At 36.3% G+C, this 72,089-nt stretch overlaps 2 protein-coding genes across 4 annotated transcripts; one reads left to right on the top strand and one right to left on the bottom strand.

Moving 5' to 3' along the window:
* Positions 1–14,863: 14,863 nt before the first annotated feature.
* On the bottom strand, positions 14,864–39,178 carry LOC120208150 (auxin-responsive protein IAA16-like). 2 transcript variants are annotated; one of them, XM_039207496.1, is made up of 5 exons: positions 38,792–39,178; positions 37,836–38,249; positions 37,659–37,744; positions 25,596–25,605; positions 14,864–14,878 (listed from the first exon to the last, which is right to left on the bottom strand). In XM_039207496.1, the coding sequence occupies exons 1-3, from the start codon at positions 39,046–39,048 to the stop codon at positions 37,678–37,680; spliced, it is 738 nt and encodes a 245-aa protein (XP_039063427.1). In that variant the 5' UTR covers positions 39,049–39,178; the 3' UTR covers positions 14,864–14,878; positions 25,596–25,605; positions 37,659–37,677. The 2 variants fall into 2 exon arrangements, with proteins under 2 accessions (XP_039063427.1, XP_039063426.1); XM_039207495.1 differs by lacking the exons at positions 14,864–14,878; positions 25,596–25,605 and adding an exon at positions 37,523–37,607 and having other exon boundaries at positions 37,683–37,744; positions 38,792–39,176.
* A 28,360-nt stretch (positions 39,179–67,538) lies between these two features.
* On the top strand, positions 67,539–68,480 carry LOC120208149 (auxin-responsive protein IAA4-like). 2 transcript variants are annotated; one of them, XM_039207493.1, is made up of 2 exons: positions 67,539–67,798; positions 67,871–68,480. In XM_039207493.1, the coding sequence occupies exons 1-2, from the start codon at positions 67,722–67,724 to the stop codon at positions 68,328–68,330; spliced, it is 537 nt and encodes a 178-aa protein (XP_039063424.1). In that variant the 5' UTR covers positions 67,539–67,721; the 3' UTR covers positions 68,331–68,480. The 2 variants fall into 2 exon arrangements, with proteins under 2 accessions (XP_039063424.1, XP_039063425.1); XM_039207494.1 differs by having other exon boundaries at positions 67,540–67,782.
* Positions 68,481–72,089: the final 3,609 nt, after the last annotated feature.

Genomic DNA, 72,089 nt, shown 5'->3' with positions numbered 1-72,089 from the left:
ATGAATGTTTTCTCTGATTTATGTTCTAATCTATGCTCTGATTTCTGATATCTCTGTTTACTGGCTGAAAATGTGTTATTTGGGGTACTTTGGGATCTGCATGAAGACTCTGGCAGGTTCAGTCGTTACTGGTAATTCCTTGTATAGGTTTTGCATCAACTTGAAATTCCTATCTCTGGAAGGTTCAGTCACTGTTGGTAATTCCTTTTATAGGTTCAGCATCGACTGGTATTTCCTTATGGACCTAAGGCGACTCTTGGGTAGGCTCCTGGGCCTAGTGGTAAGACCTTATGGACCCTAAGTGAATCCTTTGTTGTGTGCATTGAGTAAGTCTTTATGGGCCTGAGGGCACTCCCCTCAGGCGGGCACCTACGCTTCGGCGAGGGTAAGACATTATGGACTCAAGGTGCTCCCTTTGGTTGTCACCTACGCCTTTTTGGGCCTAGGGTAAGTCCTTGTGGATGTAGTTTTAGGAACTGCAAATTGGCATTCGGTTGTAGGGACTTACTATGGTTTTTGAAAAATACGTTTTAAACTCCTACTGCTTTAAAAATGATCTTTACATTTTCATTTGTTTTGCGGGAACACACTAGACACCCTTTTCTGATCTCCTGAACCTAGTCCTCTTAACGTTTACTCTGAACTGGAAGCTTCCTGTCTTTTACTACCTGAGATATCGGTAGGACCTCTGCTCAGCATAAAAATATGTAGATGTCAGAACCAATAAGAAAATTATGCTTACATATTATATGCATGTTCTTCAGCATCTTCTGCTAGTTCTGTACTATTGAGCTTCCCAAAGTTCACTCATTGACTCACTATTTCAGGTTGAAAGAATCAAACCAGTGTAGCTATCGACATCAGTAAAGGAGTTCCATCGGCGTTGCTTGCAGAGTACGGTGCATGTGATTAAGGGGCATGTAACTTGTATTTTGTTTTTATATCTGAGTCTGAAATCTATTTTATTTTTTAATAATGTTAAATTTTACTGTTATTTTTATAAATTGCTTTATGATTTTACATGTTTTAACAAAAAATTTAATTTTTCTGAGATTTTACGGTGGGTCGCTCCAGTGGCCCTAATGTGACACCTCGGATCGGATCGTGCCACCTGTATCGGTCTGAAGGGTTATAGAAACAGTGAAAGTGCTCCCTTCAATTAGAAAAATGGCTTACCTGAATATCGTGATGATCCAACGATGGATTTGGGTATATCGAAGAAGAAAAACTGAGGGGATCAAAGTTAGATCTACAGAGATTGTTATATCTTCCGAAGAAATAGAGACAAGATTCACGCTCAGAAGGTCAAGGAGGTAAGACTAAAAGTTTTGGGCTTGAACAACCCGCTTGACCCGCACCATTTAACAATTTTAAGCTAATTCCAGTTTTAGTCCTTCCACTTAGTATATACTTCAATTCTATCATTTTAATATGATTTAATTGTTATTTTAACTTATTTAGCTTCTTATTTTTTTACGAACTATCCCTCAGCATGCGTGAATTAATATTTTTATTTGATTAATCAATATTTTCATTGAGTTTATTATTTAACATTTTTTTCGTTTTTGTAGTGTTATTTTTAGGAGTTTAATATTTCCATCAACAATCATATTCATATTATTATTATTATTATTATTATTATTATTATTATTATTATTTTAATAACATATCAGTTTTTTCTTGAGTAGTGTTATCAAAATTTTCTTTTCACAAAACGAGACAATTTGATCTTTTTAAAAATATTAATTTTGGATGTCATGAGAATGTTTAATCTTTCTCACGTGTAACCGACTACTGAATTTGACTTTGATCTGAGTGTTATACGTAGACTTGCATTTATGGATATTCGGTCTTACCTAACCTCAAACGATCTCTAAATATATGTGACGAATTCTTCAAAGATTCAAGGTATTAACCATGATTCTGGTGTAACATGTTTGTTGCATAGTAGTCCTTGGCAATAAAACTTTATTTTATACATATGAAATGGAGTAGAAATTTTATAAACTAAAGTTACTGGGAATAGAGAAGAAGTGGGGAATCCACATCGTCTTCACACTGCACGACTTGATAGTCCACAGTAAGATGGCCTGACGCGGAATCTTGGCCATCAATATCAATCGGCCTAAACGCAGTATCTAAGTCCAACACCAGGCCTCCGCTCCCGCATCTGTCCACCAGTCTCACTATTTCCTCATCTTTTGTACGAGTGCTGGTTAAATTTATATTAAAGCCAAGATTGATTAAACTATGTATATGCATGCATGGAAATATATAAATCATTTGATACCTTTAAGAATTGGCCACTAATGTCTTTCAATTCAGAACCAATAACGTTTCCACAGTAACCGGTCCATCCATATCTTTGGCGCCACTCCAAGGGTTTACCACCATCTAAGGCACCGCAAGCGGCGACACCGTAGCTCCAGTTATACTTTTCAACATTGTAGTCAGATCAGTAAGCTATGACATTAGTCTCACCAGGACCTGCCGGTGGTTGCGGAGGTGGCGGAGGTGGTGGAGGTGATCAACCCATCTCTGATCATATAAACGCAGTTTATATTAAATAGAATCTTCCGGGTTCACAATTGTCGACGATTCTCACCACCACGCTGACTTCATTGACAAGGTTGGTCACCTGCATTGATCTGCAGTATTTATATTAAACTCATGCATGAGAAATCAAATTTCATTCACCAAAAGGACCTTTAATATTTGCTTTTCTAATACTTTTAAGCACTGGCCACAACTAGCTGGGAAGGAAGGACCATTGCTTCGACAGAAGGAAGCCCAATAATGTTGTCTGCGCCATTCGAGAGGCTTATCGGCATCGAACGGGGCGCAGGCAACTCCTGCCTTGTTCAGGTCCCAATCAATCTTATAAGGTTCGTGGAACGCAGGAGTAATGCTACTAATGTACACAGCAGTAGTAGTAGCCTTAGAACCCACCACAATGCCCAACAACACAATACTAATTATGAAGTTAACTACTGATCTCTCCATTTTTGTATGAAAATGTATTTCTAATGTTTTTGTTTTTGAAAGATGGTACTTTGTATTAAAAATAACAAAATAAACCACTTCAAGGACCTCATTAAAAAATCTCCCTAATCTTAAATAGAGGAAAAAAAGTGACTTGGGATGGTAAAGAAAAATACACATAAAACACTTACAACATTGGGACGGTACCCCGTCCTCTCACAAGTCCCATTCTTACACATAAAAAGCCACCTCAGACAAACCGACAAGGTGAATAAAGGACACAATGAGGACCATACACATTCATCAAGACCCGAGGAAAGAAACTAAACAACAGACCGAAACACCAAAAACCATAACTTGGCAGAATCAACGCACTGAGAAAAGCAGCTCACTAAACTACCCTAATCCAACAAACAATAGCCTTGAAGCTCGAAAAAAATATATGCAAACACCCAGCAATCACCTTATTTCCACGAAAGGAACATCACACAAGGGCCTACATGTCAGAGCACCATCTCTAACAACCTCCTAGCTTCCCAAAACAATGCATATCCGAGGCTCATACACTCACACTTTGGATAACCGCCTGACAAGGCAGAGGAAAAAGACGCCCACTGCCTCCCCACACAATGAAACACGAGCTACACGAGAAGTTGCTGAAACTCCAGAGAAAAACAACTCCCGAAATTCAGAAGAAACCATAAAACTCAGACCAGGACAAAACGCCCATCCATCGACAGTATGGGCACGTCGAATAAACTATAACCGACAGCCACCTCTTTGCCCACTACAGGACCTCGATACCAACAACTACAGAAAAACCTTCCTGCATCAAGGAAACATCCCAGCACCAACTACAGCTGACTAACGCCTCTCCACCACCGGCCGGAAAACATTCAAGGAACACACACAGCAAACACAAACACAGGGGCAGCCAGAGGACAGCAACTAGAAGCAACACCAAAGGCATATAACTAGCCAAAAACAAACTCAAAGCAGCTGCAGGAGCAACACACATTCAAACGCAACACCACCCCAGCACAAGAAAGCAGAAGAAGACCCGACTGAAAATCTAATAATTCTTCGAAACGCAATGAACTCGTCAAACGCATCTCCAAACAATCGAAACGCATCCTTAAGGCTTGTCTAATGAATTATTATAATAATGTTATTGACAAAAACGGCCAACAAGGAAACCGTAGAGGGACTATCCACTACTCAATTCTTCCGGATGCTCGCACCAAGGATATAGACAAACAGAAAGAATATGGGAATGAAAAGTAGCATTTCTGGACAACCCATACAAAATGAAAACCCCACTACAAACCAAGCATTAATCTTCTACAACAACCCCAACAACCCTAATCAAACTCAAATCCAGAAAAGTAGCATTTCTAATGTTTTGATGAAATCATTTACAAGAACCCTTATATTTATACGCAAAATTTCCTCGCAGCTTTTAAAGCCAATTAATTTGGCACCTACTGGAGAAATAATTAAAGCCCCATAAAAATATAAATTGGCAAGTGGATGAATTATCAAAGGGATAATTGGTTTTTTCATTTTATACCTTTGAGCTGTGTGTGGCTTCCATGTTTCTTTTTCTTCTTTTTCTTTTTCTTTTTCTTTTTTTTCTTTTTAGTAGTACGGGATGATTCACGGTAGTATTTATTCATAATATTTCTTAATCATTAACAATATAAACACATTTTGCAGATGCAGTTACTCGAATCCATGAGAAAAACAGCAATCTTTTAATCATTAAGGTCACTCCATAAAATGTGATATCATAACTTTTTAATGAATATATATTTTTGAATATATTATAACACAAAAACTATTTTAAAGAAGATTTCATTTATTTATTTTGAAGTAGAGATTTAATTTAAAAAAACAGTGTAGTAATATATATTAATATATCGAGTCACATGCTTCATGCTGCTTCGTTTTCGTTTTTACTTGTTAATCATGCGAACATCTTATCATCAAGAAAGATAAGAAACAATGGTGGGTGATAAATGATAAGATTATGCAAACTATATTAATTTATTTATATTATCCTTCTTTTTACTATTTTAAAAAATATATTATCCTTTTTAAATTCAAATTTTACAATTAAATATCATATCAGTTTCTTTTAGTAATTATCTTTGTTTATATTATCTAATAATTGTATTTGATTAAATATATGTTATACGGTAACAAATTTTATTGTGTATAAATATGTTAATTGTCCTTAATAAAATAAGTAATGAATAATATTTTTATATTCTCCTTAATTTTTCTTTCATATGATATCAAACGCCCATCTCCCACGAATTTAGGTTTAGATACCAATAGTTATTGAAAACAATTTCAACCCAATCTGAAAGTTAAACCTGAATCAAATATGTCAAATTAGGCCACCAAAGTAATTACCCAAACCACAAACTCCAAAAATATGATTTATTTAGATATTTAAAATCAATAATATAAGATATGAAAAGCATAAACATTTATAAATGACAAAGCTACTTATTCAAAAACCAAATATGTATTTTCAAAAAAAATACATAAATAATAATAATAAAAATAATATTAAGATTTAAGGGGTCATTTCACCTCTAAAATGAATCCAAATCAGTAAATTTATTTATGTTTTTCAGTCGCATAAATTTTATCCTTAAAAAGTCATTTAATTGCATTAAATTTACCCTTTAATTGACATTGATGATTCCGGTATTGATGTGACAGTAAACAATATTGATGTGCTGATCTATTATGCTAACTTGGCAATCCAGTTTTAATGATGATGTGTGATAAGTGCCGAAATTATCAAATAAAAACAAATATATTCTTTCATAAAAATAATGAAATTAGTATAGAGAAACAGGGTTGATCCACAATAACTAAGGTAATTTTAATGTCAATTCCTTATTTCAACCTTTATTTATCTGCGAGATAATTAAAAAAATGGGGTTTAGAATAAATAAAAATAATAAGGTAAAAATTAATAATAGTAAATTGTAAATAAAGAATATGATTGTGATGATATAGCCTTAGGCTTTGCTAGGCTCAATTTCGATCGATCATCAAAATATATTTTCTTCCTTGATAGTACGTTGGTTAGACTCTACATTGTCCAACCCCTGCACCTAACTCTTCTCTCTAGTTGACCGAAATTTTCAAGTCTATCTACAAAATTCGGTATTGACTGGTCTAATTAAATCTTTCACCGTTAACACCAAAACAACTTTAAGTTCTGGAAGAGCCCAACTCGAGTTATAGAGTCTCTCTGAGAATCAAATTCGATCTTGATTCTCCTTAGCCGATCGCCGTTAAGTTTATTCACAAGAAACCAAATTTCAACCAACTGATCTAATTCCCAAACTGTATGCCAAAGCAGCCTTAAAGCCAACGACGTCTTTTTGAGTTGAAGGTGTTGTAACTATTAAAAAAATGGTCGATTGTCACTTCCAATTTCTGGAGAATCGAAGAATACTATCTCGAAGATGTGAAGAACAAGTCCCAATTCTCACCATTTAGAATTGAGCATCACAAAACTTCAGGCTAAGTGGAGATTTAGTTAAGTATAGATTGGATCATGCTTAGCAATTTCATGAAACAATAAAAAATGTAAAAGATAGAAAAGAAATAAAAAAAATATAACTTATATAAAATAATAGGAAATACAAAATCCAATCTCAGTCCAAATTATGATCCAAGGGGTTTTTATACCCAAGAATTCAAATAAAATAAAACAACTAAAAATACTAAATAAAAGATAAAGATAAAATATTCAAACTAAAAATCCTAAATTTAAATTTAAAGGTTTATCACAAAAGATAAATATAAATATTTAAAACTTGTAGTTCCGGATGAATTCTCCTTTATCTTCTAGATAACCTCTTATTTATCTCACAAGCATTTATCTTTAAGATAATTCTGAATTTTGACTTCAAGATAATGTGGGATCGTCTTCTAGAAGCTATTGAATGTACGTTAGATTCTATTGCGCCGAACTCGGATCACATCGTGCCTCAGGTCGTGCTCTTGACTCCTACCACGACTCTTAGTTAAATTCTAGAGTCTACCTTTAACTGATGGTTTTTGGGTAATTAATCTAATAAAGCTCATGATCAAAATAAACCTAAGAAAGAAACAAATCAATAATATTCGAGTTACAAATGAGGAATAAATTATACTAAAAACATGCAACATTCCACACATATTAATGTGACAGAAGAGAAGAATTATTTTTTTAGTATGCTTTGAGGGATAATTGATGTTTTACATAGTTTGAAGACATGATTGACTTTAGGGTAAACTATACAAATGGTCACTAATGTTTGGGTAAGTTTTCGTTTTCATCACTGATGTTTCAAAAGTCAAAAATCGATCATTAGCGTTATCGTTTGTTACAAATTGGTCACTTGACGTTAACAGTCGTTAACATGCGTGAAGAAAAACACAGCTGGCGCGTAAACTACTTACCTAGACTGGGTTGACAGCCACGTTTTTGAAACTTTAGTGGGGAAAACGAAAACTTACTCAAACATTAGTGATCAACTGTGTAGTTTACCCTAATTGATAAAGGGGGGAATCAAGGGCTTCATTTACCATTCTGAACCATTCCTCTTCTTCCATAAACATGTTTCTTCTTCTTCCATAAACATTTTCTTCTTCTTCCATAAACTCATTTCTTCTTCTTCCATAAACTCGTTTCTTCTGATTCCATAAACCCCTTTCTTCTTTTTCCATAAAGACATTTCTTTTTCTTCCATAAACCCATTTCTTCTTCTTTCATTCGTCTGAGAGAAAAAGTAGTGAGAAAAACTAGCAAAGAAAAACCATACTTGCATGGAGGTTACGACAAAGGGGGGACGACACTATGCTTTATGGTAAGCTTCTTTTGGGTTTGATAGAAAATAAAAATAAAACCTTAGTTGGGCATCCACAGTTGCAAAGTGGAACATTAATGAAGTCTTCCATCTTCAAAGGATTTATCTTCTCTTACATTTTTTAGAATTGTTTTTTAAAGAATAGAGATAGGAATGAAAAACCTTAAATTACGTTTAGGGATTGGGTTTTTTAAAGTAGAAGAGGTGATCGTTGAAGGCTTTTGGGTCTCTAACGTGGCAGTCAACCCAGTCCATGCAAGCAGTTAACGGGCCAATTGTGTTTTCCATCACGCCTGTTAACGACTGTTAACATCGAGTGACCAATTTGTAACGAACAATAATATTAGTGACCGATTTGTGACTTTTAAAATATCGGTGGTAAAAATGAAAGATTACTCAAATATTAGTGATCATTTGCGTAGTTTGCCCTTGATTTTCATTGAAGGTTCGAACCTTATTTAATCTTTAGAGAAAAAAGAAATTATTAAAATATTAAAAAGTATTAAAATATTCATAAAATATTAAAAATAAAAGGGTAAACTACACCCATGTTCACTTAACTATGGGGAGATTTTGATCTGACCACTGATCTTTCAATTTTGTCAATCAAACCATTTAACTATTTAAATGATATCAGTCAGGCGACCTGCCTTTGACATTTGACGAAGGAACTGACGTGGTCGTTAACAAAACTTAATATAGATACATATTTGATCCTCATTACTTACATATTCTATCAATTTGATATTAATTTTAATTTAATAACTTTGCTTAACATTCGATAAATGTGGAAAAAAAATTAGTTTAAAAAATAAAAATCTTAAACTCGTTTTTATTTTTAATCTTGAATTATCTATACTTTAAAATATATATGAAATGTATCAAACTATAAATCAATTATTAGATTTACTTGACTTCTGATTTCTTTGAGCTCTTCAACAACTGGGAATCGAAGAACATCATTAGCAAATGAGATAAAATCTACATCACCAGCGCTGTTATCATTCCGTTGAGGAATGACAAGTTGTGTCCCTGACTAATTTATGCATCCATATGCTCATCTGGATACAAATGAGAAATGGCAGTACGAAATAAATTACATCTCTGCAGCCTGCTTTTCATCTGATGTTGTCTTAATAAATAAATCTTGTGGAAAATTTTGGAGTTTGATATATGATACTATTTTTTTTCCTGATGAACGTATTAATTGGCTATCTTCTTCATGTTGCAGACAGGCTTTTGAGCATGGGAGAAATTAATCTAAAACCAGTTCTTTATTGGTCGAGTCCAGAATAGAGCCCTTAATCCTTCAAGAAAACCTCTGATGTTCTCTATACATGATTCCCTTTAATTGAGAATGAATAGAATCTAAGGTCCATTAAGAGGCAGTGAAGTATGTGTATGGTTATGGGTAATAACCCAAATAATGATAATTCCTGTTAGGTGGTGGTGGTAGTGGTGGTGAACGAAGAAGAAGAAACATGGGGCTTTTATTTTATTTTTTAATTGACAACTCAGATTTATATTAATGAGTTAACGGCCGAGGGATTAAAACCAAAAGGAGCCGAGGGAATAAAACCGAAGGAGCGATAACGTATGAAATCAAAGCCACTCTTTTTTTTAACTGGTAACTAAAATCAAACGACCAAAAACATAAAGAATCACTCATATAGTTTACCCTTAATAATATATGTAATCAATAATAATTAATATGTTATGTGATCCTTGAAATTTTTAACACATACAGATAAGTCCCAAAATGTATACAACTATAATTTAGACATCATTGATGGTCATGATTTGTGATTGAACCCTCATAACTGATAAGTTTGATAATTTAATCCTTAATTTCATGATTGATAAATGTTTGAATGTATATGTAACCCCCTCAGACCGATAAGGGTAACCCGATCTGATCTAAGGTGTCACATTAGGGCCACCTGAGCGACCCACTGTAAAAATAGCGAAAAATTTAAAACTTTTATTAAAATATGTAACTTATAAAATGATTTATAAGTATGCATAAATAAAACATATTTTCAGACTTGTATATAAAATAAAATACAATTACATGCCCCCTAATCACATGTACCATTCTCTGGAAGCAATCCAGAAGAACTCTCATACTGATGACGATAGTTGCACTGTTACAATTCTTTTAACTTGCAATGTTGAGTAATAGATAAACATATATTTCCTTATCGGTTCAGACATCTACAGATCTTTATGCTGAGCGGAGATCCTACGGATATTTCAGGGATAACAGACAATGAGCTTTCAGTTCAGATAAGTATTTCGAAAGGAGATCAGAATAGGTTATCTAGTGTGTTCCCGTAAAACCAGTAAAAAGATATAGATCTTTTAAAACATATATATATACCCCATCCGTTCACATCATAAATGTGTAGGTTCCCCAGAACCATACACCCAATCGCACATACAATTTATACCCTGAGCACAAAGCCGAGGAGTCTGTAGATAATCTTCCTCCAACAATAAACCCCTCAGATAAAACATTTCTCCGTCGATAAATGGAGATATCAGAAATCAAAACAGAATTCAGATCAGATATCATAACAGAATCCAGATCAGAAATCAGAACAGAATTCAGGTAATGTATCATAACAGAATTCAATTCGGAAATTAGATAAAATATTTATGTGATTAGGGAACACATAAGAGTTTATGGATATTATTCAGAGGTACAGGACAATCTTAACAGGCAGAGATACACGGATCTTCAGTATACCAATAGAATGTCGGAGTTCAGAAACACTATTAGAAGAGTTCAAGACATTTACAATCTGTGTCGATTTATCGGATTAAAGAAATAACTCAAGCTGAACAACTCCCAGAACTAATGCCTGTTGACTGGTTCATTCTTTGTCCTTCAGATATCCACTCTTTAATAACAACAATCAATGTCCATAAATCATCTTTGGAGTCATCGCTAAATAGGTCTTCCAAAGGTCTTTATTTCATTTTCACACTTCAACGATATCTTGAAATCCTCAGTCATTGAGGTTACCTAGTTCATTTAGCAGTCAAATCGATTCCAGTTACTTCGGAGTTTTCCAGATTAATTTGGATGTCTCTGAATTTTGGATACATATTGTACTTCCTTTCAGTTCAGTTTGCTCTTCATGGTTGATTTGTCGAACAATTATCCAATTCATAATACTAAATAAGATATAGAGTTGAGCTGAATATTTCCAAAACTATCATCGAGTCACACTTGAAAAGATGAACATGTATTCAAGTAACATCTATGCCTTTCAGGTATTGACATATCATTAAGATTGATCAATTCACTTAAGCTATGTTCCGTAACTTACTAAATCACTTACTAAATCCTCAGTCATTGAGGTTACCTAGTTCATTTAGCAGTCAAATCTATTCCAGTTACTTAGGAGTTTTCTAGATTAATTTGGACGTCTCTGAATTTTGGATACATATTGTACTTCCTTTCAGTTCAGTTTGCTCTTCATGGTTGATTTGTCGAACAATTATCCAATTCATAATACTGAATACGATATAGAGTTGATCTGAGCTGAATATTTCCAAAACTATCATCGAGCCACACTTGAGAAGATGAACATGCATTCAAGTAACATCTATGCTTTTCAGGTATTGACATATCATTAAGATTGATCAACTGACTTAAGTTGTGTTACGTAACTTTTAAAGGTAGTCCAACACCTATGCTTATTTAGATTCCTTAATTAATTCAAGACATTTACTTAGTATAGGCTATAAGGTTATTTTGGTCATTTTAGTGTTCAGTTTTATTCCATTCATTTCAGAGCTCGAGGATATCCAATCATTCTTGAGCTTGGTGATATTCTTGGTCATTTGCATTCTAAGGGTATTCTGGTCATTTTACAGATCCAGTGTATTACAATCATTTCCTTCCATCCGCTCTTATTATCGAATTCAAACTTATCATTTATTTCAATCCATTCGAACAATTCGTTCAAAAGAACACCACTGATAAATTGTTCTTCAGGTATTTACTCATAACTCGGATATTTTTAGGTCAAGTGCCTTCTCAGATTTTACAAACGGAATATCAGGAATTTTTCTACACTAAGTTAGGATCTTAACAATCAAATCCATACTTAATTGAGTTAAGTACGAATCCTCAACGTACTTTCTTATTCAGGGTCAACTTGGACTATTTTACCTCTCAAGGGCATTTTCGTAATTTCTTAACCAGATAATTTCGGTATTAACTCTTAACAAAAATAATGTAATTTAGAGATCCTATGATTAATTGCTTTCTTGAACATTCTTTGATCTTGGAAGGATTCTCTTAACATACTTATAGCATCTTGCATAAACCCTTTTGGGGTTAAAAACCAGTTATCCAAATTTTCTAAGCAAAACTATCATTTCTTATGAACATTTGTAATTATATCATATCAATATGTCTTTTCAGAGTTATTAACCAACTTCCAGGGACAATTCTTGTCATTTTTAAACATAAGGGTAATTTTGTAATTTTACCCAATCGAAGTATTTTCATACCTTATCAAATGAGATAAATTATAAAATTTCATATCCAGTGTTGATTCCTATATCACTTAATCTCATAACTTGTAATTGAATTCAAATTGTCCTTCAATTCCTTATATTAGTCATCTGATCTATATTCAATTACTGAATTTTTACTATATTCGAATCGAGTGTGAAAATTCATTAACTACGCATGTTCCATAAAGCATAAAGAGGTAGTAAAGTATTATCTCGATTTTCATGCAATACTGATCGACCATTAAATTCCATTCGAACACCTCGATCTTGAAATCCATCTTCCAATAATTCCTCAGATGCATATCAACAGAAATTACATAAAAAGCGAAGCTTAATTCCGTAAAATGGATCAAATCGGGTGATAAATCAGTGAAAACCAACTTACTGGGTTTGAATTTGGCGAAATGGACCCCAAAAACAGATTCAGGACATCGAAAAACGTCAGAATAGGTATACCCGATCAAAGTCAAAGGTCGTTCAACGCTGGTCAAAGTTCTGGTCAACAATGGTCAACGGTCAACTCAGGTTAATAGTCGACAGTTTAACTCAAATATCACCCGCACTGAAATTAATTACAAAATTAGTCATCTTCTTAAAATATTTACAAAACTAACACCTGAATTTTACACAAATAACACCATAACATAAATTAATTACAAAATTAACACCCCCTACGTGCAGTGACGGTGCGTGAACAGTGATACTGTGTCGAAAAATTCCCGGAAAAATTCCTAATAATTATTTTGAGGCATTTTGAGACACTTACCGAGCTCGGTTCACAATTTTGAACGGCGGAGAGCTCGATTCTAAAATATTAAAAACTTTGATTTTCTCACCCCTCTACGCGCCAGCGACGACGGAGAAACAGAGGACACCAGTGGACACAGAACGATGCAAGGAACATGATGGTGCGGGAGGTGTCGAAAATGGATGGCCGGATCGACGTAAATCGACGAAAAACCAACGGAAATCGAGTTATAACCGACGATACTTCCAACTAAAATTAACGACAAACGACGTCGATTCACGATGAGAGACTTGAGGGGTTTTGTTCATTGGTCGACAACAAACACGATGGTGGTTTCAGTTCGTTGATCGGAGGTCGAACGGCGAGCAGATCGGAGTTGAAAAGAGGGTTGAAGGGGGGAAACTGGAAAATTTTTCCAGAAAATATACGGGAATAGGGGTTTATATTTTCTCCTAAAGAAAAGTGGTCAAATCATGAGTTTAGCCACTGAATTTTCTGTACTTCTTAAAATGGTCTATCAACTTTGAAATTTTTCAATTTAATCCTCAATTTCTTCCAAAATTCCAATTAAATTCACCACTTTATAATTTCTAAAATTTAGCCCCTAAATTAGGGTATTACAATTCTCCCCTCCTTAAAAGAATTTCGTCCTCGAAATTCATTCATGTCACGGAATTGCAGAAATGAAAAATTCTATCAATTCTTCCATATCTTCAAGTAGTTTTTATAGAAATACCGATCATCCACTAATCCTTAACCAGTTGAGTATACATTCTAACAGAACTCTCCCTAATTTTAATAAAAGAATCTGATCGAAAATTCCCTTGAGTAATCAATTTAGTCTTGGTCATGAGAATAGGCTCATAGAGCAGTAACATATCTCAATTTCATTTCCAGAGTCGAGTTAGAATTTCTCAGATGAATAACTCTCACATGGCTCGTGATATACTTTACAGTGTTTAGACAGATGTTACTGGTATTCCTTTTTGTACAAGTATAGCCATAACGGATATAAACTTCGGTTTATTCGTTACAGATAGGGACTCAGCCCTGGAGTTTCAGCTCAGAGAGGTACGATTATAGTCTAGAGGCATGTACTGATAAGACATCTTTTTGAAATTCGACCAGCCGGTCTATCTTGAAAATTTTGACTCAAACCAAAGCTCTGATACCACTAAATGTAATCCCTCAGACTGATAAGGGTAACCCGATCCGATCTGAGGTGTCACATTAGGGCCACCAGAGCGACCCATTATAAAAATATAGGAAAATTTAAAATTTTTGTTAAAATATGTAACTTATAAAATGATTTATCAGTATGCATAAATAAAACATATTTTCATACTTGTATATAAAACAAAATACAATTACATGCCCCCTAATAACATGTAGCATTCTCTGGAAGCAACGCAGGAAGAACTCTCATACTGATGACGATAGTTGCACTGGTACAATTCTTTTAACCTGCAATGTTGAGTAATAGAGTGAGCTTCGGAAAGCTCAGAAACACAAAACTACCAGATGATGCTGAAGAACATGCAGATACATATAAACATATATTTCCTTGTCGGTTCAGACATCTACAGATTTTTATGCTGAGCGGAGATCCTACAGATATTTTAGGGATAACAAACAATGAGCTTTCAGTTCAGATAAGTATTTCGAATGACTAAGTTCAGGAGATCAGAATAGGTTATCTAATGGGTTCCCGTAAAACCAGTAAAAAGATATAGATCTTTTAAAACATATATATATATATACCACATCCGTTCACATCATAAATGTATAGGTTCCCCAGAACCATACACCCAACCGCACATGCCATTTAGACCCTAAGCACAAAGCTGAAGAGTCTACAGATAATCTTCCTCCAACAATAAATCCCTCAGATAAAATATTTCTCCGTCGGTAAACGGAGATATCAAAAATCAAAACAGAATTCAGATCAGATATCATAACAGAATCCAGATCAGAAATCATAATAGAATTCAGATAATGTATCAGAACATAATTCAAGTCGGAAATCAGATAAATATTTATGTGATTAGGGAACACACTAAAGTTTATGGATATTATTCAGAGGTACAGGATAATCTTAACAGGTAGAGATACACGGATCTTCAGTATACCGATAGAATGTCGAAATTCAGAATCACTATTGGAAGAGTTCAATAAATGACAGAATCATCAGTTATTCAGAATATGACTTGAGCTGATAAGGAAGAAATGAAGGTTCAGGACATTTACAATCTGTTTCGATCTATCAGATTATATAAATAACTCAAGCTGAACAACTCCCAGAACTAATGCATGTTGATCGGTTCATTCTTTGTCCTTCATATATCCACTCTTAAATAACAACAATTAATGTCCATAAATCATCTTTGGAGTCATCGCTGAATAGGTCTTCCAAAGGTCTTTATTTCATTTTCACACTTCAACGATATCTTGAAATGCTAAAGTACTTGATTTTTGGTTCATAACCATCGTAATTGCACACTATGTAAACTCATTAGAGTTTCCAGACTTATCCAAATCACTTACTAAATCCTCAGTCATTGAAGTTACCTAGTTCATTTAGCAGTCAAATCCATTCCAGTTACTTCGGAGTTTTCCAGATTAATTTAGACGTCTCTGAATTTTGGATACATATTGTACTTCCTTTCAGTTCTCTCTTCATGGTAAATTTGTCGAACAATTATCCAATTCATAATACTGAATACGATATAGAGTTGAGCTGAGCTGAATATTTCCAAAACTATCATCGAGTCACACTTGAGAAGACGAACATGCATTCAAGTAACAACTATGCCTTTCAGGTACTGACATATCATTAAGATTGATCAACTCACTTAAGCTGTGTTTCGTAACTTCTAAAGGTAGTCCAACATCTATGCTTATTTGGATTCCTTAATTAATCTAAGATATTTACTTAGTATAGGCTATAAGGTTATTTTGGTCATTTTGGTGTTTAGTTTTATTCCATTCATTTCAGAGCTCGAGGATATCCAATCATTCTTGAGCTTGGTGATATTCTTAGTCATTTGCATTCTAAGGGTATTCTGGTCATTTTACAGATCCAGTGTATTACAATCATTTCCTTCCGTCCGATCTTATTATCGAATTCAAACTTATCATTTATTTCAGTCCATTCGAATAATTCTGTCAAAAAAACACCACTGATAAATTGTTCTTCAGGTATTTACTCATAACTCGGATATTTTCGGGTCAAGTGCCTTTTCAGATTTACAAACGAAATATTAGGAATTTTTCTGTACTAAGTCAAGATCTTAACAATCAAATCCATACTTAATCGAGTTAAGTATGAATCTTCAAAGTACTTTCTCATTCAGGGTCAACTTGGACTATTTTACCTCTCAAGGGCATTTTTATAATTTCTTAACCAAATAATTTCGGTATTAACTCTTAACAAAAATAATATAATTTAGAGGTCCTATGATTTATTGCTTTCTTGAACATTCTTTGATCTTGGAATGATTCTCTTAACAGACTTCTAGCATCTTGCATAAACCCTTTTGGGGTTAAAAACCAGTTATCCAAATTTTCTAAGAAAAACTATCATTTCTTATGAACATTTGTAATTATATCGGATCAATATGTCTTTTCAGAGTTATTAACCAACTTCCAGGGACAATTCTTTTCATTTTCCAATATAAGGGTAATTTTGTAATTTTACCCAATCGAAGTATTTTCATACCTTATCAAATGAGATAAATTATAAAAGTTCATATGCAGTGCTGATTCCTATATCACTTAATCTCATAACTTGTAATTGAATTCAAACTGTCCTTTAATTCCTTATATTAGTCATCTTATCCATATTCAGTTACTGAATTTTTACTATATTCGAATCAAGTGTAGAAATTCATTAACTACACAAATGAGACCAACATTATCTTATTTATGCATTTACCAATATTCACATGTTCCATAAAGCATAAAGAGGTAGTAAAGTATTACCTCGATTTTCGTGCAATAATGATCGACCATTAAATTCCATTCGAACACCTCGATCTTGAAATCATCTTCCAATAATTCCTCAGATGCATATCAACAAAAATTACATAAAAAAGGATCTTAATTCTGTAAAACGGATCAAATCGGGTGATAAATCAGTGAAAAACAACTTATCGGGTTCAAATTTGGCAAAACGGACCCCAAAAACATATTCAAGACATCGAAAAACGTCAGAATATGTATACCCGATCAAAGTCAAAGGTCGTTCAACGCCCGGTCAACGTCGGTCAAAGTTCTGGTCAACAATGGTCAACGGTCAACTGTCAACAGTTTTACACAAATATCACCCTAACTGAAATTAATTACAAAATTAGCAACCTTCTTAAAATATTTACAAAACTAACACCCGAATTTTATACAAATATCACCCTAACAGAAATTAATTACAAAATTAACACCCCCTACGCACAGTGGCGGCGTGTGAACAGTAATACAGTGTTGGAAAATTCCCGGAAAAATTCCTCATAATTATTGTAAGGCATTTTGAGACACTTACCGAGCTCGATTCACAATTTTGAATGGCGTAGAGCTCGATTCCGAAACATTAAAAACTTTGATTTTTTTCACCCACTCAATGCGCCGGCGATGACGGAGAAACGAAGGATACCAGTGGATTCGGAACGATGCAAGGAACACGGTGGTGTGGGAGGTGTCGAAAACGGATAGCCGGATCGACGTAAATCGACGAAAAACCAACGGAAATTGAGTTATAAACGACGATATTTCCAACTGAAATTAACGACAAATGACGTCGATTCACGACGATAGACTTGAGGGGTTTTGTTCATTGGTCGACAATGAACATGATGGTGGTTTTGGTTCGTCGATCGGAGTTCGGACGACGAGTAGATCGTAGTTGAAAGGAGGGTTGAAGTGGGAGGAAAATTGGAAAAATTTTCTAGAAAACATACGGGAATGGGGGTTTATATTTTCTCCTAAAGAAAAATGGTCAAATCATGAGTTTAGCCACTGAATTTCCTGTACTTCTTAAAATGTTCTACCAACTTTGAAATTTTACAATTTAATCCTCAATTTCTTCCAAAATTCCAATTAAATTCACCACTTTATAATTTCTAAAATTTAGCCATTAAATTGGGGTGTTACAGTATGTATGCCCAATTAGTTTTTAATTCGATTTTGATTAAATTCCATTCAATCAAATATGACATCTCTTATTCAATTTTTGACTAGAACAAGTGGAGGATGTTACAAGTTGTCATTTAATGCGACGGTCTCTCACTAGATATTCTATTATGTTGAACACATCTCTTATTTCTTGAAAGACCAAAAAACAATATATGGAGTGAGTCTTCTTACGAAGTAGAGTATCATTCTATGGTTACAATTATGTGCGAACTAAAATAGTTAAAGGGTCTTTTGTTATCTCTTGAAGTTGTTCACTTAGATCATGTGTTATTATACTCTTATAGTCAAGTAACCTTACATATTAGTTCAAATCTTGTGTTTCATGAGCGAACAAAGTATGTTGAAATTAATTGTCAGATGATTTTCAACATGGACGTGTTCAAACCACATATATATGCACTATACAACTCTGACCAACTCGTTGATATCTTTACAAAGGCATTGAGGACACGACAGTTTGAGTATCTCATATACAAGTTGGGGGTTCATTATAACCTTCACACACTAACTTGATGTGGGTTATTAGGAAAGAAATCAGGGAATATCTTAGATTATGTAATTATCTATCGAATATATAAATAAACATTTAGGACATTTACTAGGAGTGGAAGTTGTTGCGAAAGACGGCTATCGGATAGAGCAAAAACACAACTGATAATTTGAGAAAATAAAAATTGAAGATAAAAGAGACAAAATTTACGTGAAAAACCCCTAAATAATATAGGGTAAAAACCATGGGCAACGGTAGAAGAATTTCACTATGAGAAAATAGGAATTACAACTTCTCTCTATCTACCAATGAGAAAACAATGATAATTCTCTCTTGATAAAAAAGAGAAAACAACTCTCAAGAAACTCTCTAAATTCTCTAGTATTGGAAGAAAGCTAGAATGCTTTGGGATGGTTTTGAAGCTAAATGAGCTAGGGTATTTATAGTTGAAGCCTAAGGACTAATTTAAATACCCTAAAGTTTAATGACTAAAATTAATTATACCATCTATTAAATTCAACACAACTTTCGGTGATTCCCTTTTTGTTTTTCAACTTGCACTTTCGGTGCATTTAATTATTTTCAACAATCTCCCACTTGAAGATTTAATTTGAACAATCATATCTTCACACCATTCTGTCTACCTTGTACCTTCATGTTTCTTACGTCTCTGACAGACCATAAGAGGATCGACACCAAGTAAATTTATCAGCGTTGATCTCATTCGTCATGAAATCTACTATATTGTCTTTGGTATGGATCTTCTGCATATCTACAGTTCTTTCTTCCACCTTTTCACGAATGAAATGGTACTGAACTCGTATGTGTTTTTGTCCTTGAATGAAATGTTGGATTCCTTGCTAGATCCAAAACGCTTTGACTGTCACAAAACAGAGAGATATACTCTTGATTGTGCCCAAGCTCTTCCAATAGCATCTTCAACCAAATTGATTCTTTACTGGCTTGTGTAGCTGCTACATAACTGACTGTAATTTTGAAACCCAGGTTATAGCTCCACCAGTAATTTTGAACACATATAATGTAGTAGATTTGCTTTTATTCAAATCCCCTGCATAGTCAGAATCTATATACCCATTGATTAGTAAGTTTGATCCTCTATAACATAATAAAACATTTGAGGTTCCTTTGATATATCTTAGGATCCTCTTTACTGTATTCCAATGCTCTTTGCCTGGATTCGCCATGTATCGACTAACCACTCCCACTGCTTGTGCATATCATAGCGAACATTAAACTTTCCACTGCCGATGCATACGGTACTCGAGACATCTCCATCCTCTCTTCTTCACTGCTAGGACTCATACTGGAGTATAATTTGAAGTTAATAGAAAGAGGGGTAGAAATTGGCTTACAATATTGCATGTTAAATCGTGATAAGATCTTCTTCAAGTAATTCTTTTGTGAAAGCCAAATCTTCATATTACTTCTGCCTCAGTGAACTTGCATCCCTATAATCTTGTTTGCTGATCCCAAGTCCTTCATTTCAAATTCCCTAGCCAGTTGTGCCTTCAATTATTCAATAAGATCTTTGTTGGGTCCTGCAACCAACATGTCATCCAGATACAATAGCAATATAACAAAATCGTTATCACCAGACCTCTTGAAATAAGCACAAGGGTCTGCATTAACTGTGTTGTATCCAAGGCATATAATGAAGGAATCAAATCTCTTATACCAACACCTCGGTGCCTGCTTTAGACCATATAGAGATTTGTTCAACCTGCAAACCAAGTTCTTCTTTTCTTTTTCTTCAAAACCTTTAGACTGGAGCTTATAAATCTCTTCTTCAAGATTTCCATGAAGAAAAGTTGTTTTAACATCTAGATGCTCTAGATGTAAGTTCAATATAACACACATTGCCAAAACTACTCGAACTATTGTTAGTCGAACCACAGGAGAAAAGATTTCATTGAATTCAATACCTTCTTTTTGAGCATATCTCTTGACCACAAGTCTTGCACGATACCTCTCAACTTGATCATCACCATTTCGCTTGATTTTGAATACTCATTTGTTACCAATCGGCTTCCTTCCTTGTGGTAGTGGCACAAGATCCCATGTATTATTTTTATGAAGGGCTTCGATTTCTTCTTGCATCGCCATCATCCACAATGAAGCTATCTGCTGTTTGTGAGTACTAAAATATGATGCGGATATGTGTGCAAGTATACACAATCGAACAAGTAATAAAGTGATAAGTAGAGTATCGTCTCCACAGGGAATTGGGGAAATCAAATAGGTTTGTCAAGGCACTTTACTTTGTCACCTAAGTAAAGTTAGTTATGGTATATACAGATGAGAATGCAGTGGCAAAATGGAATGGACGTAGTGGAAATGGAGTGGTGACAGTGTGGTAGCAGATGGATATGTCGTGGCAAATTAAATTGTGATACATTAAAACAAATGGAAATGTCAAGGCAAAATAAAAATACAAATACTAGATTTAATATATGTAGGACTTTAGCTTTCTCACAAGACAAGCAGCAATGGAAATGAGTGATGGGAGACACAAGGAAAACTTAAGTCTATTGCTCTGAATGGTGCTTCTTCTATGCTTACCCTGCCCGACAGAGTCTACTGATGTACCCTATGCTATCTCTAGTAAGGGACTCGACAGACTAAAGATGCCCTGGCAAAACCGATTGGCGTAAGCCCAAGCAGTGATCCTATTGACTCAGCTAATAGAATATGTCTCGGCAATACCTTTTTGCGGCAACATTAACATCTAACCTATCGTTTATACACAACTCCTTTTAGTCGAATGAAATCATATTCTTATCTCTAAGGTGGATTAGGCCTAGTTACTATCTAGAACCCATTGTTTATGTAGTTCCTCCCTAGCTTCTCTCGAAGACTAAAGATAAATTGCCAAGGCATTCTCTCGAACCTCATGAACCCTCCTAAAGAAAGGCTACTCTCGTAGCTCCTACAATCTCAACGCTTTAAGCATCATAAACAAAACAGAATAGAGCATGAAACAACAACCATTCATTAAAATAACAACTTAAATAACCATGCGAACTCCCACCAAATAGGATTAGTTCATGGTGGGGTTCGAAATCAACAAGCACAAAGCAAGATTCATTCGTTCCTTACAACCCAACAACAAAATATAAAAGCAAGGACTAAGGGGAGGAGAGAAAGCCTTCGACGTGCACTACCAAATGCCTTCCTCGGCCACCAAGGACTGCTCCCAGTGGACTAGCTCCTCTCAGATGCTCAGAACGCCACTCCCTTCTGCTAGTCAAGGAGAAATGCCACGGCAAGTAGGATTGACGGAGAAAGATGAAACTCTCTCTCTCTAACTTTTTAGATCAAATATGGCTGGAACCAAAATCTTTTAACATTGTGGCTTCATCATATATTTATAGGGGGAGAAAAACCCTAAAGGTTTGTGTAAAAATTCCAAAGATATTCCAAATCATGCTTAATTCACGTGATGATTGGGAAGAGCTGGCAGTGATCCTGCTGGGCAGCGTGCAATGGTCTAGCCTGGGTGGTTTACTGGGCAGGTAAGGATCTGCGATGATCCAGGCGGATTTCTCGGCCATGATCAGAGATCTGGATTTCTCGGTCATGGTCAGAGATCCCGTGAAAATAGGGACAACTGGCTCCAAAAATATCTTCTTTCATTTTGTTCGCTCTCGAAATGCCAATCCAGCTCAGCATTTTCATTCTGCTCAGCAGTCTCCTTATGCCACGGCATTTTCCTTTTTCTTTTCCTTGCTCTCAAATCCTGCACATCATTAGACAAACACCTTCCCCATAAGGTAGCACTGATGACAAATTAAAATGTCGCGGCAAACATAATTCCACCATATGCAACTATATGCTCCTAAATGCATCTAAATAGTCCTAAATGTGCTCTTAGACATTCAATAACTTAAGTGAAAAGGTCCCAAAATGTGTCCTTTTTACGGAGTTATCACACCCCCAAACTTAAGCTATTGCTTGTCCTCAAGCAATGGATAGTATTAAGCAAAACAAAAATACCATGGCAAGTTCAGAAGCAGAGTAGTTTTATGGGATAAAATTTCAGCCCTTAGCATTTGGCTTTAACATGCTAGACTAGTTTGAGAAATCAAGTACCGTCCCCTAGGGCAAGATTCTTTATGTGGGTGTGTGCGTGTTTGTATCCAGTCCATGCTTAACAAACCTAAAAATTTTCTACTCAAGCTTTCTCAATTTACCATGACATTTTCAAATTACTACTCTCCTTTGTTTTCTTTGATTACTTCTGCTACGAGGAGAGTCAGCCCATCACTCTACCATCCCACACTCTAGATGAAAGGGAGCATACCTTTCACCCCCGAGTTAGTCAGGTAGAGTCATCTTGTGACTACTTTCATTCACTCATATGCCAAGACATAGCGGAGTGTTCCACTACAGATATGCCAAGGCATTTATTTAGAATTTATATTTCTTTTTTTTTCTTTTTTCTTTTTATGCGGGGTTTTCATCATTCATAGTTTTATGCCACGACATTTAAGAATTCTCTTAAAAAAAATTCTAAGTTTCTCAAGCATGGAAAACATACACTCGTGTTCAAGGGTTTCAAAGAAGCAAGTCCTAGAGTTGATTCTATCATCCTCAACCAGTCATATACATTCTATCATAGCCATCAAGAATTCTTCATCATCGGGGCATCCTCAATTAATTCCAGAAAACTAATTCTATATTTACTAATGTCATGGCATGTTCATTTTACTAATACTATCATACAATGATGCGAGAATCCTACTTCCCCCAAACTTGAGAGAAACATTGTCCCTAATGCTTACTAAATCTAAGAAAAATGAAAACTACATGCTATGAATGTAATGCAATGCAAGGTACCTTGGCTTCATGGTGGTGGTGCAGCAGTTGCACGACGAGTGCGCTTGCGGAGCTTAGCGGGGTTGAAATGCTTGGAGTCATAAGCTGGTGCAGCTGGAGGAGTACGAGGGCCTTCTTGAACAGTTGGGAGCGGGGGCTCCTGATGTTGAGATGCCTTTCGTAGGCGACGTCTGCTCCTACGCAAAGGAGCTTGTCGTAGCATCTCCGATTGTGACTCCTCGGCTGACTCAGTAGGTTGTGATACTTCGGGGTTGGCTGCTTCCATCGGTACAGTAAGTGGTGGCATTGCTGGATGTTCTTCTGCGAACTGTTCAACAAATGGGACAGGCTCTGGGAAATTAGCAAGTTGGAGGTTGGCTTTTCTGTCTACATCAGGCGAAATTGCGTGGATCAGATTAGGGTCCACTGGCTCCTCTGCGTCAGCTCGCTAGGGACTGTCTTTACTCGATGAATGTTGAGCAGCAGTTGGGGCGGGTGGAGGTACTTCTGCAGATGCCTCGGCATCTCTATGCGATGGGACGAGCTCATCAAGAAAAGGGGGAATGGTAAAGTTAGTGTGCGGGAGGAACTCCATCAGGGCACTGGTGAGAAAGCCATCACGTCGTTTGGCATAAGTAAAATAGACCATCAGTTTGTCAGACAGCTGCCCAACATGCTGGTGAGTGTGCTGGACAGCCTGCTCTAGGTCAGTTGAAGATGCCCTGACATGTGGTGATGATGCAACGTGAGATGTGGTTGCCTCGTGTTCCTTTCCTTTGGCTTCCTTGTAGCCCAGAAACATAGGTATTTTCGCTTTGTTGAGTCTAGCAATGTCCGGTAAAATCTCATCAAACATTTCTTCTTGAACTTTCTTTTTTCGGCATAAAGCAGTGATGAGATTTGGGAATACCAAGGCACTTGCCTGTCGCTTTAGGCATAGATGAGCCTGTTCCACGATAATCTTCCCTATATCGATGGTTCGTCCGGTGATAATAGAGTGCAGCAAAAGCATCCGCTGGCATGATACAGTTGTATTGTGGGAGGTTGGCATAAGCTTGTGCTTCATGAAATGGTTCCACAGTTTGACATGGGGGAGCAGTCGATCCCTATCCACGGTCTTTCGTTTCAGTTGCTGACCGTTCCACTGAGTACCGGGAAGACACAAGTCTTCCAGGATGCCTTGGTAAGTTTCATGGTCGGCCTCTTGGGCAAAGCTCGCATGGTGGTCATCAGCAACCTGCAGTTTAAAATAACGGTTAATAGCGGTAGGAGTAAAACGAATAGAAATACCGCGAACCATCATGGCATACTGATTTGGCTCGGTAATGTTAGAATAAAACTCCTTCACTATTGTGGCGTTGACGGGGGGCAGGATGTTTGGCAAACTTCTGCCACTTATGCTTAGTGACCACGTCCAGCACTTCGCTGCCCAAATCGGCGTTCTCTGCCTCGGAGAAGACAAAGCCCAACTCGAAAAAGACTCACCGGTTCTTTATGGTTTGATAGCGTTCCTTGGCAGCCTCGTCGACAAAGCGTGGTGGTGAGGGTGGTGGGGATGGTCATGAGCATACCATCGTGAGACTGTAAAAATAAATAAAGGAAGAGAGCTTTTTGAGGCGGTTGTTATGGTGGTCGACGGCAGTTGGAAAGGAGAAGAGGAAACTAGAAAAGTGAAAGTAAAAAGAGAAAGTGAAAAGTGAAAAGTAAGTGGGGTAGGCTAGTTAAATGGAAATATTTGGGGGGGGGGAATAGATAAGCGGTGGGGTAGGGCGGGAAAGAAAACAAAATGAAAAAAATTCATTCCTAAGTCAAAAGTCAAAATAAAATTTCCCTCCTTTTTCCTTTTCATTTTGCCGCCCAAAGTGTTCTCAACTTCGTCAACACGCCTCACGTGCTTAGTGCGTGGGATTCCCTGGCAAAAATATGAAATGAAAATAATTACTGAATAATGAGAAATATTAAAATAAAGGCAAAACAAAAATAATTTATGTACAGATGTAAGTTAAAAATGCCACGGCATCCTTAAGATGTCGGACCAGTGTCAACGTCTTGCAAGAGCAACGCCGACTTGTCACGTGCAGGTGGGACTCCTTGATAAGCCTTTAGGCGCTGGCCATTGACTTTAAAGATGGATCCATCGTCTAGGTTCTTGATATCAACAGCACCATAAGGGTAAACATGGTGAACTTCAAATGGTCCAGACCAGCGTGACTTTAATTTGCCTGGGAAGAGCTTGAGCCTAGAATTGAACAACAGTACTTTCTGACCCATATGAAATTACCGTGGAAAAAGTATTCTGTCGTGCCACTTTTTGGTTTTTTCCTTGTAGAGCTTGTCATTTTCATATGCTTGCACTCGAAACTCTTCTATTTCATTTAGATCAAGTAATCGTTTCTCCCCAGTAATTTGCTCGTCAAAGTTTAACTTTTTGATTGCCCAGTACGCCTTGTGCTCTAGTTCAACAGGGAGGTGGCAGGCTTTTCCATATACCATCTTAAAGGGCGACATTCCTAAAGGTGTTTTGAATGTTGTCTTATATGCCCATAATGCTTCGTCAAGCTTTGGGGACCAGTCTTTCCTTCGGGGGTTAACCACCTTCTCCAGGATTTGCTTAACTTCTCGATTGGAGATTTCAGCCTGTCCATTCGTCTGCAGATGATATGCCGTGGCAATCTTATGTCGCACTCCATATTTCTGTAATGCCTTGGCAATCAACTTGTTGTCAAAGTGAGTGCCCTCATCGCTGATAATAGCTCTTGGGACTCCAAAACGAGTGAAGATGTTCTTATGAAGGAACTTGAACACAGTCTTTGAGTCGTTTCTCGGCGTAGCAATTGCTTCAACCCACTTTGAAACGTAATCCACCGCTAGCAAAATGTATAAATATCCAAAGGAAGATGGGAATGGTCCCATGAAATCGATGCCCCAAACATCAAAGAGCTCAATCTCCATAATATTTTGCAGCGGCATTTTGTGTCGTCTGGAAATATTTCCAGTGCGCTGGTATTTGTCGCACGCCTTGCAAAATGCGTGGGCATCTTTAAATAATGATGGCCAATAAAAACCTGACTGGAGGACCTTTGCAGCAGTCCTCGAACCTCCAAAATGCCCTCCACAAGTTGATGTGTGGCAATGGTGTAAGATATCGCTTTGTTCTTCTTCGGGGACACACCGTCGAATCATTTGATCAGCACATTGCTTGAATAAGTACGGCTCGTCCCAAAAGTAGAACTTGGCATCATGAAAAAACCTCTTTTTTCCCTGGCTGTTCAGTTCATAAGGAAAAACACAACTAACAAGAAAGTTAACCAGGTCAGCGTACCACGGAATTGCCGTGGCATATAAAATTTTCTCATCAGGGAATTCTTCTTTAATATCAAAAATGTCATGGCATTCTGAATTATTTTCTAGCCTAGATAAGTGGTCTGCAACCTGATTCTCAGTACCTTTCCTATCAATTACCTCTAAGTCGAATTCTTGCAGAAGTAATATCCACCTGATCAGTCTAGGCTTGGCATCTTTCTTGTTCACTAAGTATTTTATAGCTGAATGATCAGTGTGAACTATAACCTTGGTGCCTATCAAGTATGGCCTAAACTTGTCAAATGCAAATACCACAGCAAGTAATTCTTTCTCAGTGGTTGTGTAATTTAATTGAGCATCATTTAAGGTACGGCTAGCATAATATATGACATGAAAGATTTTACCTCTACGTTGCCCAAGCACAGCTCCCACGGAAAAATCACTTGCATCACACATTAGTTCGAATGGGGCTGTCCAATCTGGGGGGACTACAATTGGTGCAGAGATAAGTTTCTGCTTCAACTCTTTGAATGCGCCATGGCATCTCTGATCGAACACAAAGGGTTGGTTTTGTTGCAGCAAGGTGCACAAAGGCTTGGATAGTGTGGAAAAATCCTTGATGAATCGTCTGTAAAAACCAGCATGGCCAAGGAAACTCTGAATGCCCTTGACAGAATTCGGTGGGGGAAGCTTCTCGATCACCTCGATCTTAGCCTTGTCGACCTCAATGCCCTTTGCAGAAATTTTATGTCCTAGAACAATGCCTTCAGTCACCATGAAGTGGCATTATTCCCAGTTTAGTACGAGATCAGCCTCCTCGCATCGCTTCAGTACCTTTGCCAAATTGTCGAGGCATTTTTGAAAATCGTCTCCGGAAACAGAAAAATCATCCATAAAAATTTCCAAAAAATCCTCCACCATGTCAGAAAAGATGGCTTGCATGCAACGCTGAAAAGTTGTCGGGGCATTACAGAGTCCAAAAGGCATTCTTCGAAAAGCGTATGTGCCATACGGGCACGTGAATGTCGTCTTCTCTTGGTCCTCTAGTGCTATGGCAATTTGATTATACCCTGAATAACCATCCAAGAAACAATAGTATGCCTTGCCCGTAAGTCGATCCAACATTTGATCGATGAATGGCAAAGGAAAATGATCCTTCTTGGTGGCCTTGTTAAGCCTGCGGTAGTCCATGCAGATGCGTCATCCAGTGACAGTGCGAGTAGGTATTAATTCATTTCCTTCGCTCGTTACCACGGTCATGCCTCCCTTTTTAGGCATGCATTGGACGGGACTGACCCACGAACTATCCGAAATAGGGTATATCACTCCAGCATCGAGCAATTTGAGAACCTCTTCATCACAACGTACTTCATGATTGGATTTAATCTTCGTTGTGGCTCTATGGATTTGCCGTGGCATTCTTCCAGCAAAATTTTGTGCATGCAGATTGTTGGACTTATTCCCTTGAGATCTGCCATCGTCCACCCTAACGCTTTCTTATGCTGTGACAAAACACTTAGCAAACTAGATTCTTGGTTAGGAGTAAGGGCAGAGGAAATAATCACAGGCAAAGTGTCATTACTACCCAGATAAGCATATTTAAGATGTTGTGGAAAATTTTTAAGTTCAAGGGTAGGTGCATGCTGTAATGAGGGCTTAGGAGGAACAAACTCTTCGAAATTCAAAGGTTCAAAGCACGTACCTGGGCTAGCTTTAAGGAAGCTAGCCTGCTGTTCCTCAGATGAAAAGTTATTCGACTCTTCAAGGAGCCTCTCATCAATATATAGCTGAATGAAATTGTCGTGGCAAAATTGATCTGCCTCTTTTGTAATTTCTGTGTCTACCTCAAAAATGCTCTGACATTCTTCATAATCATCCATGTGTTTGAGAGATCGGAAAACATTAACAGTGATCTGTTGATCGGCCACTCGCATGGTTAGTTCGCCCTTCTCGCAATCGATGAGAATACGACCGGTGGCTAGGAAAGGTCTCCCCAATATAATGGGCACTGTGGCGTCGACCTCACAGTCCAGAATCAGAAAATCGACAGGGAAAACGAACTTGTCAACCCTCACGATGACATCTTCAATTAGCCCTTCTGGACGCACATGTGATCAATCGGCAAGTTACAAGATGACTGAAGTAGGTCTCGCATTTCCTATCCCCAGTTTTACGAAAATCGACTTAGGCATCAAGTTTACACTTGAGCCAAGGTCACACAGTGCTTTTCCTACAAATTTGTTTCCAATCGAACATGGAATGATAAAGCTGCCCGGATCACGTCTTTTTGGTGGTAGCTTGCTTAAGGAATAGCAAAATTCTTTTGCCGTGGCAATTGTTTCGTACTGCTCAACCTTTCTCTTTTTGGTGACGATTTCTTTTAGAAATTTAGCATATGTGGGCATTTGTTCCATTTCTTCAAGAAAAGGAACATTGATCTATAGTTGACCCAGAATTTCAACAAATTTTTTAAACTGAGTATACTCGTTATGTTTCTTCAGTCTTTGCGGAAAAAGAGGCGGGGGTCTGGCTTCTTGTAATGATGGGGTGCGAACAGAAGTTACCGTGGCATTTTTATTTGCCCCCTTAGCTTTGTTACTTGATGAACCCTCAGATTTATCTTCTTTCTTCGGTGCTTCCTCCTACATTTCTTTATCAGCTTGACTGGTTGTGGGGGTGAATCTTCCTTCGATTTTCCCCCAGACTTATCTTATATATTAATTTGTGTACCACTTCGGAGAGTTAGCATATTGCATTATTCTTTGCTATGAGGTTTGGTGACTTCAGTGTCACTTGGCAAATGTCCGGGTTTGCGTTCTTGTAATGCCGCGGCAATCTGACCTACTTGACTCTCTAGTGCCCTTAACGATGAACTATGGCTCTGGAGTAGAGCTCCTTGATTTTTTATAGAGGTCGAGTGGTCTTGCAACATTGTTTTTGTTGTTGCAATGAATTCTTGCATTGTGGCCTCCAAAGAACTAGTATTTGATAAAGATGGCCCTCCCTTGTTTTGATTATGCCATGGCATATTCGATTGATAGCCCTGGGAATCATTAAAATTCTGCTGACAAGCTGGCTGTTGAGGAGTACTGTTTCCTTGATTTCCCCAAGAAAAATTTGGATGCTGACGCCATCCAGGATTATAGGTGTTTGAATAGGGGTTGTTATTGCCTCGATTAAAATTGCCAACAAAGTTGATGGATTCTTGATTGGTTGGGCAATTACTCTCATTGTGATTGCCTTGGCATAATAAACAAACTGAACAGGCTACCTTCGCTTCCCTTACCTCACTTGGCCTTTGTAAATTTTTTAGCATGTTGGTAATGGCAGCAAGTTGGGCTGACACGGCATCATTAGAATCTAGCTCGAGAGCTCCATGTGTCTTACGCCCAAACCCATGCTTAGTTGAGGGAAACTGATAATCATTGGTAGCAATCCTATCCAAGATGTCAAATGCCTCTGCTGGTGATTTATCCAATAACGTCCCATTTGCCGAGGCATCTAGCATCATCCTCGTGGGTGCGTTTACTCCATTATAGAACATCACTACTTGTGTCCAATCTTGAAAACCATGGTTTGAACACTTGCGAAGCAATGCTTTGTATCTATCCCAGCACACATGCATCGACTCGTCATCAGCTTGACGGAATGAAGCAATGTCGTTCCTAAGTTGGGTGTTCATGTTCGGAGGATTATACCGCAGCAAAAAATATTTGCACAGATCTGTCCACGACTCCATAGAACCCACTGGAACTCCACTCAACCATGCCCTTGCTCTATCTCGTAGGGAATATGGGAATAACTTTAATTTCAGAACATCTTCGTGCACCCCTTGTTGGCGAAAAGAATCGCACACTTCCAAGAAGTTACGAATATGCTGCCTGGCATCTTCATTTGGCATGCCCCCAAACTGCCCTATAGAGTTTAACATGTTGAACATGACAGGTTTCAGCTTGAAATGGGCTGCCTGAATATCGGGTTCCATAATTCCAGGGTTGAGATCCTCTAAGATTAGATTTGAATGATCACGAATAGCCCGAGGCCTAGCTGCATTCCCAGCATTTGGATTTGCCTCGGCATGTTGATCACCCTCATGGCCAATGCCCTGATTTCTGAGTTGGTACATATTGACACGTTGTGCTCGTCTTCTTTGTCTAAAGAGCCTTTCAATTTCAGGATCAATAGGTTCCAATGGCTCTTCAGGGTTGCTTCTGGTCATAAACTCAAAAAATCTGAAAAAATTAAAGAAAATATAAAGTAAAGATAACTAAAAGAAAAAAAAAATTTACACAAGTAATATAAAAATGCTATGACAAATCAATTTAACTTCCATTTGCAATTCCCCGGCAACGGTGCCAAAAACTTGTCCGCTGTTTGTGAGTACTAAAATATGATGCGAATATGTGTGCAAGTATACACAATCGAACAAGTAATAAAGTGATAAGTAGAGTATCCTCTCCACAGGGAATTGGGGAAATCAAATAGGTTTGTCAATGCACTTTACTTTGTCACCTAAGTAAAGTTAGTTATGGTATATACAGATGAGAATGCAGTGGCAAAATGGAATGGACGTAGTGGAAATGGAGTGGTGATAGTGTGGTAGCAGATGGATATGTCGTGGCAAATTCAATTGTGATATGTGAAAACAAATGGAAATGTCAAGGCAAAATAAAAATACAAATACTAGATTAAATATATATGTAGGACTTTAGCTTTCTCACAAGACAAGCAGCAATGGAAATGAGTGATGAGAGACACAAGGAAAACTTAAGTCTATTTCTCTGAATGGTGCTTCTTCTATGCTTACCCTGCCCGACAGAGTCTACTGATGTGCCCTATGCTATCTCTAGTAAGGGACTCGACAGACTAAAGATTCCCTGGCAAAACCGATTGGTGTAAGCCCAAGCAGTGATCCTATTGACTCAGCTAATAGAATATGTCTCGGTAATACCTTTTTGCGGCAGCATTAACATCTAACCTATCGTTTATACACAACTCCTTTTAGTCGAATGAAATCCTATTCTTATCTCTAAGGTGGATTAGGCCTAGTTACTATCTAGAACCCGTTGTTTATGTAGTTCCTCCCTAGCTTCTCTCGAAGACTAAAGATAAATTAACAAGGCATTCTCTCGAACCTCATGAACCCTCCTAAGGAAAGGCTACTCTCGTAGCTCCTACAACCTCAAGGCTTTAAGCATCATAAACAAAACAGAATAGAGCATGAAACAACAACCATTCATTAAAATAACAACTTAAATAACCATGCGAACTCCCACCAAATAGGATTAGTTCATGGTGGGGTTCAAAATCAACAAGCACAAAGCAAGATTCATTCGTTCCTTACAACCCAACATCAAAATATAAAAGCAAGGACTAAGGGGAGGAGAGAAAGCCTTCGACGTGCACTGCCAAATGCCTTCCTCGGCCACCAAGGACTGCTCCCAGCGGACTAGCTCCTCTCAGATGCTCAGAACGCTACTCCCTTCTGCTAGTCAAGGAGAAATGCCACAGCAAGTAGGATTGACGGAGAAAGATGAAACTCTCTCTCTCTAACTTTTTAGATCAAATATGGCTGGAACCAAAAATTTTTAACATTGTGGCTTCATCATATATTTATAGGGGGAGAAAAACCCTAAAGGTTTGTGTAAAAATTCCAAAGATATCCCAAATCATGCTTAATTCACGTGATGATCGGGCAGAGCTGGCAGTGATCCTACTGGGCAGCTGGCAATGGTCCAGTCTGGGTGGTTTAGTGGGCAGGTAAGGATCTGCGCTGATCCAGGCGAATTTCTCGGTCATGATCAGAGATCCAGATTTCTCGATCATGGTCAGAGATCCCGTGAAAATAGGGACAACTGGCTCTAAAAATATCTTCTTTCATTTTGTTCGCTCTCGAAATGCCAATCCAGCTCGGCATTTTCATTCTGCTCAGCAGTCTCCTTATGCCACGACATTTTCCTTTTTCTTTTCCTTGCTCTCAAATCCTGCATATCATTAGACAAACACCTTCCCCATAAGGTAGCACTGATGACAAATTAAAATGTCGCGGCAAACATAATTCCACCACATGCAACTATATGCTCCTAAATGCATCTAAATGGTCCTAAATGTGCTCTTAGACATTCAATAACTTAAGTGAAAATGTCTCAAAATGTGTCCTTTTTACGGAGTTATCAGAAGCATCTGAGTTGTTTATTGCCTCCTGGTATGTTAATGGCTCACCGTCCTCTGTTAAAAGGCAATATGCAATATTACCTTCTATAACATAATCTGAGTGCCAATCGGGACGTCTTCTCACACGATCTGATTGACGAGTTGTTGGACCTTCAGAACTCTCTGGTTCTTGTTCATCGTGTGTTGGTTCTGCTTAATAAGAATATCCTTGTTCAAACTCCTTTTGCACATGTATCTGTGTAGTCTCTGACTTTTCAGTGCTACCATCTTCTTCTTTTCTTTGTATCTTATCTTCTACAAAGATAACATCCCTGCTAATGATCACTTTGAGAGCAGTGGGATCCCACAAGCGATACCCCTTTACTCCATCAGCATACCCCAAGAATTTGTATTTCCTAGATTTTGGATCCAACTTTGAAATTTCTTGGAAGTTGTACATCACGTACACAATACTTCCAAATACATGGAGGTTTGAATAATCAACTGGTTTACCAGTCCACATTTTCATTGGTGTCTTCAGCTCTATTGCAGTTTATGGAGCTCGATTCACCAAATAACAGGTGGTATTGACTGCTTCTGCCCAGAATGATTTTTATTGGCCGCATCTCTCAACATTGTTCTTGTTCTTTCTAACAAGGTTCTATTCATCCACTCTGCCACTCTATTTTGTTGAGGAGTGTTTGCCACTGTGAACTGTCTTTTGATGTCTTCTTTCCTGCAAAAGTCATCAAATTCTTCACTTGTGTATTCTCCTCCATTATCTATTCTGAAACACTTGATCTTATTTCCAGAATCAAGTTCCACCCGCGCTTTGAAGTTTTTGAAAGTTGAAAACACGTCTGACTTCCTTTTAATATGGTACACCCAACATCTCCTGGAGTAGTCATCAATAAATGAGACAAAGTATTTTGCTCCACCTAGGGATGTAACTGGTGCTTGCCATACGTCAGAGTGAACCAATTCTAGAACACTTTTGCCTCTAGAATTTGATGTGTTGAATTTCAACCGGTGCTGCTTACTTGTTATGCAATGCTCACACAAAGTAAGTGATACATTTGTTAAGCCTGGAAGTAGTTTTTGCTCCACAAGGACTTTCATTCCTTGTTCTGACATGTGTCCAAGTTTCTGATGCTATAGCATTGCAGAATATGAACTACATGAGGCAACAGAGGCTTCTGCTTCTAACAAAGTCTCTCCCTTCAGCATGTACAAGTTTGTAGCTATCTTTTCGCCTTTTAGCACCACAAGCGCTTCACGGAACACCTTCATGATTACTTTCCGTGTTTCAATCTTGCTTGCATTATTATCCAACAATCCGTAGGATAATAAATTTTTCTTCAGGTCTTTCACGTGCCGCACATCTCGAACAACTTTAATTATTCCATCATACATCTTCAATTTGATGGTTCCCACGCCAACGATCTCTAAGGCATGATCATTGCAACTATACACAGATCCTCCTGAGACAAGTTCATAATGATGAAACCATTTTCTTCTTGAGGTCATGTGATATGTTGCTCCTGAATCAATGAGCCATATATCTGTAAATCTTTTTCTGCCTTCCACGGTGGTTGACGCTTCATAGCATAGAGCATCTCCATCATCTGAAGTGTTTGTGGTATTGCCTTGTGGATTGGAGTTTTTATTTAGACTCCAACAATCCTTCTTCAAGTGACCCTTCTTTCCACAGTTGTAGCACTTTAAATTCTTCTTGCTCCTCGACTTTGATCTACTATTTTGTGACTGCCGCTTTAGCCACGTTCTGTTGATCTCCCTCTCATCGTTGTCAACGCTTCTGCTTGTTGAAGATTTACTTGTCTGTCTTCCTTGTTCTTGCGCCGATTTTCTTCTTGTAGAATATTAGTTGCAACATCATCGAAAACTAGACTGGTGACATTACTGTTTGTCAAGTTGATGATGAGTTGATCATACGAATCAAGTAGACTTTGAAGTAGAAGTTCAGCACGTTCTTGTTCTCCTATTGTACATCTTAAGGATGTAAGCTGAGAAAATAACGTGTTAAGTGTGTTTAAGTTCTCCGTCACTGAAGTAGATTCTGTCATCCGGAGAGTGTACAATTTCCTCTTAAGGAAAATTTTATTGTGCAGCGATGTGGCCTCGTACAATTTAGTGAGATGATCTCATATCTCCTTAGTTGTCTTCTTCTCCTCGATCCTTGACAATACTTCATCTGCTAATGCTAGATGAAAATTTGCCATAGTATTCTCATCCATTTCGATCCATTTGTTGTCTTCTGTGAAATCTACCAGCTTTTCACTGATAGCTGCTAGACAACCGTCTTTCCTCAAGATGGTCTTCATCTTCAATTTCCACAATGAGAAATTTCTCCCATTGAATTTTTCAATATCAAATTTCGTTGACATAGCTTCTGTTACGGATAGCTCTCACTATTTCACTATCGTGAATAGTTCTCTGGAACCTTCAAAGAATGGGTAATACCTTCTTACTTTCTTATGTTGGAGGATCCACCTTTTGGTGGCAACCACAAAGACAATAAGCAGATATTACACACTCAAATCTGACTCTGATACTAATTGTTGCAGAAGACGACTATCGGATAGAGCAAAAACGCAACTGATAATTTGAGAAAATAAAAGTTGAAGATAAAATAGATACAAAATTTACGTGGAAAGCCCCTAAATAATATAGGGTAAAAACCACGGGCAACAGTAGAAGAATTTCACTATGAGAAAATAGGAATTACAACTTCTCTCTATCTACCAAGGAGAAAACAATGATAATTCTCTCTTGATAAAAAAGAGAAAATAACTCTCAAGAAATTCTCTAAATTCTCTAGTATTGGAAGAAAGCTATAATGCTTTGGGATGTTTTTGAAGCTAAATGAGCTAGGATATTTATAGTTGAAGCCTAAGGACTAATTTGTAAATACCCTAAAATTTAATGACTAAAATTAATTATATCATCTATTAAATTCAACACAACTTTCGGTGATTCCTTTTTTGTTTTTCAACTTGCACTTTCGGTGCATTTAATGATTTTCAACAGAAGTCAGAAAATATGAAATTATATTATTGGATCACAGTATCGCATTTTTTGTTATGACAAGTGAAGATTCGAATGTCTTTGTACAATTGGACTTAGATGATATGTTAGAAGGGCTTGATAAGACAACATCGTTAGATTAGACAAACGAAGAAAAGCGTGAGTATTGAAAGGTATTTATCTCATATTTGTTTGCACTTATCAACTCAAATTTGTAGGGTGTGTTGAAAAAAATACGACAATTTTTTTTGTGTACAAAATTGAAACAACTATGTATGAAGAAAACGTTACCAACAACTTTCACTTGAAGTAATAGCTCTACTCACAAAAGTTGACAGAAAGTTCGTCACTTGAAGAACACATGATTGCATTACCTTCCCCAATTATTTTTAATTAATTTTTACCACATTGATTCTCGTCAAATTCTAATAATTTGTTATAAAGAAATGAGGATATCGACACGTAAAGAAAAGATCACAAACGAAATAAAAAAAACAATAAAATTATGTGAAAAATCTTTTTGAGAGAAATTATATACAATAAATATAAATTTTCACTCATATAAAAGAAAAACTAAAAATCAATCGATTTTACATAAAGAAATGCATAGCCCTAAAAAATTTTAGCTTCACCAACATATGTAGGATCGGGTGATGAAGAGTTTATTTTCAATAAAAATTTTAATTAAAATATTATAAATAAATAATAATATTATATATTCATTTCATCAATGGAATCTTTGATAAAGGAAAGAACAAAACCACATTTCACAAATCCCTAGTTTCGTGTCGTAGATATATTAAAGGAAGATGTTTTTCCAACCGACGAAACCTGCATTTAAGCAAGTACTCCAATTGTATGGTTGCTTGACCATTTCGTTTTTCTAGAAAATAAAATAATAATAATAATACTCGAAAATTAATTAAAAATATTGTAATAATTTATTCTTAAATGTTCCTGCCCATTTGCACATGGCGTTACTCTCATCCTTATCACTTTCTTCATGGATCTTTTTCATTTGTCTCCTCAACCAATTAGAATATAACATTATAAAATTCATCATGAATAATAATTGAATAAAATATTGCATATTAAAGAAAATAAGTCACATGCAAAAATATTACAAAATAAGGAGTGGATTAGAAGAAAAAAACTCATGACAACTAATTAAAAGCATTAATAATAATTTTAAGTTTTTAATTATTACACAAGCCATGCATTGACAGAAGAAACTAAAACAAAGTCTTTTAGACATTTTAATTTCTTGTCTCCTAATAATTTCTTCTTTTTCATGCTGATGATGAACACATTCAAACTCCCTGCTCAATCCGACTCGAACCGGTTTGCTGCTCTGTTTTTTTAAATCTCTGTAACACTTGATTCTCAACCGAGATGGTTGTGTAATGAAACTACCATCAGCTTCTGTTCTTGCACTTCTCCACCGCTCTTGGTGCTGAGGTTCCAATGAAAAGTTAATCAGTCGTCTTATATACTCTTACATACCTATATAAAACTAATAGTAACTAACCAAGTCCGATTGCTTCAGATCCTTTCATGATTCGTAAACGTTTGCATGAATAGACAAACATCCTGTAATAATAGCAGAGAACGAGTTAACTTAAATCTCGAAATTAAAATCGAAAAATGTAGAAATAGTAATTGAACTTGGAAATTAACATACTCCCATGGGACATCACCAACAAGCATCCAATCTCCATCTTTGTCTTCATAAGTAGGAACATAATCAGAACCGTTCAAGAGATCAATCAATTTGCTTTCGTTCATGAAATCTTTCATTCCTTGTGAGCTTCCACAGTCGCCAATGGTGAAGGAACTGAACATTTTGCCCAAGGCATCGGATAGTTCCTGGTAACTCTTGTATAGTTTCAAGTCCACTTTGCGTAGATACGGTGCACCGTCCATGCTGACCTTAACGAACGCAACCGGCACGGCGGTGTTCGTGGTTGTGGTGCTGCTGCTGCTTCTGCTTCTGCTTCCACTGCCAACCTTCTCACCCTCGTTGGAGCTGTTTTTCTGAACCGTCATGATGTTTTTTCGGAAAGACCGGACCGGTGGCCATCCGACCACTTGTGCCCTGAAATCAAATTATTCAAATTTACCATTAGAACATCAATCATTTATCAACTATTGAACATGTGAATCTGGTAGGAATTCATTGACATTCAACAAAAGCTTTGGTAGCTTAGCTGTAAACTATCTTTGCCACTTTCATGTTAACCTTTTGAATTATCGTATTGTTGGTGGAAAAATGTAATAAAGATTCCACATGTTTTGTCTTTTCCCTCTTTTCCCCGACAAAATATTAAAGCCATCTAATATCACTTAAAAAAAATTACCGACGAAAAGTATTTCGCGCAAAAGATGCATTATTTCATTCAAAATCAAAGCCATGCGTAAAGTTTTGCCGGCCAAAATCTTTCGTCGCTAAAAAATAGTACTTCGAAGCTATACTCTTTCTTGTTCATGCTCACAGCTCACTTTATTTTATTTTTTCTCTAAAAAATAGTATATCAAAACACATAAAAAGGGAAAAACATAGAAAAAAAAAGATTGATTAACCATGAAAATATTGAACCACCAAAAGCTAGAGGAAAAAGAAAAACGACGGTAGCTTACTTTGAAGGGGGCTTTGCGGGGTCAGCAGAGCGAGGAGCAACAGAGTTCTTCTCCTTCATTTTCTCAGTTTCATCCACTACAGATCCTTCCTTTGTTGTTGTTGAAAGGTTAAGCTTCAAATCAGCCATATCTGAATACCCTCTTTTCCCATTATTTTTCGCCATTTCGCCGTCGTTTCCGACGCCTCCGGGCAACCCTAAACGTAACTCCGTTTCTTCGAAATTGATCGTGCTATACTTGTCACGCTCCGAACCCATAACGCTACTCAATATGTTAATGGTACCTGAAAAAACCCTAAACTCGAAACCAATCGGACTTTAATCCTTTGCTTGTCACTCTTTAGTTGCCTTATGCTTCCTTTGTTTTCTCTTGATATGTTTTTGCTGAAAGAATAATGTGAAAAAATGTTGAGAAGAAGGTCAAAATAAGGTTTATATCAAAAGATAATATATGGTTTCCGGATGTTATGTTTGTGGGTTTTGGACGGTTCTGACTGTGCCAAATGGGAGATGGTGAAAGTTTGTTGAAAGTTTTATATTTAAAATGATGTTGAAAGTTTGTGTTGTTTGCCTCCCCCTTTGCTTCCTTAGGCTCCACCAATTTTTTTAAGATGCCATAGCAACGGTGTTTACTTTGGTTTATTTTTTTATAACTATTCATATCCGACTTATTAATTAGATAATCTGGATTGGATATGGTAAAAGTGCAGACGATTTTTCTTTAATTTATTTCATTCACTAACATAAGGATTCAAATAAAATATATAAACATGATTATCAAATTATGGATGTTAAGTATTATTTTTAATATTTCAATGAAAATAAAATTTTAATTCATTTTATGTCAGATGATTAATAAATCCTGACTATACTCGTAATCTAATCGAAATTGAATCCAATTTTTTTCATCATGTGCATTCTTATCCGGTCTTCCCACTTCATGTGGTAACCATTAAAAATAAATCAACATCAAGGAGGCATGACATGACCCTTTTGGTTCCCACTATAGTGACACAAAAGTGATAAAAAGCAAATAAAACACAATCCTTTTTTCTAAGAAAATATTATTTGATACATAAAACTTATTTCGCATCATTTTCTATTTTAAACTTAAATTCTAAAATCTTAACTTTAAACTTAAACTCTATCATTTAAATATAAACCCTAAATTCTAAACTCTAAAATATAAATTCCAAAACTGAAATATGTCATTAAAATAATCATGTTGGAGAAAACTCAAGTTTATATAAAATATAAATCCTAAATATGAAATATGTCACTGAAATATGAAATATGTCATTAAAATATATGTGGTTTGTGTATTAGATAATGTTATATAAAAAAATTTTGTAATGACTTAAATTTTGAGTCAATATATAAGAATTGACCAGAGATGCATGTGAATTGATCTGAGAGCGTGATTAATTGGTTAGGTAAATTTGGGCCTAATCAAAAGAAAATTAGATTTATTTGAACCTTAAAAGAGAATTTTTTTAATTAAAGACTAATGAGGGGCCAAAATAGTAAATGAACCATTAAGGATAATCATGATAGATTTTCCCATGAGGGAGAGTAAGAGGAAAAATTACCTTTTCTTACCTACTCCTCTCTTATTTCACCATTCTTTCTCTTTTTATTTTCTTCCTCAAGCCTACACAAGAAGTTAAGTTGGATGTTTTAGATCAAGATAGTACACTTTAAACTTTGAGATGCTTCTTGAATTTTATAAATATAATGTTTTGCTTATTGGTGTGATGTATGTTAAGTGTTTCGAGTGACAAACATGTTTTTTGATTAAATTGATGACTTTATTATTAGATATGTGTAAAAATGATGCTAAATGACTCAAACTCAAATACGTCTTAGTAGTTGAGTAAGGTCTTAAATTGAGCATTTAGAGGGTTATTGAGAGTAACTTTCGAGATTAAAAAGGTATTTTGGATTTTGGTATCTATATTGTTCTTACAGTATTAATATTGTATGAAAGGAGAGTAAAATCTGACCAAACTATTCAAGGTGTGTCGATATTTTCCCTTTGATATCGATATCAAACTTTGGGTATCGATATCGAGATTAAAGATTTGATTTTAGTTTATCAATTTGGTATCAATACTACCCAAGAGTATCAATTAATACTCTTTGTTTAATATCAATACTAAATGCCAACTTAGCCTAGTTTGACCCCTAATTTGATTAAGGGAAAGTTAATGAAGGGATGAACTTAAAATGAGGTCTAAATATAATAATGGAATAAAATACCCTCGATAGGTATATATTTACCAAAAACTCTTGTTAATACCAAAATACCAAGAGTAAAATCATGAATATATCGTTATAAGCTTAAATGATTAAAAGTGAGGATTAAATTGATATCATGTGTAAGTTATCATTATGACTTATTAATTGGTTATGAGAACTTTGTGTTAAGAATAATGGAAATACCTTGAAAGTTAAAGTGTTTAAGATATATCTAGTGCTAAGTGACTAAAATGTTCCTAAGCGTAATACATCCTTCATAAGTGTTTGATGAATATTTTTAGGGCTCGTCTACTACTAAAAGATTAGAATGCCTTTGCATAACGTTCTGAGAGGGAGGACATACTATGATTGTGAATAAGTCACATAAAAAAACTTGTGAGAAAAGACTTATGTCTTGTGATTAAATAATGGATGTGATTGTGTAGTTAAGCTACACTGATTGATCTTAAAAGGAAACTGTTGACATACATGGCCTACGGACATCTATATTTGTGTGTAATCGTATATGACAGAAAATTACCCAAACATCTGTGACTATGCAACATGACTGTTTAGTGGCATCAGGCAATCATTTCTTACATTATGTTGGTGTGAGTTATTACTTGATTGTTTAGTGAAATTAAGTACCACATGTATCATATATTACTTGATTACTTAATGACACCAAGTGTTATAATCATTTTTTACCATTATTATTCATTACTTACATGCTTTGTGGCACCATATGTCACTATACGTTTATTATCTTTACTAAATGTAACGTTGATGAAAATTTATTTCATGTATCTTATCACTATTGATTAATTGTTATTTGATACCAATATTAAGCATTAGGGTTATTTATTATATGATTCTTGGGTGATACCAGATAACTCATTGTTATTGATATGATTGTGTGGATAAACCATAAATACAATAACCAGATTGTGAATGATGACATTAATTGATGATTGATAAATGAATCTTGATAAGCATGACATGCCTATGAAACATAAATCATGTCTAGACTTATTCCTTTGCATTTATACTACCTAACATGTTTATGTTAATAAAATACACGAAGTATACAATAGTAGAAGTATGTAATTGAGCTTGTAAAGCTCAACGTTCAGATAATTTTGTTTGTAGGTTAGTAGATCAAGGATTGTGTCGATGAGCATCATCACTTAATGAATTATATCATTTCCATATTATAGTATAATATCTGATCACTTTAAAAGACATGTATTCATAGAACTCTTAATTGAACTTTAGTCTATAACTTGATAATTATTATTTGGATTATTTGGATTTGTAACAAGTTGCAGAACTCCGAATTTGTATGAATATTTTATAACAACTACTTATTTGATTATATTGGTATAAATTGTATTAAAATATTTTAAATATTAACTATAAAATAAACATAAAAGATGTATAAATATACTAATAATATTTATATTAAATGTATACATGCAAATGCAATGCTTTCTTGGAGAAATTCTAAACATATTGAGTATAATTTTGTTTTATTATAGCATGATAATGAGGGGTTTTTTTAAAAAAAGAAAAATTCATTTTGGTCTTCTATGGCTCATCTATTTTACTTGCACTTTGAAATTGGTAGTCGTTGGACCACCCTATGAATTGTAACTAATGTTATCTTGTAGTTTAAAATAAAGGCTTTGGTCAAACCATTTACTTGACTTTATGTCCTTTTCTTACATTAAATATATTGCATGTGCAAAATTGCACTCTTGACTTTTGAATTTCCTATTTTGACCTCTTCCATGCAAAATACAAATTGACAATAACTGTTAGATTAAGTTACAAAAAGGCTTATTAGAAAAAAATACAATGTAGTTATAAAGGTTTAATTAAATCACAAAAGAAAAGGAAAAAAATAAATTTGTACACCATTAACGAATTCAAATGAATTTTTATACTTAATTAACATGTTAAGAATATTTTAAAAAAACTTGATATAATGATAAATTTTTTTTTTAAATTTATAAGCAAACTAAAAATCAGCCACATGTTTTAAATTTTTTACGGGAGTCAAGTATCACATTTCAACCATACTTATTTATGGAGTCTAAAAATTAATATATATATATATATATATATTATTTTAGGTAAAATATATTATATTCATTTAGGGACGATAATTTAATTCGAAATTGACAGGTTCTAATCTGATCCAATATGATAGGATCGAGAATTTTTTTTAAAAAAAAGTAGATTTAGGTTCGGGTTTTATATAGGATTAGATCAAGTCGGGTCGGATTCGAGGGGAGGGTGAAAACCCTTTGACCCGACTTTACTCGGAGTAATAGAGTAATTTTTCATATAAATTTATGGATAATTGTTGTAATACCATCTTTATATTTTTTTAATTAGGTCCTTAATTTATGTCAGGTTGGGTCAAATCGGGTTGGTTTATACTCCAAAAAATTGGGTTATGTCAGATTCAGGTGTATGGTATATATTTTCCGGATCGAGTGGAATATATATATATTTCTAGGGTCGTGTCGAGTTCAGGTAGATGGTATATATTTTTTGAATTGAGTCGATTGATTAAAAACCCAACTCAACCTAACATGTTGCCATCTCTAATGTAATTGAATTATTTTTAAATGATTATCTTTATTTTTAAACTTTTAAAATTTATAAAATAATTATTAAATTTTATTAAACTATTATAAAATAATTATTAAATTTATTGAATTTTACACTTATTATAACTAAAAAAGTTAACACTTGAAACAATTATTTAAAAAGTAATTTAATGATTTTATAACTAAAAAAGTTAACACTTAAACAAATTATTTAAAAGTAATTTAATGATTATTTTACCTTTTTTTATTTTATCAAGATGTACCTAAAATATTTTGTTTTTAGGCAAAACGTGTGGGACATTGACATAATTGCAAGGCTCCAAAACAAGAGATTTAGCCTAACAAAAAGGAGGCCCGTTGCCAGCCAATGTGCACTGAAACATGTCCCCTCGTGTGGGATGTCTGGCCCACAAAGCCCACTGTCACCATCCCCCAAGACTCCACACTTGTGCACCCCAACCACTAACCAATTACAATGTCAACATCTCTGTGAGGCACCACACGTTAGACCATCTCATAATACACAACACGAGGGTTGTTTTTTTTTAAAAAAAAAAAAAATCATTTTGGAAGGTCAATAAATTCTTTAATTTTTGAAATTTGTTTAGGTTGGACTCTCTTTTATTATTTTTCTTGATTAATTATTTTCGAAAAAATTATTGTGTCGACAATTAGGTTTATGTTGGGGATAATAATGAAAACATTTGTAACATAAAAGAGTTTGAAGGAAAAAACATTTGGTTCCAAAAATAATGAAGAAGATAGTTGCTTGACTTTAGAACTTAAATATATGATATATAATAATTTTTTAGGAAAAATACACAAATGGTCTCTTGACTATAGGATATTACTTTCTTGAGTATCTCGACTATTAAAAGTTGCAAAGTTATCTACTATCTATAGGAAGTTGTTTTGTTGAGTCCCTCAACTATTAACAATTACAAAATGGTCACCCGACTATTTATTATGTTCGAAACTCGTCATTTTCTGTTAAAAATGAACGATCTTCTGAGTTGGACGTTAACATACTGACTAAGATATGATAATTGTTTGAGATTATGAGATAAAATTTTATCATATTTCAATCAGCATGTTAACGTCTAACTCAGATTGTCGTTAATTTTTCTAAATGGAAAAAAGGATCCTTTTGTAACTTTTAATAGTCGATGGACTCAATAAAGCAAATCACTATAGTCAAAGAACCATTTTGTAACTTTTAATAGTTAGGGACTCAACAAAGTAGTGTCCTATAGTCGGGAGACTATTTTTTTATTTCACCCTAATTTTTAAAATAAAAGTAAAAAATAATTTTTAAAAATAAAATTATAAATTTTTTTTGTTGATACAAACAAATTTATCTCGTCGGTAATTGACAGTTCACTCTTCTAATTTGAACGGAGAGTCGTAATAGGTGAGAAAACGATAGTTGATAGGTATTTTTATGGATAAGAGAATTGATCATGAGGAAGAAGAAGACAATGTAGAGGTTGTAAAAAATTTAGTCCATCTTTTGGTCCTATAGGGGTATTTATAGTGATCATAGCATGATGGTGTTAAACATAGGATAATTATAGTTATTTGTAAGCTAACGAGCTAAATAGACCCGGTAATCAGATCTTAGATTTTGTTCTAGCATATAATGTGAACATGTCACAGGTCTCGTTTATACATTGTGGTCGACTAAGATGTCTATTCTCGAAGGATATGAACTCCTTGTCCGCTAAGCGAAGAAATTTATTTGAAGACTGAGATTGATGAAGAGTTACAATTTTCATAGGCTATATCTGACGAAGACTTAAAGATTTTTGAAAATTATCTCAAAAGAATAATAGTTTTAAAAAAACTAAATGTATCATTTATCGTCACTATTGTAATCTTTTTCTAATGATCGGATAGTAAAAGAAATGTAGTAAATATCTTTAGTTTATGTGGTTTTGGAATTTAGCGTTTAGGTGTTTAGTAGTGTTATGGCAATATCACATCCTTTAAAGAAATAATATTAAAATTAAATGTGTTCCCAAAACTGGTTTTCGATTGAGACTTCACCTTTGAAAGCTTTGAATTGGAATAGAAACTCGAGGATGAAGAGATGTTCATGGGCAAACGAATTCCATTTAGCTACGCTTGAACTCTATAATTTAGCTGTGGAAACTTAAAAAAAAAAAAAGCTAAAACTTTTTTTTAGATAGAGAAACAAATAAACTTTCATCTTAAAATAGATGATTGAGATTATTTATTATTGAATATTTTCTTATTTTTATTATATATATAGGGTATGATTTTGTTACAAAATATAAAATTCTTTTAGTTTTACAAAGATTTAAGACATTTGGATGAGTAAAAATATATGACTAAGATTATCAGTAGGAAATGAGAAGATATTCATTGAAAAAAATAATGAATCAATCTCAACCATATATATTTATTCATCCAACGATCTTAAATATATATAAAACTAAAAGAGTTTTACATTGTTTAACAATATATATATATATATATATATGAGTTTTATCACGTTGCTATCATTGAATCCGAGGCACATCTTGGCAATTAAAGCCTAAACGTGGCAATGCAATGCCCACGGGTGAATTGTCGCCCTCGTATCCAAACAAGTATTCATTGAGAAAGGGATTGATAAATATTAGGTGCAATGAACCCCTACAGAGTTTCTTTCATCCCTTCCCATCAGTGTCAGGATGTCTAAAAATATTAATATATGCAATCCTTTATTTATTCTCAAGCTGTAATTTTTAGGTCTTATAGTATGGAGGTCGGATTAAATTAGTATCGTACTCATTAATTTAATCATTTCAATTTTTTTATTTGTTATATCTCATGTAGATTTGCTCTAAAATTATATATCTTCGACTTATCATGACACTTTGACATGATCAACATGTCAATGTGATCTACAATCCGATATATGAGAACATATATATTTAGCATGCCAACCTACAAGTAATAATAATAACCATACACTTGACACCAACACTATGGTCAAAATATAAACTCCTATGACAAGTAGAAAAAGGCTTTTTCTTTTTTTCTTCACTGTCGTCGTCTTTATCATCATCGTTTGAACTCTCTTTCAAGATTCTCATTCATCACTTAATCACGAACGTTACAGGCCAACCACCATATTATCATTGACTAAGACTCTTCGTCTAAATCAGAAGAGGTAAATCGTCAATTGTTGACACAACTCAAATATTATCATCAACAATTGGTGTAGTGAGCATGAAACACCTGCTGACAGAAAAGAATCAACCAACATGAAACCTTCCATCTCCTACTCAAATATTTGCTATAAGTCCAAAACATGCCAACATGTTTAAAAATTTTCTAATGTCACTCTCGAGCTTATGACAAGTGATATGTACAGAAGAGATATCGATGATGATGTTTTTAGAAAGACTTTTGATATATCTACAACAAATTTCTGACGAAAAAGATAGAATCATCAAGGTAAATTTTTGGACCAAAAGTTCAATTTAATACCATGTAGAAAAATATTTTAGAAAAAACTCTATTTTAGTACATATTAATGTTGCAACGCCTTTAAAGCACAGAAACATCAGAGTTATACTTCCTCTGCCTGAGTACTAGAATTCCCTAAAGGCGTACCTTCAGTGGCTACTCGGGTAAGCCCCTACAAAGGTATGCAGAGATTTTTTATTTATATTGTACCTTATTTCTTGAATGAAAAACTAAAATTGTTCAAAGGTACATTCTCGACATCTCTTATTATTGCCTCCTCGGGTATGCTTACAAATTTCATCATCCCATGACGCTGAGACACCTTTATTGTGCTACAATAGTGGGGATGCATTCTCTTTGGCCAAATGTTTTCAATTGTCTCGCATTAACCGACCAAGCGAGTTAAGATGCCTATGTTATCCATGGGAAACATAGATGCTCTATCTTGGATACCATATAGATGCCTCAATCGGGAGTTAAAAGGCATTCACCTCAAACTTACTACTTATGGAATCTACTCAGGTGGTTGGAAAGCCTTTGCTCTAGCAATATAAGTGATTTGATTATGCCTTAATGAACGTCGATATATACTTTGCCCTTATGATATGTATTTCAACTCTTCGCTTCTACCAAGGCAAAGATGTATCAATCATACCTGCAGAATCTTAAATCGTGGATATGCCTCCGCTATACATGTTGTGCATTGTTGGAGATTGAGTTACCCCATCTAAATTGGTCGAGGGTGTCCAGATACCTCCGCCCTTCTATAAAATCTTCCAAAAATTGATTGATAAAGTTTAAATACCTTCGTCCTGGCAATAAGAAATATTTCGTTGTCTTTTCACAGGGCGTAGAGAAGCCTCCACTTGAAAATGTCGAGAGGCCTCCACATTACTCATGACGAGAAGGAGTTGCCTATTAGCTCAGTGAATCCTTCAAAGAGTATGCGATGCCTCCTCTCAATAACAGGAATTTATCCTAGCAAGGGGATAAACATGTAGAAATCAGAGTAATTCACTGTATTTTCATACTATTTTCAATAGGACATGTTACATCTTTATATACAAAACATCTTTCTAAAGTAGGAAACACTTAAGAAAGGAAAGATACTAATCCTAAGATGTGATCTCTTAAAATAAGGGATTATATAAATATATGTACAGAATCCCTTAACTAAAAGAATGATATCAAATCATATCTCTATAATTTCTACACTCCCCCTCAAGCTGGAGAATATACATTGTATAATCCCAGTTTGAATAGGAATTTATTGAAAACAGGCTTTGGCAAAGCCTTAGTAAGAATGTGTGTAACTTGTTCTTCTGAAGGAATGTATGAAAGTGTGACCGTCTTTTTGTTAACTTGATCAGCTATAAAATTCCTATCAACCTCAACATGCTTTGTACGATCATGTTGAACTGGGTTCTTTGCAATTTGAATAGCATATTGATTATTACACAAGACTTCAAAGTGATCCTCTTGATTAGTGCCAAGTTCTTTCAGTAGTTTAAGTAGCCAAATTCCTTCACATATTCCTAATGCTAGTGCTCTGAATTCAGCTTCAGCACTACTTCTTTAAACGAAAAATTATTTCTTACTTCTCCAAGTTGTAAGGTTACCCCAAACAAATGTGCAGTAGACACTAGTGGATCTCCTTTCAGTAAGGTCTCTGGCCCAACTAGAGTCTGTAAAAGTTTTAACAGTTCTGTCTTGTGTCTTCTTAAACATTAAGTCGTGTCCTAGAGTTTTCTTCAAGTACTTGAGAATTCTATTTGCTGCTGCCATATGCTCTTCAGTAGGATTAGTCATGTGTTGACTTATCACATTTACGGGAAATGCTATATCTGGCCTTGTCAAGGATAAATAAATTAGTTTCCCAACTAATCTTTGAAATTTCTCTTTGTCTACTAAGGACCCGTCTTCTTAGCTAAATTTCAAGCTTGCCTCCATTGGTGTATCAATCGACTTACAACCAAGAAAACCAGTTTCTTTGAGTAAATCGAGTACATATTTTCTTTGGTTGATTACAAGTCTTTCTTTTGACCTTGCCACCTCCATTCCTAGGAAATACCTAAGCTTTCCCAAGTCCTTGATTTCGAATTCCTCATTTAACAACTTCTTCAAATTGAAAATCTCTTCTTCATCATATAAAATAAGAATTATGTCGTCCACGTACACAATAAGGATAGCTTTCTTATTTGTACAAGTTACCTTGATAAAAAGAGTATGATCGGCGAGGGACTGCTTGTAGCCATTTTTCATAATGACTTTAGTGAACCTCTCGAACCAAGCTCTGGGTGATTGTTTTAATCCGTATAGAGACTTGTTGAGCTTACAAACCTTGTTACTTCCTTCAACAGACTTTAAGCAAGGTGGCAACTTTATATAGACTTCTTCTTCTAGCTTGCCATTAAGAAAAGCGTTTTTCACATCAAGTTGGTGTAATTTCTAATCGCAATTTACAACCAAACTTAGGAGTACTCGAACAGTATTCAGCTTCACCACAGGTGCAAACGTTTCTATGAAATCTATCCCATATATTTGTGTAAAGCCTCTGGCCACTAGTCTAGCTTTGTATCGTTGAATACTACCATTGGAGTTATACTTTACAGCAAAGATCCATTTACAGTCAACAACCTTTTTTCCTTGATGAAGGTCCGTAATGGTCCAAGTAGCATTTTTCTCTAGTGCACAAATTTCCTCTTCAACAACCCTTCTCCATTTTGAATTATTTAGAGCTTCAGCTATGCTTGCAGGAACCTGTTCTTTATCCAAGTTTGTTGTAAATTCTTGAAAAGACGACATCAATAAATTATAACAAGCAAATTTTTCAATAGGATGCATGGTACACTGTATAACCCCTTTTCTAATAGCAATTAGGAAGTCATCTAGAGTAGGGGAAGTGGACTTATTGATTTCTTCTTTGGCAGCTGAACCCAAATCTAATTCTCGACAAGCATCAGATTACAAAACAGCCTCAGGAATATGTTTTCTTTTTCCTTGTATAGACACGAAGTTATTTGATTGGTGATGTTTGTGGATGATTTTGAATGTGAGTAGGTGTGTTTTCAGGAAGGGTGTTTAAAGTAGGTGTGAGTGAAGTAGTGATAGGTACTACAAATGAATCAATGGGAGGAGTTACATGTGACAAATATGCAGGTAAAGACAAAATTGGTGGTAATTCTGAAGGTTGAGAATGAAGAGTAGGATGAGATACCTGATGTGGCTGAAAATCCTTCTATGTCTCCCCCTGAATTTCAGCCTGAGTGAAATAGGGATCCTGCTCATAAAATGTTATATCCATAGTGGTAAAAAATTGTTTAGAAGGAGGATGATAGCATTTATAACCCTTCTTAAGTGAAGAATACCCAACTAGTACACACTTTAATGATTTAGGATCTAACTTGGACTTATTAGGAGCAATATTTTGGATAAAAACAATACAACCAAATATTTTAAGTGGAAGAATGGAGGAGATAGGTTTAAAATGGGGAAAGTATTACAAAAATATAGATTAAGGTGTTTGAAATTATAAAACCTTACTAGGCATTCGATTGATTAAATATGTGGCAATTAATAAGGCTTCCCCCACAAATATTTTAGAACATTAGTGGTAAATAGAAGAGAACGAGTAACTTCAAGGAGGTGTCTATTTTTTTCTTTCGGCAATGTTGTTTTGTTGTGGGGTGTCAACACAAGAACTAATCTGAACTATGCCCTTTTTCCTGAAAAACACACCCAAAGACTTAGCAAAAAATTCACTGCCATTATCATATTTAAAGAGCTGAATTTTATACCCAAATTGAGTGAGAACTAGTAACTCCGTAAAAGGTCATATTTTGGGACCTTTTCACTTAAGTTATTGAATGCCTAAAGGCTCATTTAGGACTATGTAGATGCATTTAGAAGCATTTAGTTGTATGTGGTGGAATTCAGTTTGCCGCAACATTTTATTTTTAAAGCGGTGTTGCCTTATGGGAAAGGTGCTTGTTTAATGATGTACAAGAATTGAAAGCAAGAAAAAGAGGAAAGGAAATGCCGTGACATAAGAAGATTGCTGAGCAAAATGAAATTGCTAAGTTCGACTGGCATTTCGAAAGTACTTAAAGTGCGAGAAGATATTTTTGAAGCCAGCTGTCTCCGACTTTCTGAGAGCTCTGCCCAAGAAATCCACCTTGAAGATCTGTCTGGAGGGGTCGGCACTGCAACTGCCGATCCTACTGATGACGGCGCTTGACCCTGCAGATCTTGTCTGTCCTTGGGCACCTGCAATAGGTTTATGTCGGTCACTCAGCCAGCTACCCAGGTTGTATCATAGCATGTTCTGCCCGACTCTCAAGCAACTTAACCATGGTTTTGGGGTTTTCTAGGAAAGTCAACACCAAGTCCTAGGATTAGTTTTCCCCTATAAATAGATGATGGAGCCACATTGTTGAAGACTTTGGTTCCACCCAGATTTGAGCTTAAAAAGTTAGAGAGAGAAGGTCTCATATTTCTCCATTAATCCTACTTGTCATGGCATTTCTCCTTGATAAGCCTAAGGGAGTGGCATCCTGAGCGTCTGAGATGAGCCAATTCGCTGTGAGCAGTTCTTGGTGGCAGAAGGAAGAATTGGGCAGTGCACGTTGAAGGCTTTCTCTCCTCCCCTTAGTTCTTTGCTTTCATATTTTATTGTTGGGTTGTAATGAACGAATGGAACTTACTTTGTACTTGTTTATTTCGAACCCCACCATGAACTAATCCTATTTGGTGGGAGTTCACTTTGATGTTTAAGTTTTATTTCAATGAATGGTTGTTTTTATATGCTTTAATCTGTTTTGTTTATGAAACTTAATGCCTTAAGGTTGTAGGAGCTACGAGAGTAGTGTTTTCTTAGGAGGTTTTTAGGGTTCGAGAGAATACCTTGGCAAAATATCCTTAGTATTCGATAGAAACTAGGGAGGAACTACATAAAGAAGGGGTTGTAGGTAGTAACTAGGCCTAATCCACCTTAGAGATAAGGCTAGGATTTCATTCGACTAAAAGGAGTTGTGCAAAAAACGATATGTTAGATGTTAATGCTACCGCAAAAAGGTATTGCTGAGATATATCCTATTATATGGACCAATAGGATCACTGCAGGGGTTTACGCCAATCGAATTTTCCAGGGCATCTTTAATATGTCGAGTCCCTTACTAGAGATAGTATAGGGCACCTCAGTAGACTCTGTTGGGCAGGCTAGGCATAGAAGAAATGCCATTCAAAGAAATAGGCTTAGATTTTCCTAGTTACTCCTATCACTCATTCCCATAGCTGCTTGTCATGTGAGAAAACTAAAGTCCTATAAATTAAATCATGTATTTACATTTTATTTTACCTTGACATTTCCATTTGTTTGCACGCATCACAAATTTAATTTGCCTCAACATATCATATTGCTACCACACTGCCATCGTTTCATTTCCACATCAGTCATTCCATTTTGTCACAACATTATCATTTGTATATATCATCACTAACTTTACTTAGGTGACAAAGTAAATTACCTTGACAAACCTATTTGATTTCCCCAATTCCCTGTGGAGACGATACTCAGCTTATCACTGTATTACTTGTTCGATTGTGTATACTTCCACATATATCCGTACTCATTTATAGTACTTATACTGAGAGGACAAGTTTTTGGCGCCGTTGCTGAGGAATTGGCAACTGAAAGTTAAATTGTTTTGTCATAGCATTTTTATTTTACTTGTTTATATTTCTTTTAGATTATTTTACCTTTTATTTTTCTCATATCTTTTAGGTTTTCGTGGTGTATAACCAGAAGGAACCCTGAAGAGTCATTAGAATCAGTTGAATCTAAGATCGAGAGGCTCTTTAGGAGAAAAAGACGTGCTCAATGTGAAAATATGTATCAAATCGGTAATCAAGGCATAGGTCTTGGGGATGATCAGAATACCGAGGCAAATCCAAATATTGGGAATGCAGCCAGACCTCGTATCATTCGTGATCACTTAAATCCGATCTTAGATGATTTAAATCTTGGAATTATGGTACCAGAAATTTAGGCAGCACACTTCGAGCTCAAACCTGTCATGTTCAATATGTTGAATTCTATAGGGTAATTCGAGGGCATGCCAAATGAAGATGCCATGCAACATATTCGTAACTTCTTGGAGGTGTGTGATTCTTTTCGTCAACAAGGGGTACACGAAGATGTTTTAAAATTAAAGTTATTTACATATTCTCTGTGTGATCGAGCAAGGGCTTGGTTGAGTGGCGTTCCAGCGAGTTCAATGAACTCATGGATTGATCTGTGAAAAACAAATTGATGCGGTATAATCCTCCGAATATGAACACCCAACTGAGGAATGACATTGCTTCCTTTCGTTAAGCTGATGATGAGTTGATGTATGAGTGCTGGGATCGATACAAGGCATTGCTTCGCAAGTGCTCAAATCATGGTTTTCAAGATTAGACACAAGTGGTGATGTTCTATAATGGAGTAAACGTGCCCATTAGGATGATGCTAGATGCATCGGCAAATGGGACGTTACTTGACAAATCACCAGCAGAGGCATTTGACATTCTGGATAGGATTGTAACCAACGATTATCAGTTTCCATCCACAAGGCTTGGACTTGGGTGCAAATCACATGGAGCTTTCGAGCTAGATTCTAAAGATTCGGTGTCCGTCCAACTTGTTGTTATCACCAATATGCTAAAAAATTTACAAAGGCCTTGTGAGGTGAGAAAAGTGAAGGCAACCCATTCAGCATGTTTATTATGCCACAGTAATCACAATGAGAGTGACTGCCCGACCAATCAAGAATCCATCAACTTTGTAGGCAACTTCAATCGAGACGACAACAACAACACCTATTCCAACACATATAATCCTGGATGGCGGTAACATCTAAACTTTTCTTGGGTAAATCAAGGAACCAGCAGTGCACATCAACCAGCTCGACAGCAGAATTTCAATGACACCCAGAATTATCAATCGAATATACCATGGCATAATTCTAGCAAGGGAGTGCCATATTCATCAAACACTAGCTCTCTGGAAGCCACAATACAAGAATCTATAGTAATAACAAAGACAATGCTGCAAGACCATATGACCTCCATCAAAAATCAAGGAGCCCTACTTCAGAGCAATAGTTCGTTATTAAGGGCTTTGGAGAGTCAGGTTGGTCAAATTGTCGCAACATAACAAGAACGCAGACCAGGACTTTTTCCGAGTGACACTGAAGTCACCAAACCAAATGGCAAGGAGAACTGCAGTGTGCTAACTCTCTGAAGTGATACACAAATTAATGTTGAAGATAACTTTGGAGGAATACCAAAGGATGATTCACCCCCTGTAATCGTGTAAGCTGAGAAAGAAGTGCTGAAAGAAGCACCAGAGGAAGAAGACAAGGTTGAGGGTTCATCAAGTAAAGAAACTTAGGGGGCAAATAAAAATGTCAAGGAAACTTCTATTCGCACCCCGTCAGTACAGAAAGCCAGACCACCACCTCCTTTTCCACAAAGATTGAAAAAGCATAACGAGGATTTCAATTCAGAAAGTTTGTTGACATTCTGAGTCAACTTCAAATCAATGTTCTTTTTTTGGAGGCCATGGAACAAATGCCAACATATGCTAAGTTTCTCAAGAAAATTGTTACCAAGAAGAGAAAAGTAGAGCAGTATGATACAATTTCCACGACAAAAGAATTTTGCTCTTCATTAAGCAAGCTACCACCAAAGAGGCATGATCCAGGCAGTTTTATCATCCCATGTTCGATAGGAGACAAATTTGTTGGGAAGCACTATGTGACCTTGGCTCAAGCATAAACTTGATGCCTAAGTCAATTTTCATGAAGCTTGGGATAGGGAATGTGAGACCCACCTCTGTTATTTTACAATTAGTTGATCGATCACATATGCGTCCTGAAGGGCGAATTGAAGATGTCATTGTGTGGGTTAACAAATTCGTTTTTCCTGTTGATTTTTTTATTCTGGATTGTGAGGTTGACGCCACAGTACCCATCATCTTGGGGAGACCCTTCCTAGCTATCGGTCGTATTCTTATCGACTGCGAGAGAGGCGAGCTGACCATACGAGTGGCCGATCAACATATCAATGTGAATGTCTTCTGATCTCTCAAGTACATGGATGATTCTGAAGAATGCCAAAGCATTTGTGAAGTAGATACAACAATTTCAGAAGAAACAGATCAATTTTTCCAAGACAATTTCATTCAGCTGGAACCTGATGAGAGGCTATTCGAAGACTTAAAGGCTGAAGAGCCTAATGAATTTTCTACTGAGGAACAGCTGGCTATCTTCCTCAAAGCTAGACCAGGTACAAATTTTGAACCTCTTAACTTTGAAGAGTTTGTTCTTCCTAAGCCCTCATTATAGCATGATCCTACCCTAAAACTTAAGAATTTGCCACAACATCTTAAATATGCTTATCTGGGTAGTAACAAAAATTTGTCTGTGATTATTTCCTCTGCCCTTACTCCTAACCAAGAATCTAGTTTGTTAAGTGTTTTGTCACAGCATAAGAAAGCGTTAGGATGAACGATGACAGATCTGAAGGGAATAAGTCCAACTTTCTGCATGCATAAAATCCTGCTGGAAGAATGTCACGACAAATCCATAGAGCCACAACGAAGATTAAACCTAATCATGAAGCAAGTTATGATGAAAGAGATTCTTAAATGGCTTAACGCTGTACTAATTTACCCTATTTCTGATAGTTCTTGGGTGAGTCTTGTCCAATGCATGCCAAAGAAGGGAGGCACAACTGCGGTGACAAGTGAAGACAACGAGTTGTTACCTACACGCACAGTCACCGGATGATGATTTGCATGGACTATCGCAAGCTCAAAAAGGCCACCAACAAGGATCATTTCCCTTTGCAGTTTATCGTTCAGATGCTGGATCGACTTACTGGCAAGGCATTTTACTGTTACTTGGATGAATACTCAGGGTATAATCAGATTACCATCGCACCGGATGACCAAGAGAATACAACATTCACGTGTCCCTATGGCACGTATGCTTTTCAAAGAATGCCTTTTGGACTCTGTAATGCCCCGACAACTTTTCAGCGCTGCATGCAAGCCATATTCTCAGACATGGTTGAGGATTTTCTTGAAATTTTTATGGACGATTTTTATGTTTCTGGAGACGACTTTCAAAAATGTCTCGGTAATTTGGCAAAGGTACTGAAGCGATGCAAGGAGGCCGATCTCGTGCTGAACTAGGAAAAATGCCACTTCATGGTAACCAAAGGCATTGTTCTAGGCCACAAAATTTCTGCAAAGGACATTGAGGTAGACAAGGCCAAGATCGAGGTGATCAAGATGCTACCCCCACCAACTTCTGTCAAAGGCATTCGGAGTTTCCTTGGACATGCTAGATTTTATAGACGATTCATCAAGGACTTCTCCACAATATCCAAGCCTTTATGCACCCTGTTGTAACAGAACCAATTGTTCGTGTTCAATCAAAAATGCCATGGCGCATTTAAAGAGCTGAAGAAAAGACTTATCTCTGCACCGATCTTGGTTCCCCCAGATTGGACGGCACCGTTCGAATTAATGTATGCTGCAAGTGATTTTGCCGTAGGGGCTGTGCTTGGGCAACGTAGAGGTAAAATCTTTCATGTTATATATTATGTTATCCGTACCTTGAATGAGGCACAATTGAATTACACCACCACTGAGAAAGAATTATTTGCAATGGTATTTGCATTTGACAAGTTTAGGCCATACTTGATAGGCACCAAAGTCATAGTTCATACTGATCACTCAGCTATAAAATACTTAGTGAACAAGAAAGATGTCAAGCCTAGACTTATTAGGTGGATATTACTACTGTAAGAGTTCGACTTAGAGGTCATTGATAGGAAGAACCAGGTTACAGACCATTTATCTAGGCTAGAGAACATTTTAGAATGCCATGACATTTTTTTATATTAAAGAAGAATTCCCTGACGAGAAAATTTTATCTGCCACAACAATTCTGTGGTACGCTGACCTTGTTAATTTTCTTGTTAGTGGTGTTTTTCCTTATGAACTGACAGTCAGGGCAAAAAGAAGTTTTTGCATGATGTCAATTTCTATTTTTGGGACGAGCCATACTTGTTCAAACAATGTGCTGATCAAATGATTTGACAGTGTGTCCCCGAAGAGGAGAAACGTAATATATTATACCATTGCCACACAGAAACCTATGGAGGGTATTTTGGAGGTGCGAGGACTGCTGCAAAGGTCCTCCAATCAATCTTCTATTGACCATCACTATTTAAGGATGCCCACGAATTTTGCAAAGCATGCGATAGATGCCAGCGCACTGGAAACATTTCCAGACGACACGAAATTCTGCTAAAAAATATTTTGGAGATAGAGCTCTTTGATGTGTGGGGCATTGATTTCATGAGACCATTCCCATCTTTCTTTGGATATTTATACATCTTGCTCGTGGTGGACTATGTATTTAAGTGGGTTGAAGCAATTACAACATCGAGGAATTACTCGAAGACGGTGCTCAAGTTTCTTCACAAGAACATCTTCACTCGATTTGGAGTACCAAGGGTCATTATCACTAATGAAGGCACCCACTTTGATAACAAGCTAATTGCCAAGACATTGCAGAAATACAGAGTGCGACATAAGATTGGCACGGCATATCACCCGCAAACAAATAGGCAAGCTGAAGTGTCCAACCGAGAAGTCAAGCAAATCCTTAAGAAGGTAATGAACCCTCGAAGGAAAGATTAGTCCCCAAAACTCGATGAAACACTCTGGGCCTATAGGACGACATTCAAAACACCTCTGGGAATGTCACCCTTCAAGATGGCATATGGAAAAGCCTGCCACCTCCCAGGTTAGTTATAACATAAGGCGTACTGGGCAACCAAGAAACTGAACTTTGATTCGCAACTAGCTGGTGAAAAATGACTGCTTGATCTGAACGAAATTGAGGACTTTCGAGCGCAAGAATATGAAAATGCCAATCTCTATAAGGAAAAGACCAAGAAGTGGCATGACAAAATGCTTTTGTCACGGTATTTTCATGTGGGATAGAAATTTCATGTTTACCCATACGACGTTGTTGATATCAAGAACATGGACGATGAGTCCATCTTTAAAGTCAATGGCCAGCACCTGAAGGCTTACCAGGGAGTCCCACCATTGCGTGACAAGTCGGCGCTTCTCTTGCATGATATCAAAACTGGCCCAACATCTTGAGGATGCCAAGACATTTTCAATTTACTCTTGTGGATAAATAATTTTTACTTTGCCATTATTTTAGTCTTTCTTCTTTTTAATTAATTGCTTTTATTTTATTTTTGTTGCAAGGGATATTCCACATGGCTAACATGTGAGGTGTATGGTGGAAGCTTGTGAAAATTTGGGTGGCAAACTTGAATAGTAAAAAGAGGGAAACTTTTTCACTTTTCACTCTTACTTAAGATTAAATATTTTAACTCTTTCTTTTTGTTTTCTTCCCTCCTAGACCCCACATTCCTATTTAATATTCCCTCTAAAAATCTTTCTTTTGTTCTTATCTTCTTTTCACTTTTACTTTACTTTTTCACTTTTACTCTTCTTCTTCCCTCCGTTTTGACCGAACCTCTATAGCCGACCAAGCTCCACGGTTTCTACTTCTTTCCTTATTTTGTGTTTTCACCATGGTCCAATCTCGTCCATTTTCTTCCATACCACCCTCTCCACCACGCTTTGTAGATGAGGCCGCCCAAGACCGGTTCCAATCCATAAAAAATTGAAGGGTGTTTTTTGAGCTGGGATTTGTCTTCTCCGAGGAGGAGGATGCCGCCCTAGGAAGTGATGTGCTTAACGTGCTTAACAAACATAAGTGGCAAAAATTTGCCAAACATTCCGCCACTGTCAACGTGTCAATAGTGAAGGAATTTTTATTCAAACATCACCTAGACAAACCCACATGCCGTTATGGTTCGCGACATTTCTATTCGATTTACTCCTACTGCCATTAATCGCTACTTTAAATTGCATGTTGCTGAAGACCGCCACACTACTTTTGTGCAAGGCACAGACAATGAAATATACCAAGGCATCCTGGAAGATCTCTATCTTCCCGACACCTAGTGGAACGGTCAGTAACTGAACCGCAGGACCGTGGACCGAGAGAGGTTGCTCCCTCAAGTGAAGTTGTGAAACCATTTTATGAAGCACAAGCTCCTGCGCATTTCCACAACACCACCGTGTCCTGCCAGCAGATGCTTTTACTGCACTCAATCATATTTGGGTGAGCCATTGATGTAGGGAAAATTATTGTGGAGCAGACTCATTTATGCCTAAAGCGACCTGCAAGTGCCATGTTATTTTCGAATCTCATCATTGCCTTATGCTGAAAAAAGAAGGTTCCTAAAGAACTGTTTGACGAGATTTTACCGGGTATTGCTGGAATTACCAAGGCAAAAATCCCTATGTTATTGGGTCTGAAGGAAGCCAGAGAGAAGGAAAAAGAGGCGACCACATCCCCGTGTTTCACCATCTCCATATGCCATGGCAAACTCAGATGCCCTAGAGTATGCAATCCAGCGTACTCAAGAGCAAGTTAGGCAGCTGTCCGACAAACTGATGACATATTTTGCCTACGCTAAGCGTCGGGATGAGTTTTTCACCAACTCCTTCTTACAATTTCTCCCACATACGAACTTTACCATTCATGTCTTCCCTAAAACACTCGTGCCACCAAATGAAGATGCCGAGGCATCTACAGAAGTACCCCATCCTACCACTATCAATGCTCATCAATAACCCCGTGCAGACAGTCACCAGCCCGCTGAAGTATAATAACCTATTGACCCTGATCCAGTCTATATTGTGTCGCCTGATATAGATCGAGAAGCCAACCTCCAACTCGCGCATCTCCTGGAATTCCTGCAAGTTGTTGAACCTCTGGCGGTAGAATATCCTGATATGCCGTAACTTGCCGCGCCAATGGAAGAAGAGCACCCTGAAGTACCACAACCCATCGAGTCAACGGAAGAGTCCCAATCTGAGATGCCACGGTAACCTCCTTTGCGTAGGAGCCGACACCGCCTCAAGAAAGCATCTAAGCGTGAGGAGCCCCATCTCTCAACTTTCCCAGAAGGTCCTAGTACTCCTCTGGCTACACCAGCTTCTGACTCCGAACATTCCAACCCTGTCAAACTAAGAAAGCACACTAATCGCGCGACCGCTGCACAACCACCCGCTTAAAGACAAGGTACCTTGCATTGCATTGCATTCATAGCATGTAATTTCTTTTTTTCCTTAGTTCAAGTAAGCATTGAGGACAATGCTTCTCTCAAGTTTGGGGGAAGTAGGGTTCTTGCATCATTACATGATAGTAGTAGTAAAATTAATATGCTATGACATTAGTAAATGTTTGAATAGTTTTCTGGAATTAGTTAAGGATGCTCAATGATGATGAATTCTTGATGGCTAGGATAGAATGTACATGATTGGTTGAGGATGATAGAACCAACTCTAGGACTTGCTTCTTTGAAATCTTTGAATACACGATTGTATGTTTTCCATGCTTGATAAACTTAGGAATTTGTTATAAGAGAATTCTTAAATGACATGGCATAAAACTTTGAATGATGGAATCTCCTGGTTGTTAAAAAAATGAAAAATAATGATAAAGTTGTGAATAAATGCCTCGATATATCTGTAGAGGGACACTCTGCTATGCCAGGGCATATGATTGAATGAAAGTAGTCACGGGATGACTCTACCTGACTAGCTCGGGGGTGGAAGGTATACTCCCTTTCATCTAGAGTGTGAGAGGGTAGAGTGATAGGATGACTCCCCTCGTAGCAGAAGTAAAGAAAAGAAAGTAAGTTGGGAGTAAAGATTTTGTAAATGTCATGGCAAATTAAGAAAGCTTTCTTAGAAAAATTTTAAGTTTATTAAGCATGGACTGGATACAAGCACGCACACACCCACACAAAGAATCTTGCTCTAGGGGACAATACTAGATTTCTCGAACCAGTCTAGCATGTTGAAGCCATATATGTTGAGGGCTGAAATTTTATCCCATAAGACTATTCTGCTTCTGAACTTCTCATGGTATTTTTGTTTTGCTTATTACTATCCATTGCTTGAGGACAAGCAATAGCTTAAGTTTGGGGGTGTGATAACTCCGTAAAAGGTCACATTTTGGGACCTTTTCACTTAAGTTATTAAATGCCTAAAGGCTCATTTAGGACCATGTAGATGCTTTTAGAAGCATTTAGTTGTATGTGGCGGAATTCGGTTTGCCGCGACATTTTATTTTTAAAGCGGTGTTGCCTTATGGGAAAGGTACTTGTTTAATGATGTACAAGAATTGAAAGCAAGGAAAAGAGGAAAGGAAATGGTGACATAAGGAGATTGCTGAGCAAAATGAAATTGCCAAGTTCGACTGGCATTTCGAAAGTACTTAAAGTGCGAGAAGATATTTTTGAAGCCAGTTGTCTCCGACTTTCCGAGAGCTCTGCCCAAGAAATCCACCTTGAAGATCTGTCTGAAGGGGTCGGCACTACAACTGCCGGTCCTGCTGATGACGCCGCTTGACCCTGCAGATCCTGTCTGTCCTTGGGCGCCTACAATAGGATTATGTCGGTCACTCAGCCAGCTACCCAGGTTGTATCATAGCATGTTCTGCCCGACTCTCAAGTAACTTAACCATGGTTTTGGGGTTTTCTAGGAAAGTCAACACCAAGTCCTAGGATTAGTTTTCCCCTATAAATAGATGATGGAGCCACATTGTTGAAGACTTTGGTTCCACCCAGATTTGAGCTTAAAAAGTTAGAGAGAGAAGGTCTCATATTTCTCCATTAATCCTACTTGTCATGGCATTTCTCCTTGATAAGCCTAAGGGAGTGGCGTCCTGAGCGTCCGAGATGAGCCAATTCGCTGTGAGCAGTTCTTGGTGGCAGAGGGAAGAATTGGGCAGTGCACGTTGAAGGCTTTCTCTCCTCCCCTTAGTTCTTTGCTTTCATATTTTATTGTTGGGTTGTAAGGAACGAATGGAACTTACTTTGTACTTGTTTATTTCGAACCCCACCATGAACTAATCCTATTTGGTGGGAGTTCACTTTGATGTTTAAGTTTTATTTCAATGAATGGTTGTTTTTATATGCTTTAATCTGTTTTGTTTATGAAACTTAATGCCTTAAGGTTGTAGGAGCTACGAGAGTAGTGTTTTCTTAGGAGGTTTTTAGGGTTCGAGAGAATACCTTGGCAAAATATCCTTAGTATTTGATAGAAACTAGGGAGGAACTACATAAACAAGGGGTTGTAGGTAGTAACTAGGCCTAATCCACCTTAGAGATAAGGCTAGGATTTCATTTGACTAAAAGGAGTTGTGCAAAAACGATAGGTTAGATGTTAATGCTACCGCAAAAAGGTATTGTCGAGACATATTCTGTTATCTGTACCAATAGGATCAGTACAGGGGTTTACGCCAATCAGATTTGCCAGGGCATCTTTAATCTGTCGAGTCCCTTACTAGAGATAGCATAGGGCACCTCAGTAGACTCTGTCAGGCAAGCTAGGCATAGAAGAAATACCATTTAGAGAAATAGGTTTAGATTTTCCTAGTGACTCCTATCACTCATTCCCATAACTGCTTGTCGTGTGAGAAAGCTAAAGTCCTATAAATTAAATCATGTATTTACATTTTATTTTTCCTTTTCATTTCCATTTGTTTGCACACATCACAAATTTAATTTGCCTCAACATATCCTATTGCTACCACACTGCCATCATTTCATTTCCACATCAATCATTCCATTTTGCCACAACATTATCATTTGTATATACCATCGCTAACTTTACTTAGGTGACAAAGTAAAGTGCCTTGACAAACCTATTTGATTTCCCCAATTCCCTGTGGAGACGATACTCAACTTATCATTGTATTACTAGTTCGATTGTGTATACTTGCACATATATCCGCACTTATTTATAGTACTCATACCGAGCTGACAAGAACCATGTTATAAAATTGGGTAAAAACACCAGTAGTTTCAGATTTATCTTTCAGCAAATAAGTCCAAGTTATCTTACGGTGATCATTAATGAAAGTGATAAACCACTTACAATTATCAGCGTTCTTCACCCGAGAAGGGCCCCAAATATCAATGTGGATCAAATCAAAAGGGTGAGAAGGCTTATATATAGAAGGAGAATAAGTTGATTTAGTATGTTTGGCAAGAGAGAAAACTTTGCAAGAAAAAGAATTTAGCCTTTTATGAATGAATAAAGCAGGAAAAACTTTTGCAAGATAGTGGAAACTAGGATGGCCTAAACGATAGTGCCATAACATAACATTATCAACTTTTTCTAAAGAGGTGAAAGATTTCGAGATTTCGGTTTTAGTAGAGGCAGGAAGAATATAGAGACCATTTTGTAAGCTGGCTTTACCAATCATTTTCTTCGAGTTCAGTGCCTGCAAAGTACAATCAATACCATTAAAAATTGTTGAGCAGTGCAAGTCGGTGGAAAGTTTACTAACAGAAACGAGATTGCAAGCCAAATTTGGTACGAATAGGATATTTTTAAGTACAATATGGTCATTGAGAATAACAATGCCATGTCCTTCTATTTTGCATAAGGAACCATCAGCCGTTTTTAAAGCTTTACCAAAGTTTGGAAAAAATTGCAAAACAAATCCTTATTACCAGTCATATGATCCGTATCACCAGAATCGAGGATCCAATTAGGGGTCAACTGGGAGGAGAAAAAAACTGTAGCATGAGGTTTACCTTCTGGTTCTTTCATGACCAGATTACCTTTTGATTGAGTAGCAGAACCAGAAAAAAATTTTGGATTCGAAGTGATCTCCGGAGTAGGAGAAGAAGTTGTGGACATCGTCTAGGTTGGAAAGAAACCGTACCCTAATCTAATATCATGTAGAAATCAGAGTAATTCTCTGAATTTTCATATTATTTTCAATAGGACAGGTTACATCTTTATATACAAATTATCTCTCTAAAGTAGGAAACAATTAAGAAAGGAAAGATACTAATCCTAGGATGTGATCCTTTAAAATAAGGGATTGTATAAATATATGTACAGAATCCCTTAACTAAAAGAATGATATCAAATCATAACTCTATAATTCCTACAAAACATCTCCCCATCGCTCCTACCATGACAATGAAGCCTCAACCTGTCAATCGGATTCCCTTGAGGGCTTTGAGTTACCTTTTTCTATCAACCAAAAATATGAAAATTCTCATCTCTTTTATTATCACCTTGACACTGACCAAAAGAGTTATGCTTCTGTCTTGACAATAAAAATTACTATGTTGTCACTTCATAAAGCGTAGAGAAGCCTCTTTATTACCAATGGCAAAGAAGTCTCCATCTATTAACCAGACTCATTCGAGGGTATTAAGTTGCCTTTTTCATTGGCCGAAGATGTGGAGATACCTCTCATGCAAACAAAATATTATAATATTTTTTTTGGCCAGATAGGATAAAGTTACCAACGCTAAGGTTGACAAAGCTTATCCTCGCCCTTTATAGAATGCAGAAATGATTCTCGTTGAAGATTCAACAACATATATACAGAATCGGAGAAAACTTTGCCCAAATTGATCGTAACATCTCAAAAGCATTGAGAATCCTTCGTTTGGAGTACATATGAGATTGGACATAACCCCATCGAGTCTATTTAAACAACCTTGAAGTGTTGTGCATCCTCCAAAAAAAAAAACACGAGGAAAGACGGTAAACTCTGCTCAAATAAAATAAGATACCATAAAGGCATTGTGAATTCTCTGCACGATATGTTGATGTAGAAATAATTCTGCCTAGTCTGAAATTTGCCTATATGATTTTTACAAATATTAAGACAAACAAAGTGTCCAAACTACGGACCTAGGTGAATAAAAGCATTGAGAATCTTCTGCTGATACAAACATAAGCACAGAGACAACTCTATTCAGCCTAAAAATCGCATTCTTAACTTTCTTAAAAATTAAGATAACAATGCAGCTAAATTACAAGCTTACACAAACTTAAATAACAAGATCCTGCGCAACATGTTTAAATTTAGAGATAACATTATCCATTTATCCCAAAATAGTGTCGAGAGTCCTTTGTGGATGTATAGGTGTTGAAACGACTCTGTTCAATTTAAGAAGTAAGGGTCCTCTGCAAAACATATTTAAACATTAAGATGCCTACCTCCATCCATATGTCAATTTAGGTGAAAGCGTGGAGATACCTTCTCTACCTCTCTATCATCCGGCTAAATGGGATAGAGATGTCTCTACTAAGATTGAAGAAACTTTCCATTGACCTCTAAAGAATGTGAAAACAATCTTATCAAAGCGTTAAGCATCATCCGTAGGGAATCTATACGGGCCTGGAGACAACTTCGTTTGTTTAATTAAAAACACAAAAGTAATTTCTAAAAGCAGTGAAAGACATTAGCAAGAAAATACAAATTGATCTAAAGATGCCTTTGAGATAACTCCACCAAATTTAAAGTGTTCATTAGTGACGTGTTCAAACTATAGATTGTGAAAAATATATAAAGACATTGAGGTCCGCAATACGTCTATGAATCCTAATTCCTTACAACAAAATAATATCCCAACTTAGCGACAAGTATCCTCCACATGATAGATATTTAAGCATTGATATAACTCCGCCTAATTTATAATTGGTCTGCTTAATCCTCTACCCGTTCGATAGATTTCGTTAAGGAGTTGCCTTCTCATTTGTCGAGAGCGTTGTGTTGTCTCCGTACCTCTCTAACTAAAGGGAATTTTTTGCCACCTTTTTTGATGATCGACCAAAAAGATTCAAGATGATTTCATGGTGTTTATGGGAATTTATCCATTTCTTATATTGAGAATTGAGGCACTATTGTTTTCTTTATTACCTCTTTAACAATATCGAGTTCCCTTGCAACATGCTTAACCTAGAGATAACTTTACACCAGTTTCCCAATATCTCATTAAAAAGCCGAGAATCCTCAGTTATATATGTAAATATACAAGCGTCCAGTTGCTTGAAATATGTTATCACACAGACTCCCGATAAGCGGCTCCATAAGCACAATAAATGCTTTCATATAGGAGTCTTAAGTCAAGCCACTTTATAGCATTCTCTCAATCATGAGGGACAATTATTATACCTCATGTATATCTCCTCTAGAACCCTATATCCCTCAACTTGCTACAACTTATTAACATGAACAACGACAGGCCCGCATGATTTGTAGTTCATTATCTGACCAATAAATCTATTTAACCTATCAACCTATTAGTAGTTATAATAGTCTTACACGTGACACTATCACTAAAGGTCAGTATATAAACCTTCATGTAGAAAGAGGGTTTCTTCTTCTTCGCTTAGACTCTCTCTCTCAAGATTCTCCTTCATCTCTTATCACAAACATTATCGACCAACTATCGTATCATCACTGACTATGACTCTCCACCCAAACCAAAAGGAATGAATCGCCAACAATCCACACAACCTAAATATTATCATTAACACCGTTATATGAACTGATTCAAACTAGTCACTCTAATATTAAATGAACTAATTTAGTTTGAATACTAACAAAAATAATAAAATAATCCATTGGTTAGATAACAAAGTGATATGGGGTTGATAGGAAAGGAGTGGAGTTCTTGATTAGCTGGCTACCATAGGAGGAGAGACCAGACCAACCCCATCCAGAATAGAAGAGAAAAGACTCGTAATTAATGTAATCAACTGTGTGCCTGTGGCCCTTCCAAAAGGGTTAACTTAAAAGCTCAAAGATGAAGAGAAAATAACTTCGTAATTTAACGCCGACCATTCAAAGTCAAAAGTTGACACACTCGTGTGCGTGCATGAAAGCAACAACAAATTTTAACCAACGATTGAGATCGCTTGTCTTGTCGGTGCAATGCCCCATCTCTACCACCTACGCATTAATAATACATGGTTGTGTATCAGATTAGTTGGTTCCATAAGGTCACCATGGCCAAATGTAAGGTTACCCATACTTTTGTATCAATTTAAAGCCCTAAATTAGACCATGTCTTACCCATCAACAACAACCCCATGTGGGACTCAACCCAAGTCCCTTAAATTTAGTCATTACATCCAATGCTCTAGATTTATTCCCTAGGAAATTGATCAATCATCTGACACCGTCTGATCTTTCTCTGATTTCAATATTTATATGGTAGGCTAACCTCTTGTCCCAACCTTGTCCCACTTTTTTTAAGACAAGTGCCTAAATTGCGTTGCTCATGTGACAAACATCTTAGCTGCCCTATGTCCAAATTCATGCACTTAACACGCCTTTATCGCCACATATTCCCTTTCTGTAAAGTAACATAGAAATTTCCCAACACATGCATATGTTCCTCATCATCATCTAAGCCTTTCTTCAATTATATATAGCACAACTCATAACAATATTTCAAGAGTTCAATAAAATCCGATATTTGAAAGCATGACATTTGAGAAAGATCTTAACCTTGATGCAAACGAGCTCCGATTAGGCCTGCCAGGCACGTCGGAGTAGTCGAAGAAGCAAGCTTCCACAACCCTTAAGATCAGTAACAAAAGAGCCTTACCTGATATGAATGAAGAGTCTAGTGTTGAAGCTGCTAGAAAGAGTGATCAAGAAACAGCTCCACCCAACAACTAAGCAAATGGAAAAGTTATTATCTTCAATAGTGTTGTTTTCATTGATTAATGGTTTTACTGATGATATATGCATGTAATATTGCAGGGCACAAGTCGTCGGGTGGCCGCCAATCCTATCTTACCGGAAAAACAGCCTCCAAACGAAGAAAACCCAGGCGGAAACATGTGGGATGTACGTCAAAGTTAGCATGGATGGAGCTCCTTATCTTAGGAAGATAGATTTGAAGATGTACAAGGGATACCCAGAATTACTTAAGGCTATGGAGGGCATGTTCAAGTTCAAAGTTGGAAAATATTCAGAAAGGGAAGGATACAATGGATCAGAATTTATGCCTACTTATGAAGATAAAGATGGTGATTGGATGTTGGTTGGAGATTACCATGGGAGTAAGTCCTTGAACCTACGTACGTATGTACATACGTACGTATGTATGTATATATGTATGTATGTATGTATATTCATATGTACGTACGTATATATGTACATACGTAAGTACGTAGGTATTGAGAATTTCAAAGAAAAAAAACCATTTTTTCGTGTATAGTTCGAAAATCGGCATGTTTTATTTTTTTCTGGAACTTGTACAAAGGAAAATGTATGAGATGCATAAGATTTTCCCCTTTTTTTTCCCATGTATCATGTGACAAGGAAATTTTATATTATCGATTTAAAAGATAAATCGAATATCATTTTGAAATTCTTTCCCGTATTTGTCTAAATGATCTATCAATATTAAAAAAATGAAAATTTGAAATTCATCTAATATCAATTATATAATAAGTTTTCTGGAAAATAAAAACTTAGAAAATGAAGATAAAGAGCAGACGCAAATCACAAATTTCAATAGTGTTTTTTTTCTTCTAAATGACTTCCAAATTTCAATAGTGTAATAACTAATTTTGTCCAAACATTTCGAATCGAATTGAAAGGGATCGATGATCAATTTGAAGATGTTCAGGTGTGGTGTTGAATTAATTCAGGTGAAAGTATAAATTAGTTCATGGAATTTCTACATTCGATTGATGGGAGTTTTGGAAAATTTTAGCCATGAATGATGGATTTTAGCTTGATTGGGTATATTTGGGTTTAGGTAGCCATGTGTTTATTATGGGAATGTAAAAGCCCAAATTATTAAAACCTAAATTAAAAAAATTATTAGTCCAAAATTCCATTGTTCAAGTACAACCCATCATCCTAAACCATTCCCACTCAAAAACATTACATCAGCCCAACAATTCAATAAGCCCAACAAATCCAGCTATGGCCCCATATTTCAGCAACCCGTTAGCCCATTCCACGCTAGCAGCCCCCTTTCTCGTCAGCTTCAACCGTGGCCTCCATAGTGGCCCTCCAGCAGTCCTCATCAACAAGGAGACATGCAAACAAAGCAAGATATATGAAAACATTTGTAAAACAAAAAAAAGAACCTTTTGGTCTTGTAACAGCACGGGTGGTATAAAGAACCCCAAGAAAAAGTCGTAAAGGGGGCTCCCTCTCGTCTTTTTTTTACAGAGAACACAAGCAAGATACAAAAATTTTGTAACTCTTCTTCCCCGATTGGAGCTTTCTCCATATTCTAAAAATTGTAATCTCTTTTTCATTCAAAAAACCACCAAGCAACCGAGATTTTTTCTAAAAGGTATTTTCTTTTCCTTTTTGATTTTCATGCAACCTTTTTTATTTTCGAAACGGAAAATTGAGGAAGTAGAGGGTTTACCTTCATCGGTCGTTTGAGCGCCGGTCGTCGGAGCTGGGGGTCATCGGGTTTTGAGACGAGCGGTCGGGGAGGGGAAGCAAAAAAACAGCCGAGAATCTCTAGGTGGTTAGGAGCCATTTTTGTTTCTTCCTTTGGGTTTTCATTTTAGGGTTTAGATTAGGAAACAGGAGGCTTTGGGGGTCGTTGGTGACCGGAGAGGGTGAGTGGCCATCGATTTATGGTGGCCGGATTTGGCCTTTAAGTTTGGTGGTTTCGGTCAAGGAGAAAGGAAGAAAGTTAAGATATAGAGGGATGAGGGTTTGGCCTCGCCGGGTGTTACGTCACCTGTGTCGACCGGGGCGGTGAACGGCCACCAGGTGTGGTGGCCAGCGTGGTCCTTGGGTTTGTGAGGGGACGCCGGTTGTGTGATAGAGTAGAGAAGGAAGTGATTCGGCTTCTTGTGGAGGCCGTTTGGGTGTTATTCGGCTGCCTAAGGTGGCGGTTGGAGAGAGGAGAGCCACCAATGTATGGTAGCTGGCCGGTGCGTCGTCGAGTCTTGGTTTTCTTTGGGTGTGGCGGCCGCACATTGGTGAGAAGTGAGGAGCGAAAGGGGGCTGGGGGTTTAGTTTTGGTTTTGGTTTTGGTTTTGGTTTTGGTTTTGGTTTTGGTTTTGATTTTGATTTTGATTTTGGGTTTTATTTAATTTAATATAAGCTACGTGTGAAGGTGTACTGGGTTAATCACCATCTAAGTCCCCTAAACTTTGCAGTTAATTTACATTTTGATCCCTTGTTTCCCTTTTTTTATTTATTTAAATTTGGCTCGCTATTTTGCTTTCATTTAGTTTAGTTACTGAATGCTCTTGTTCTTTTATTCTGATGTTAGCTCACTGTTTTACTTAATTAGCGTTTTAGTCACTGTGTCTTTTTTATTTTCGAATATGTATTCTGATTTTCCCTTTCTTTAATTTGGTCACTATTAATTCTAATTTTCCCTTTCTTTAATTTGGTCTCTATTAATTCTAATTTTCTCTTTCTTTAATTTGGTTACTATTAATTTTGCTTTTCTTAATTTTAATTCGGTATTGTACTTTACTTTTTTTGTGGTCACTAACATTTTTTTTTAATTAATCATTGATATCCGATTTATTGGTCGATTAATTTAGATCGGGTATTGCAGAGGTAATAGTGACCCTCCCAACCCAGTTTGCTCTATTCGCAAACGCTAGGATTCAAACTCTGACCTTGCTTAAGGGACCTAAGTGTCTCATCCTACTAGACCAACTAGTTGTTGGTAACTCTTATTTTTTTTATTTGCTTTTAAATATTTGAATGTTAATACGATCTTGTGGTGACTCATCCTAGGGTATGATCTACATTATTATGATCCAAGTAAAATTCTAACTTTTAACTGCCAACTTACTAATTTAGTAATCACTAACTTATAAAAATATATTCAACTCATTTACGACCTCACGATGACCAGTCTTAGGGTATGATTCGTGTGATTTGTGGTCCACGTAATAATTAAGAATTAACCCCAAACTTTTAATTTTATTAGATTGATTTATTTTCTATTATTTATATTTTAGCCCTTTAATTATATGTATTTTTTAATTTTAGTCCTTTATATTTTAGCTTTAAATTTTTTGTATTATTTTAATTCAAGCTTTATATTTTGATTCCTTTCATTTTAGTCCTTTACTTAATGTTTTAATTTTGATTATGTATTTTTAGATTATTTCGATTTAGTCTCTAGAGTTTTTTTTAATTTAGATTTGAACCATAATTGATTAAAATTAATTAGGATTAATATTTGAGCCTCTATCTTACATCTAATTTCATATTTAGTCCTTAAGTTAGGTGAATTCTTAATTTGATCCTTGCTTTTGCTCGAGGTTTTAATTTACTTATTCGGATTACATAATTATTTAAATTTAATTAGGATTAATATTACAACCTGAACTTTTAGGTTTATCCCCTAGGTCCTTTAACTTTTATAAGTAACACTTTAAGATAGAGAGAAGTCGTTAATTATTTTAGAATAATTAGGTTCTATAATCGATTGCTTTACTGCACTTTGATTTTTTTAATAAGGCAATGTTCATTTATTAGATGTTAATAGTGTGTCCTTCGCATTTTCCCGGGGGTGTCCTCTAGTGATTCTCGAAGTAAATCTGTAATACCCCAAATTTTGGTTAGTGACCAAAATATAAGTTTTGAAAGTTTAGTGACTAAAGTATAAATTGGGAAAAGTTTAAGGACCTAAGTGGTTCTTTTCCCAAAAATATTTACATTCCTGGTTTACTCTTGATAGTGGGGTTTTATTGAAATCAGATTCTTGATTCGGAATTTATGTTGAAAACTAGAAATGATTAAAGTCCAGTAAGAAATCAGTATATTGGGTCGAATAGAAATTTCGAGAAAAATTGAAGGATGATAAATTATGGTTAAAAATATTATTTCCATATGTTAAAATGATGGAAAATAATATGGATCATTAGATTTGAAGATTTATTTCCATGTTTAATTTGGACCGTTAGATTAAAGTGGCAAAATTGCAGTTTTTTGAAAGTTGCTTGGTAAAATTGGAAAAGGGTAAAATAAT

Source organism: Hibiscus syriacus, unplaced genomic scaffold (genome assembly GCF_006381635.1).
Source record: "Hibiscus syriacus cultivar Baekdansim isolate YM2019G1 unplaced genomic scaffold, ASM638163v2 tig00015919_pilon, whole genome shotgun sequence".
In the NCBI taxonomy this organism is placed as follows: Eukaryota; Viridiplantae; Streptophyta; class Magnoliopsida; order Malvales; family Malvaceae; genus Hibiscus; species Hibiscus syriacus.
The sequence above is the reverse complement of the archived record's forward strand: the minus strand, read 5'-3'. Positions and strand labels throughout refer to the sequence as shown.

What these genes read in the sequence shown, in the direction of transcription:
- LOC120208150 (XM_039207495.1), bottom strand. Translation starts at nt 39,048, where the DNA reads ATGGGTTCGGAGCGTGACAAGTATAGCACGATCAATTTCGAAGAAACG. An exon ending in CCCGCAAAGCCCCCTTCAAA is followed by an intron (nt 38,250 to 38,791) that starts GTAAGCTACCGT and finishes ATTTGATTTCAG; the next exon opens with GGCACAAGTGGTCGGATGGC. An exon ending in ATCTGAAGCAATCGGACTTG is followed by an intron (nt 37,608 to 37,682) that starts GTTAGTTACTAT and finishes TTGGAACCTCAG; the next exon opens with CACCAAGAGCGGTGGAGAAG.
- LOC120208149 (XM_039207493.1), top strand. Translation starts at nt 67,722, where the DNA reads ATGAAGAGTCTAGTGTTGAAGCTGCTAGAAAGAGTGATCAAGAAACAG. An exon ending in ACAACTAAGCAAATGGAAAA is followed by an intron (nt 67,799 to 67,870) that starts GTTATTATCTTC and finishes GTAATATTGCAG; the next exon opens with GGCACAAGTCGTCGGGTGGC.